The sequence below is a fragment of the Macaca mulatta genome, chromosome 6 (assembly GCF_049350105.2).
Source record: "Macaca mulatta isolate MMU2019108-1 chromosome 6, T2T-MMU8v2.0, whole genome shotgun sequence".
Classification (NCBI taxonomy): domain Eukaryota; kingdom Metazoa; phylum Chordata; class Mammalia; order Primates; family Cercopithecidae; genus Macaca; species Macaca mulatta.
The window spans coordinates 2,992,840-3,063,139 of record NC_133411.1 but is presented as its reverse complement, the minus strand read 5'-3'; the positions used below and the strand labels follow the sequence as shown (position 1 = coordinate 3,063,139).

Below are 70,300 nucleotides of genomic sequence, written 5' to 3'. Positions count from 1 at the left end.
GACATCTCTTGCAAAGGTAAAGAGGTCACAGGTCACTAAGTCCTGCAGGGAAATACTTCCGTGGCCCCAACATCCAGAGAGGGCCTGGGGGACGCGTGGGCAGAGCTGGCAGAGGAGAGCAATTCAGGTCATTCTCGTTTGTTACAGTTATGATTTAATTTATGCCAAGTTTTTGTGTAGGCCAAAGGAAAAGGCTCCCCACTCTGGTCTCTGTGGAGAAGAGACAAAGAGGCGGTGGGAAGAGGAAGAGGGGCTGTTTTCTCAGAGGCTCCAGCAGCAGGCATGGCCGCCCTGGCAGGAGCCCCGAGCAGCCGTGGACGCCGCATTCACTGGAGCCCCTGCTCTGCCGAGTGGAAGGAGGAGGCGCCTCGTGATGCCTGGCCGCCCAGACCCCGTCCAGTCATTTGCTAAATTCCCACTGGCTCCGAAGAGAAAAGTCTGGAAGTGCAGTGGCTGGAAACCGGAGCCCACAGTAATTGCCCCGTGGTCTGCGGAGGTTTTGCGGATGGTTTCCAGAATGGGAGGAGGGGTCCCTGAGCAGCAGCGGTGAGTCCCTCAGAGGGCCGTGGCCGGGCACTCGCTCAGACGGAAGTAACACGGGTTTTCTCACCTGGCGCTGAGGATCCAGGTGTGCTAATGGAAGGACACGTGAGCCCAAAGTCCCTCTAGGTCGGAAACTTCCTGAGCGACTTTTATTCTTCCAAACTCTGGTCTTCAAAATTACAGGTGTAAATCTAAGCACGTTTTCCAATGGATTCTTTTTTTTTTTTTTTTTTTTTCCAGACAGAGTCTCACTCTGTTGCTCCAGCTGCAGTGCAGTGACACGATCTCGGCTCACTGCCACCTCCGCCTCCCGGGCTCAAGTGATTCTCCCACCTCAGCCTCCTGAGGAGCCGGGATTACAGGCACGCACCTCCACGTCCAGCTAATTTTTTGTATTTTTAGTAGAGACGGGGTTTCACCATGTTGGCCAGGTTGGTCTCCAACTCCTGACCTCAAGCAATCCACCCACCTCAGCCTCTCAAAGTGCTGGGATTCGAGGCGTGAGCCACCACGCCTGGCCTTCCAATGGATTTCTGACTTCATTTCAACACGGGGCTGATCACAGGTGGGGACCAACTCTGGATAATTTAATTCAGCTACATCAACCCACCAAACTTCCATGAAAAAATACTCAAAAGACACAAGGAGGAACAGGAGGCTCTGAAGCCTCCTCGGCCGGTGTTGGCTCTTTGTAAATGTTGAGACTTCCTGAAGTCAAAGTTCTCACTCCTCAGCACTCTTCTGGGTGGGAAAGCCGAGGAAAGGGCGGCCACACACAGACCGGCATACAAGTGCACATAACAGCGTTATTCACGACAGACAGAATGGGAAGCCAACCGAACGCCCGTCAACTGGGGGATGAGTAAACAACATTTAGCCCATGCGCCCGTGGAACACTGACCCGCGGTAAAAAGGAAGCAGCTCTGAGTCAGGCCATGTGTGGATGAGCCTCAAAACATGATGCTAAGTGAGAACAGTCAGGTCTGTAAGAGGCCAAACTGAATGGCTCCAGCTGTGTACAATCTCTAGAAAAGGAAAAATTATACAGGCAGAAAACCACGGTGGCAGATCTGCAGCTGCCTGGAGCTAGGGGCGTGGAGCGCGGATTGGGAGGTGAACAGGAGAGGGTTTGCAGGGGAGTGCAATCGAGTGCTTTAAAACTGGATTGTGAGAAATTGATTAAAACCCATCAAATGGATCCCTGAAAACCGTGTGGCATATGAATTATACTGCAATGAGACTTAAAACTATACTGAGGGACGACTGACCAACAGGACTTCCGTATCTCGCCAAACTTTCCATCAGCATGAAAAAGTTATTTTCAGACAGCCAAGATTAAAAAAAAAAAAAATGGCACCCATACCCGCTTTCGTAGGCAGCTACTGAGAGACATGCTTTAGCAAAACATGAAAGAAAGAGATAATAGGCCAGGTTTGGTGACTCACGCCTGTAATCCCAGCACTTTGGGAGGCCGAGGCAGGCAGATTGCCTGAGCTCAGGAGTTCTGCAACCAACCTGGCCAACATGGTGAAACCCCGTCTCTACTGAAAATGCAAACAATTAGCCGGGCATGGCGATGTGTGCCTGTAATCCCAGCTACTTGGGAGGCTGAGGCAGGAGAATTGCTTGAACCTGGCAGGCGGAGGTTGCAGTGAGCCGAGATGGCGCCACTGCACTCCAGCCTGGCAACAGAGTGAAACTCCATCTCAAAAAAAAAGAAGAGAGCGAGATAGTAAATAATGAAACAAGATACTAAATCGAGCCTGACAGCAGAGCCAGCACAGAGTGGAAACTCCCACAGTGGGACAGTGGGAGCTCCAGGGACCCATCAAGGCAGCACTGCAGGAAGGGGCAGTATTCCTGGTGGTTAGGAGGCTATCAGATAATTTAATATGTGTGGACACTTAGAATCATTACTGAATCAGTAATTATGTGGACAGATAATAAAAATGTGTGAAAAACATACTGCAAGTTCCAGAGAAAATTAAGTAATGAAAACAATCACGCAAATATTAACTCCAGGAAAAACGAAAAGTTATATAACAGAAGAAAAAGAATCACAGGCATAACTGAGCTTAGCAGTAAATAAAATTTATTCAGCCAAAACTAGTGATAGAAGTATGAGGAAACAAGGAAAGTCATGCTAGAAAAAAGATGTTGAGTGTAAGAGACTTAAATTTCAAGTACCACAGGAGGAAGTCCATAGATACTGTCTAAAAACAAGAAATCAATAAGTAGTAGGATATTATATTATTAGAAATATAGAGATAAGTCACTGAAGAAACAAGTAACAGAAAAGAGTGGTGGTGCTGGGAGGAAGACTCGAGGGGATGTGGCTGGGATGAGGGGCTGGATTGGATTTTGTTATGAACCTTTTAGTAGTGTTTGACTTTTTAACCATGCTCAGATTATTTTTTCAAATAATAAAACTACTTTGAAAAACAATGGCCTCAAGCAAAATAAGTAATTACAATCAACTCAACTTTCTCTGTCATTTCAAAAGAAAAAGGACATTTTAATGTCAAAAACACTTGGAAAAACAAAAATTAATGTGAAGAAGCACCAACTCATTTTTTCTTATTTGCCTCGTTTTGTTGCAAATGAATGAGCACTTCCTCAGGGACTGGTGGCCACGCCCAATCAGTGCCATCCTCAAAGAGAGTGGCCGAGTAGAGGGAAGAAGCCGCTCTGAGCTGAGGCTTTGACAAGGGCCTTTTCTGTCTTTCTCCCACTTTTTCCACCTCTTGCCTGGAATGCAGAGGTGGTGACTGCAGCCTCAGCAGCCAAACCAGGACTGTGAGGCACACTTAGGAAAGACGCTGGATGAGGCGGGGCAGAAGGATGGGAGGACCCCCAACACTGGAGAAGTCTGCAGCTCCCACATAGCCCTGGGCTGTCCACCTCCAGCTTCCTTTGGCATGGGAGAAGCTGTGCGCTGTTTTATTTAAGCTGCTGTCATTTCTGGTGTCTTTTACCAGCAACCACACTCTCATCTTTGTGGATGTGGCTTTGTGGACATCTGTTCTACTTCTCCTCTGGCCTAGTGGCACTCCAAGCTTTCCCTCTGAAATCTCCAAACAGGAGTCTATTTCTTCACCAAAAACCGTGTACATCCTCAGAAGCCAGTCAAGGAGCTAAGGCCTGGAATTCATCACTCTCTAAAGTAGCTCTTTCCTGTTTCAGCACATCCTCATTAAGAAGCCTTTTTGAACACATTTCCACCGATTCCCACCAATTCCCACTGCCGTAACTCTGTCCTTCAGCCAAAGGTACTGAGTCACCACACTCTTTCTCGGAGCAGCACTGGATGCCAAGCTAAGCAACACCCACAGCACTCCCAGCTTGACAAGCGAGGTGTGAGTGGTGCTCGGATTTTCCAGAGGGTTCTCTGTAGGCAAAACCAGACCTGAAGACTCTCTGGCTGCAACTCTGTTCCAGCAGAGTCGTGCCCCTCTCTGTTGAAACGGCAGCTCCCCGGGCCTCTGCACTGAGAGGTCGGACACCATGGTCGGGTTGAACCATGGCCCCCAATAAATACATCCACATCTTAACAGAAGTGCTTTAGTTGAAGATGTGAAAGGAGGAACGTATCCTGGATGAGCTTGATGGGCCCTAAACCCAATGACAGGTGTCCTTAGGAGAGTGAGGCGAGGTGGACAGACACGGGAAAGGGAGGAGACCACGTGAGGGCAGAGGCAGAGACAGGAGGTGCGGCCACATGCAGGCACATGGAGGGATGCCTGGGCCACCAGAACCTGGGAGAGGCAGGTAGGAGTCTCCCCTGGAGCCTTCGGGGATCGAGGCCCACCGACACCTTGACTTCAGACCGTCAGACTGCAGAACTACAGGAAGGCGATCCTGCCGTTTAAGACCCCTGGTCTGTGATACCTGTTACACGGCCACAGGGCACACGTGCACCCTCCTCACATGCCCCCAGCCCCATGCACGTTTAGGGATGCTTCTGTGCTGCTGGGCCCCAGGAACTCCCGCGCTGACCCGGCTGCCTCCCTGCACTCAATCTGGGAGTTGCAGTTTTGCCCCAGGTCTGCCCCCCAGTCCCCCAGAGGCATGCAGTGGAACAAACAGCCCTCCATGGGGGGACCTCCCTCTGAGGAGCAGCGGCAGACTCCCCAGTGCCAGGGGCTGCTGCTTAGGACCACGTGCTGTCCCCAGACACCCTCCCTCCCTGGTGCTCCCAGCATAGCACTCAGGATTCTCAGCTAGAGAGTGCCCTCGGGGCTCTCTGTCCGGGGCCCACCCTCCTTGGACCCCCTCATGGCCGGGCATTCACAGAAGCAGTCCTAGAAACTTTGGGTTCCCCACAAATGACCTGCTCTACCCACTTGGCGTCACATAGATGGCCTATAAGCCTTTATTTCCGTGATTGATTATTTTTCTCATGAAAAGTCATCAGTTGTAAAGAGTCCACCTTGCAGGGATGAGGGTCTGCCCGGCCGGATGCCATCTGCATCTGACCCCAGACACACTGCAGAGACTGCCTTGAGAAGCCAGCACACCCAGGATGAGCAGGGGGCCCTGAGGAACGTGCACTCGGATGCGCTGGGAAAGCACAGAGGTAAGGATTACGGAAGAGATAGATGACGCTCCTAACAGCAGCGTTTGTCCAGTTTAACTGACTTAAATTTCAGTGACTTTAGTTAGAGACAATGTTGCCTTTTCAAAGAGCAGGCAGTCGGGAGGAGACAGAGGGCAGGGGAGAGCAAGGAGGGAGCAGAGAGAGGAAGAAAGGAAGGGTGGAAAGGGAAAGAAAGGGAAGAAAAGACGGGGAGAGAGGGAGAGAGGCAAGGGGGAGGCACAGGGGGCGACAGGAGGGAGAGCGAGAAGCGGCCCAGAGCGGCTGCATCTGTGGGTCTCCAAGATGAACAGTCACAAGAGCTGGTGTCCACTGGATTCTCCGGTGCTAAGTGCAGCCCATGTCCCTCCCTCTCCAGGGCACTAGCAGCCGAGGAAGTGGAGGCACAGCATGGAGGAACTTGCTGGGGCACTCAACCAGGAGAGGTCAGCTGGGGTCTGAACACAAGGCCTGAGAGGGGCAGCTGCCAGGCTCACCGCCCGACACTGCCCAACAGCAGGCAGTGGGGACAGAGCAGGACTGCGGGATGGAGGTCCCAGGACACCCCTGGCTTTGTGAGGCCACATTTCAGGGAGAATCTGCCCCTTCTGTCTCTGGCCTGTGTTGTGATGGCGTCGCCCATCCACATTGGAATCCCTGGGCCTGGCCTCCAGACAATGTTCCATGAACCATATTTCAAAAGTGTCACCTCTAAGAGGCCTCCAAGGAGGGACAGCAGAGGGGCATGGCCACGTGGGATCCATTCCCGTGTCCAGCTGTGGAGATTCGGAGCTGAAGGGGGTGCCTACAGCAGGGACACCCCTCTTTCCTGAGAGCCATCACTGCTCCCCCTGGACTCCCTCTCCATGGCTAGTTCTGAAATGCCCATGCAGGGGAAGCTGCCCCTCCTGTGTGCCTGGGACCTCCCCAGCCTCATCAGCCTGCTCACTCCAGCCCATGCTGCCTGGTGGCCCCGCGTGGCACGGAGCCTCCTTCTGGTTCCTGGAGCAGGGAGGGCTGTGGGCATGGGCTCACTCGCTTCCTCTTTGGAACCCCCCACCCCAGAACCCCACATCTGGAGAGCCCTGGCCCAGCCCCTGGGACGTCCCGCCAGTCCCTCCTCTCAGCAGGGTACAGGTGGCTAGGGCACAAGCACAAGTGCCCAGCAGGTTGTCTGTGCACACACTGGGTGTGGGTGGGTGACAGCTTTGCTTGTCCCCAGTGGGCAGACAGCGTGGTCTTGCAACTTGAGAGCTGCAGGGCACCCTCCATGTCCCCTGGGCCTGATGGAGATGGGAAGGGCCAGGCCACATGAAGACCATCATGCCCTCAGTACCTTGGCACTCTGGAGGGGCAGGATGTCACCCTTCAGAGACCATCTTGAGGGAAGTTGTGGGCCCAGTGTTGAGGCAGCTCTGAGGCTGCTGTGGACCCCGCCCCACTCCGCCCCACTGAATGAATCCGGGCGGAGACCGAAGCTCTTACTCCTCCATAACTCAACTTTACGTCTGGAGCTCCGGAGCCGTCGCTCTCCTCGCTGAGGACTTCGTGCGGTGGGGAAGCTCCATGCAGTGAGTACCCTCGAAACCCTCCAGCCCAAAGAGCCCGAGCTAGAAGAGGCCTCGGCACACAGGGGCAGGAGGGCTGTTCCCCAGACGCGGGACGGCCCCCGGGCAGCTCCTGCTCCTGTGTGGCCTGTCCCACCCGTCCCCTGCTGTCCTGACTACTTCGGGGCAGCCGTGGGAGTGGGGGTGGATTCTGTCAGGCGTTCAGCCTGTGGGGAGCAGGGAGGGAGGACCAAAGGCTTCACACACCACATGTCAGAATAGAGGTTCCAGGCACAGCGGGGCGTGGCCACGACTCTACTTCCGGGTCAGCTCTGGAAATAGAAGAACATATGACGGGATTGCAGGACCCCTGGGGGTGGGGAGCCTGATGGGGGACCCAGAGGTGGCGGTGAGAGCGATGCGGGGACCCGTGGGGAGGTGAATGATGCGGGGACCGGAGGGGAGGTGTGAGTGATGCGGGGACCCGTGGGGAGGTGAGTGATGCGGGGACCCCAAAGGAGGTGAGACCGATGCGGGAACCCAGAATAGGGAAAGCCCTATTCTGACACGTGGTGTGTGAAGCCTCTGGTCCACCCCTCCCCAGTGAGAGCAATGCAGGGACCCGGGGGAGGTGAGGGTGATGCGGGGACCCCAGGGGGAGGTGACAGTGATGTGGGGACATCAGGCAGAAAATTCAGTGACTTGCACTATGGGCCACTGAGCCATAAATGTGTGCCACAGAGTCCAACAGGGGCACAGCCACAGAGATCCATGGAAAGAAATGCTGGCATCTTGCTCTGTGGCTATACCTGCCCATCCCTGACTTCTAAAGCTTTCGGAAGGATTCGCTGTTTGGGATTTGGGGCCTGCTTCACTCACCTATTGCTGTGTCCTCTCCACACCCACTGAGTGTCCTGTCCTCAGGCCGACGGCTTCCTCACAGCCTGGTGGTGTCGGGAATCCAAACAAGTTCTATGACATTGTCTGCATTGGTCACTGTGTCCCTTGACCCGAGTTCCTGCCCACTTGTACTAAGGAGACACCTCACTGAGGGTCCGTACGCCGGCCTGGCCCCCCACCTTCCGCAGCAGCCTCCTGGCCCAACCAACGATCAGACGTTACCAGACGTGACAGCATTTCCAAGGCCCCAGCCAAGCCTCGGCAGGAAGTGGCCCCGGAGAAAGGAAACCTGCATCTCCAAATTGGGGGCGGGTGGTCCCATGGCCGCGGGAATCTCTTTGGGGCAGAACAGCACATCTCTATTTCCCATAGAATGTTTTTTCTTGATTAGAAGCTGATTTTCTGCTGTGTTCTCAGAATTGCTTTCCATTGCCTTTGGAGGAACAGCACAGAGAGGAATTTAAAAACCACTGTAAATAATCTTCCCGGAGAAAGGGACTCACGGAAAAGAAATCCTAATCCGTCTGACATCCCTTTTCGTAAAGTAAGTGCATACGTGATGAAAACGGCTTGTGCTGCGTATACATCATCTTTATGTTCTGGGGTCAGCGTGGAAAAGACTGTTTGAAAGCATTCCTAGAATCAACCTGGGAGGATGAGTCTGGTGCATCTCCAGTGCAGCACGCCCTCTACGCACGGCGGGCACTGCTGCGTTCGCTCCTGGTAACGTGGGTGACACACACTATATCCTAACTGCACGAGTTATCCTCTAATATTCTACTGTGTAATTGAAATACTCGGGAGTGAAATACACTTTGAAATCATAGATCTGCTGTTTACTATAAAAGCACCAATCCCTCTTCTGGAAGGAGACTAGCAGTTTAATCGCATCTCTCCAGGCTCCACTCAATGGGTTGCCTGAAATATGAGATTTAATAAGTGAAAAACCACGGGCGTGAGGAAAAGTTCCCTCTCGCAAGCTGAAAGACCGAGTCCGTGTAGCTGTGGCCGTGGGGTGTGCAGGTGGACGCGGTGCCACCCTGAGGGGTCTGAGTCGACGGTTGGTGCATCACCTTTAACCAGGTGAAGGGGTGGCCTCAGAGGAAGTCCTGATGCCCCAGTCTCCCCCACAATAAACCCAGACCCACCCAGGCAAACCCTGAGTGACTCCAGTCATGAGAGAGGCCCTGGAACCTCTGCAGGCACTGCTGCTTCCTAGATTGTGGGAATCTCTAACTGTTGTACCCAGAAAGGTACAGGAACACAGACACAAGAAAGAAAAGAGAGCTCCTTATAGAACAAGGTCTCCGAGTGCGCGACGAGTTCCTTCCTTCCGTGGAGTTTGCCAGAAGATGCCAGGCACCAGGCGACAAGCCGCAGCTCCAAGCACAAAGCCCAGCAGGTGTCTCCGTGCTCCAGGGAGCCAAGGTGGTCATCCAGGTGCAGCCGAGGTGGGAGGAGCCAGGTCTCCCTTCTGCTGAGCCCTGTGCCCAAGCCGGCCTTTCCCACTAAGGACCCGTCGTCTGCCAGGAGCAGGAGAATGGAGTCTCGAGGGACAGGAATGCTGCGGGAGGGTCTTGGTTCCCTGCGCACATGTGTGTTACTGCAGCTCACACCAGAGGCATCGAGGCATCTCGTGAGGAATGCTGTCCTCTGCCCCAGTCCTTCCCGCCACCCCCTCCTGGGTTTCACAGCTCTAAGAGCGGCAAAGCAGGCTTGCCAGTGTCCCCCTGCAGGGGTGGCCGCAGGCCCCACCAGAGAGCACCCACTTGGTTTTACAGAGCTGCCAGCAAAGGCCTTGCACCCTGATCTTTCACGGCCTTCCCACGCCCAGCTCCTGAGGGCCAAGGACCATCAAGGCCATCCTGTTAAACACAACGTGCCTGTCACTGGCCATGTCCACACGCCAGAAGCCAGCTGCTTATTTACAGTAGACATCGCCTCTGAAAACACAGCCCTCACTCCATTGCTTCACATGACACAGATGGGCCTCAACCAAAACCCATCCCCTCCCCAGAAGTAGAACAGTGGCGACCTTGCAGACCCAACACACACCACATTGCCCTCGGATTTCTCAGTGACATGGTCTGAAAAGGGCAAACCCGATATTTAAAACAGATTTAAGATGTAGCTCACTCACATGAAATTCTGCCACTTAAAGTGTGCCGTGCAATTCTGTTATACCACCATTGCTGTGATCTAACCTCAGAGCATTTTCATCACCCTGGGCCCATCTGTGGTCACTCCTCATTCCCCCGTTCCCTGCCCCGGCTCCCGCTATCTATGGGCTGTCTCTGTAGATTTGTCTGTTCTGGACACCACATGTAAATGCTGTCATACAACAGTATCGGTCCATTCTCATGCTGCTAATAAAGACATCCCCGAGACTGGGTAATGCATAAAGGAAACAGGTGTAATTGACTCCCAGTTTAGCATGGCTGGGGAGGCCTTAGGAAACTTACAATCATGGCGGAAAGGGAAGCAAACACTTCCTTCTTCACATGGTAGCAACAAGGAGAAGTGCCAAGCAAAGGGGGGAAAGCCCCTCATAAAACCATCAGACCTCATGAGAATTCACTCACTATCACGAGAACAGCATAAGGATAGCCGCCGCCAAGATTCAATTACGTCCCACTGGGTCCCTCCAATGACGAGTGGGGATTATGGGAATGACAATTCAAAATGAGATTTGGGTGGGGACACAGCCAAACCATGTCACAACACACGGCTTCTCTCACTTGCTCACAGATGTTCCCGCAGCACAATTCACAACAGCCAAAAAGCACAAACAACCCAAGTGACCTCGCCTGGTGAGTAAGAAGCACTGCGCAGCCCAGCCACACGTGGACATCCCCCAGCAGTGAGAAGGCACAGAGCTCCCATGCGCCACGACGTGGTGAAGCCCAGCTGTTAAAATGAGGTTACACTATGCACCCAATGTAACATGAGCCCCACTGCCCCACGTGCAGATTCTCGTCCCCACCCCGAGAGCACACTGTGGGCCTCCTCACTCCCTGCCTTCTCATCCCAGAACACGTCCCCTCAAACATCAGGACCGGCTCATTCATGGGGTCGACGTTCCCCAGCAGGCCCCAGCCTTCCTGTCCCCTCTCCCAGGCTCATCCTCCTCCATCTCCAGGAAGAGCTGGTGTCCTGGGGCTACAGCCAGGCCGGGGGTCCTTGGGCAGCATTAGGCTGAGCCCCAGCTGGACGGGGGCACAGAGGCCTGTGGCCAACCTTGCAAAGTTGGCTCAGGGCTCCAAGTTCTGGCCCTGGCAGTTCTCTTGCCATCACCCCACAGTCATCTCTTGGGCCTAGAGAGAAAGGAGCAAAGCCAGATGGGGCTCTGGGAGGAACCAGGAGCTGAAGACAGGTCTCCCTCTGCAACGTCACCAGACACTGATTGCCGAATATGTTGTCACCTGTGCAGGTGGAGGCAGCCTCCTATGGGATGGGGAGGCAGCGTGGCAAGGAGAGGGTCGGGGAATGGGGGCCTGGGAGACACCTTTCCTGTCTAAACAGCCTAAGTAGGGGACCTCAGATGGGCCCTAATCACAGCTCTTTATCAGCCCAAGATCTGGGCTGGGCCCCTGGCAATTGCTTTAAATGCATTTATTTACAACAGAGGAAAACCCATCAGGATCGTGCAAAGACCCCACAGGGTCCCCATCCTAAGGGCTGGAAGCCACTGACCCTAAGACAAGCAGGTGGCCTTGGGTCACGCGTCCACCCTTGCCAGCCTGGCCTGGGAGCACAGCAGAGCTTCTCCCCCTGCCAGGACCTCAGAGGCACAGGGGGGCCAGGGCACCTAATTGGGCTGCGGGGCCAAGGACCCCTACAAGCATTCACTCCAGGCGAGCATGGGGAATTGCAGCTGCCCCAGGCCTGTCTGTGCCTTGGGAATGGCAAGTGCATTTTTGGGAACAGACTGGACTGGGAATGGCCTAGGTCAGCCACCATGAGGGCTTCCCACGTCCCCACCCTTCCCTCTGTCCCCACCCACTCCCAGAAAGGAGGTCCGTGTGGCTGTCCCTCTAACGAGTGCTGCTACATCTACATCCCCACAAGTTAAATGTTTATTCCTCTGGCTCAAGTTTGGGGAGAACCTTCACAATCAGAAGTCCGACTCTCAGCGATGGTGGGCAAAGGTGTGTGCAGGACCAGCTGCTGGGGCGGGCCTGGCTGGCACCTGGCTTGCCCCCTGAAGTCATGCTTCAGAGAGGACTTGTTCACCCAGCACAGGCCGCCTTCCAGCATATACAGGAGACCTGCAGAGACAACGCTGGGCTCTGACCCTGCCGGTGGTGGACCCTCTCCTCTCCTTTGGAAGGCCCAGATATTTCAAGGCAGGAGGCTGTGCATGGCTGGCTGGGCTTTTCCCACAGAGCACATGATGTGGAGTCAGACGCCGGCCTGGGCAGGTGCAGGGCTCTGCTGGGCTCTTCCCACAGAGCACACGATGTGGAGTCAGACACGGGCCTGGGCAGGTGCAGGGCTCCTCCACAGAGGCCCAAGAACCATCCGTGGTAATGACCGGATCCCCACCTGGGTGACACGACATGTTGGCAAGTGAGCAGCCATGTGGCCCAAGACTCTATCCCCAGAGCTGTTTTTTCCTCATCCACAGGGACACGGGCCCATTGCAGGGTCCCCGGCCTTGGACTGACCCACAGCACGGGGCTCAGATGTCACGTGCCAGAGGTCCCTCAGCCGAGGCCCACGGACACATCCCTGACAGGCCGTAGACTCTCTGAAGTGATGTGCAAAAGTTTTGTGCAAATTCTTAGGGATGTATATTTTTCTAGAATGGCTCTGTAGTTTTACTAGATGCCCCACGTGGTCTCTGATCTCCGCCAAAAATATGAAAACAGTGACTAAGAGAGAATAAGAGAACATAAGAGCAAAGCGTTCCAAACAGCCAGAGGTGGAGTGAGGGGACATCAATGGGCAGTGTGGATCAGAGAGGCAGGGGCCAACCTAGGGAAGGGAAAGAAATGCAGCAGCCGTCGGGATGGGGAGCTGAGCTGCTGGACACCACTGCAGAGAAAGACAAGCAGGCCCAAGGAGAAGGTGTCACCTGCAGGAAGGACACTAGTGAGGACACCAGGTCGCTGGAAGGAAAGGGGTCGCTCAGGCTGGCAGAGCCTTGCTCTGGGGACTGCATGATCTTCAGGCTCATGGATGGAGGCTTAAAGCGCTTGCTGGGGCCAGATCCTCCCCAGCGAGTATTGCAGTAAGAAGCGTGTATCACGTGTGGTCTCTGCCTGCTGGGTTCCATGTGGGTAGCTCTGGTCATCCTCAGGACAGATTAACGTTAGATGGACCTGCTGACAATCTGCACTTCACAGAAGGAGAAACTGAGGCTCACGGTGCTGCCCAGCTCCTGCTGGGTCCAGGCATGGGGGAGTGGCTGGTGAATACTGAATGACTAAAGCATCAGGTTGTGGGTCCACACCCAGATCTGCCGACCCCAAAGAAAGCCACACAATGACTCCAGACAATGTCCACTTCATTTTCCAGATGTTCACTGCATATGAGTGCATATTAGTGGATAAAACCACAGAGAACTGCCAGCGCTAAGCAGGTGAGCCCACACCCAACCAGGGGCAGGCAAAGGGTCAGCAATTAGGACACTGGTGTAAGATGCCAAGACCCATGTGCCTGGACAGTGGGAGGAAGGGCAAGGGCCAGTTGTTGGCAGAGCAATGTGTGAGTGGTCCTGATGATAGACAGGAGGGAGAAGGTAAGTCCAACGGATACTAACCTGGAGGCACTCATCTCTGCTGGGGCCAAAGGCAAACCCAGTGCCCTGCTGCCCCCATCAGCCCTGCTGTGCCACTGGCAGCCTCGGGCATTCGTTCTGTTGAGGCCCCATCCAGTGGGACCAGCCCCTCTTCACAGGCATTGACCGCTCTGTGACCACCACCTGGACATCCCCTAGACTGGAGGAAACAGAACCCTGTATGACCCAGGGAAGGCTGGGTCTCACAACGCTGACTTACTTTCTCATTTTTAAGGGAAGAGTTTAATTTCTCTGCTCTTGGAGGCAAAGACATTGTGTTTTCGAACTCAGTTCCCAACTGTGCATGTGTGTATGTGTGTGTGCATTTGCATGTGTGAGCATGCATGTGCGTGTGCATGTGCATGTGTGTATACGTAACAAGAAGGCAAAAACTTACCAAAGGGAAGACAAGAGAAACAGTAACCAGCAAATACCCAAAGGAAAGACTTCACTTGTTTATATAGAAAATAAATAGGAGATTATGATAGAAAATAAAGAGCAAGATGTTATATTAATATAAACACAAGGTGGTGGTAAAAAGGAGGTCTCTACAGCCGGAAGGTGTACCCCTGAGGCCTCACCTAACTTTCCCACTGCCTGGAATACAGATGTAATGGCCAGCACTCCAGTAACCATCTTGGACCACAGGGCGACCTTGACCATAACACCTATGCACCAGGATCCTAGAACGGGAGGACAGAAGCAGCTTGGTTTTCCAATGACTTCATATGGTAGAGAGATTTGCCTTGGACTTTGTACCTCCAGACTGGCTTATATAAGTAAGCCATTTTTGTTTGGGTTTTCTTCATAGGCATCTGAATATAATTCCTAATTCAGTTGGTAAGGTTGTACCTGGCATTCCAGGATACAATCATATCAAACTGGCAGTTAAAATGTGATTTGCTTAGTCGTTTTTTAAAAGCAGGCTGCAAGCACCCACCTCCCCACATACTCCAGTTCAAGAGAGACTTTAATATCCCCAGAGTTTTATCTCTATTTTTTAAATTATCATGGTTTTTTTTATGGATTTATCAGTTACGTATTGTTGTATAACAAAGCTCCTCCAAATTACTCATGATTTCACAGACTGGCAGTTTGAGTGGGCTCATCCAGGGGTCCACTGGCATCTCTCCAGGGTCCAGGATGGCTTACCTTGATGTCTAGCAGTGGTGCTGCCAGTTGGCTGGACTACGTGTCCCTGGTAGGCCAGCCCAGGCTTATTCACACAGTGGCAAAGGAGTCCCCATCGGCCAGAAAGTGAAAGCCCCAGGTGCAAGCGCATTTCAAGCATTTGCTTAAGTCACATCTAGTAAATCTCCCTTAGGGAAAGCAGGTCAGGTGGCCAAGCCAGCCTCCAGGATACAGATACGAACTCTACTTCCAAGTGGGAAGAGGTGTGGAACGCTGTGGCCACTTGGATGCTGTCTGCCACACTGGAGTGCCTGCTGCTCTCTACGTTCTGTCTATTTTCAGGGTTTATTTTGAGGGACGGAACCAGAAGCCTGTGCAACTTCACCATCTTAGCAGGAACTAGATGTTTGTGCAAAACCAGACTCTGTGTATATTAGTCATTTTTGTGTTCTGTAGTGACTATCACCAAACACACTCACCACTATTTAGATATTTGCTAGCTATTAGGGTCCAAGAATACATAAGTAAATAAATGTATGTGTAAATATAAGAGAAGGACAATGAAAGAGTAAAAACAATCTCAGGGGATAGGACTAATATGAAAAGAAAATGAGGATAGTATGAGTTTGGTTTTGAGCATGCTGAATGTGGTATGTACACATTTGAAAATGGACATAACATATGTTAATTATTCTTTTTAACGTCCGGAGGATCTGTAGGAATATTCCCCTTCTTGCTTCCTGAAATTAGTAATTTGTGCCTTCTAACATTTTTTGAGTCTCTGGGGGCATATCAATTTTATTAACTTTTCAAGCAATCAACTTACAGCTTTGTTTAATTTTTTCTATTACCCCTCTGGTTTCTATTTTATTGATTTTTTTCTCTTATTTTTATTATTTTCTTCTATTTTCTTAGACTTACATTCCTTTTTTTCTTCTAACCTCCTAAAGATAAAATATAACTGATTTTCACTTTTCTTTTTCTTTGCTATATCCATCTAATACTATAAATGTCCCTCAAAGCACTGTTTTAGGTACACCCAACAGATTCTGATATGTTCTGTTTTTACACATACTAAAATGTTGTGTTTCTTCCTACCCACTGTTTTAGTTGAATCTCATAAACTTTGATGTGTTTTATCAAATGCCCATTTGTTTTGCAGCTGTGCTTCTTTGTTTCAAATTTTAGCAGTTGCTCTAATACTCACATCATGCATTGCTAACTTATCCCAGTGTACCTAATATCATATCACTTCCTGCATGGCACTGTTTTCCTCCCTTTGAGACCTGGGTACTACTCTTGTCATATATTTCTATGTGTGTTATAAAACTCACAACAAATTTTTGAACATATATTTCTATGTGTGTTATAAAACTCACGACAAATTTTTGAACATATATTTCTATGTGTGTTATAAAACTCATGACAAATTTTTAAATTATTTTTGTTTATTCAGTAGATTCTCGTTAAGAAAATTGGCAAAAAAATAGTGTTTTTATTTATCTGATATTTATCATTTTCACTGCTCTTCATTGTTTTTACAATCACTTAGCCTTTCTAGTATACGGGTCTCATGGCAAATGATTGCCTTAGCTTTTGTTTATCTAAAAATATATTTATTTAACCTTGTAGTTTGTGATATTTTCAGTGAATATAGAATTCCAGTAGAAAACATCTTCTTTCATCTTTACATCTATTATTTCTGATGAAAAGTCAGTCATCATTCTTATTGTTTTTCCCTGAATAGAGCTTTTCATTCTTCTCTGGCTGTTTTTAGATTTTCTCTTCATTCTGGGGTTTCATAGTGTTCCTATGGTATCCCCTTTGTTGTCCTTTTTTGTTATTATTTTTTCCTGTTGGAGGTTCATTTAGCTTGTAGGAAGTGTAGGGTTGAATCTTTTATCAAATTTGGGAAAGTTCTATCCAATGTATGTTTAGCTATTTCTTCTGCCCCTTGTATCCCCTTTCCTCCTGGGTCTCCAATTTACGCACCTATTAGACGAAGTGATGTTGTGCCACTTATGTGGTTGCTGTGTTGTGCTTGCATGTTTGTTTGTTTTTTCTTTCCATTCATTTTCCTCTCTATGCTTTAGTTTGAATCATTTCTATTGATCTGTCTTTGAGATCATTTATCCTTCCTTCTGCTGTGTCCAGTTTGCTTTTAAATTTTTCAAAAATTTTTATGTAAGCAATTGTACTTTTTGCCAGGCACAGTGTCTTATGCCTGTAGTCCCAGCAGCACTTTGGGAGGCCGAAGCGGGAGGATCACTTGAGGTCAGGATTTTGAGACCAGCCTGGCCAACATGGTAAAACCCTGTCTCTACTAAAAATACAAAATCTTACCTGGATGTGGTTGTGTGTGCCTGTAATTCCAGCTACTCAGAAGGCTGAGGCATGAGAATCGCTTGAACCCTGGAGGCAGAGGTTTCAATGAGCCAAGATTGCATCACAGTACTCCAGCCTGAGTGAGGGAGTGAGACTCCCTCTCAGAAAAAAAAAAAAGACATTGTACTTTTTATTTCTGGGTTTTTCCTTCAGTCTTTTCACTTCTCTCCTTTTTTTTTTTTCTTTTTTGCTAACATTCTCCATCTGCCATAATTTCCTGTAAATTCTTTAACATATTTATAAAAGCTGTTTTAATATCTTTGTCTGCTAATTCAACATCTGGGTCATCCACTTTTTTATCTTTAGAGAATGTCTAGTAATTTCTGTTTGTATACCAGGCACTGTGAATTATATTTTACAGACACTCTGGATTCTGTTATCTTCCTCTAAAGAATGTTGACTTTTGTTTTGGTAGACATTAAATTGCTGTTGATTTTTATAAGACACTCACAAATACATAGGTCTTAGTAATAAATCCACTCAGACCTTTAATTTTTGAATTAGTATACTAAAACTTACTGTTGGATTTCAAGTACTTTAATTTCAAGATAAATAGATTTAAATAAACGCAGGGAGAACTTGATAAAGTAGACTTAATTAAGAAAATGACAGCTAATGCAATAACCTGGAGATTAATGAAAACTGAGAGATTGAGTCTGTGGCTTCCCTGGGGCACACACACATATGCCTTTTCCTCGCAGCCATTTCGTATCTCTGTTTAATGTTCTGGTACCAGCAGGGCTTCATCTATGGTGTACTTGTCCAGATAACCTAGAGTAATTGCTTTAATAATTAATCCCCCAATCTAGGGATTTACCTCAACAAAGTTGGACTTGTCATTCAAGCAAAGTTTAGCGTGGGTCTGGGTCAGCAGTAACAGCTCACGAAGGCAGCTCTCCTCCATGCTGCGACTCAAGGATCCCAGTGCTTCTAACCTGTGATTCCTTCAACTCAACATGAGGCCTCCACAGCCTCCAAGTCTAGGGAGAGAAAGGCTGGAGAATTGTCCAAGGGCTGTTCACCATCTCTGCCCAGTAATGACACCAAGTATACCCCAGAACCAGCCTCCTAGCCATTCCCCAAGGTGGAAGGGAACGTACTCTGGCACAAAGAATGCCTGGTTATTGGCAAACACTCTAGTCATATCAATAGCGTATGGTGAATATGCCTCTACCTAAGCACATAAATGGATTCAGGGTTCACTGGCTCCTTATATCTGGCTTCACTGGAACCCCAACCCTAAATTAAATTACCTACTAAGTGGCCCTGCTCTGGATGGTGAGTTGTGCCAGGGTAGGAACATCTCATTTGTCTTGATATCCTCAGCAGGATCCCCAGGGCCTGGGCAAGGTATGGGTCTTCTATGTGTCTGCTGGGTTGGGGCATCCATTCCAAATGAATAGTTCTTTCTCTTGTGAGTTAAAATGCGAGATATAAGAAGGGCAATTTGTGGATCATCTTTCTAAAGCTGGAAAAAGCATAGAAATTTGAACCGTTGATGGTGGAAGTGGCAACCTGAGCATTAGTATTCTCCCCCACCAGCCCCAGGCCCACCCATTATTGTCCTGGATGAAGGCAGCTGCCCCTTGAACGTTCTCCCCTCTCCTAGTCTAGCTCATCTCCCATTCCTTCATCACAAAGTCGTGAGAATCAACTCATCTTTTTCAGAAATTCCAAATGTCTGTATTTTTGAAACTTTTAGTGACTCCTCATAGTTCTTGGAATGAAACCCTCACCATCCCCAAGACTCTGCCCTCTCCACCCTCTGGCTCAATCTTATCCTTTAGATTTTGGCTCAAATATAGTCTCCTCCAGGGAGATCTCCAACCACCTGTCTCAGGCAGCCTCCTCATTGCTCTCCATCCTGGACTGGTGATGTCACTGCCCTTTAGAACAGAAGCTCCATGTGGACAGGGTCTTCCCTGTGTTGGCCACTCAGTAGTTCAGACATAAAACACATGCAGATGGGAAAATGTTTCTAAACTAACACACCTTATTTTTTGTGACGCTTGTAAAGGTTAATTTTAAGTGCCACCTTGGCTGGGTTAAAGGATGCCCAGATAGCTGGTAAGGCATTGCTTCTGGGTGTGCCTGTGAGGCGCTTCCAGAGGAGATCAGCATTTGAATCAGTGGACTGAGTAAGGAAGACCCAATGCTGGGGGGCATCATTCAGTCAGCAGAGGGCCTGGGGAGAACAAAAAATCAGAGGAGAGGTGAATTTCCTCTTTCTTCCAGAGCTGGGACACTCCACTTCTTCCCTCTGACATCAGAACTCCTCATTCTCTGGCCTTTATAATCCCACTTGCACCAGTGGCCTCCCAGGTTCTCTGGCCTTTGGCCTCAAATTGAAAATTACCCCATCAGCTTCTCTGGTTCTGGAGTCTTCAGACTTGGATGGAGTTGCACCATTGGCATCCCTGGGTCTCCACTTGCCGAGGACCTGTCCCTATCATGGGACTTCTCAGCTTCCAGAACCACACAAGCTAATTCTCCTAAGAAACCCCCTTCTCATACATCTACATCTATCTATCTGTCTATATCTATTTACATATATAGATATATAGGTTCTGCCTCTCTGAAGAACCCTAATACAATACTCAGCGGTATTTTTCATAAGATGCATATGTTTATGTTAATATATATATACACATACATATACACACACACATACACACACACAAACACATACACACATTGGCACAATCCCTGCCGGTGGGCCTCTCGCTTGCATGGTGCTCTAAATGTGCACAGGGAGCTCATAGAAGGGGAAGCTGTGGTAGTGCCTGAGAGCACAGGCTTTGACCCCAGACCAAACTGCGTTCAAATCCTGAGCTCCAAGAAGCATTCCATTTCCCTACAGCTATTACCTCACAGGAAAACTGGATCAATATCCTTAAAGAGCTGTTTCTGGAACTGAAATATCCAAGTCACACAGCCTATTGCCAATGAAGTTCAGCAGGTGATACAGATAGGTGACCTCCCTTTATTTCTCTCTCTCTTACTCTGTCTGTCTCCTCTCTCTGTTTCTCCCACTCTCTCCTCTTATATAAAACTACTCGGCCGGGTGCGGTGGCTCATGCCTGTAATCCCAGCACTTTGGGAGGATGAGGCGGGCAGATCACGAGGTCAGGAGATCGAGACCACAGTGAAACCCCGTCTCTGCTAAAAATACAAAAAATTAGCCAGTGTGATGGCAGGTGCCTGCAGTCCCAGCTACTTGGGAGGCTGAGGCAGGAGAATCACGTGAACATGGGAGGTGGAGCTTGCAGTGAGCCCAGATCGCGCCACTGCACTCCAGCCTGGGCGACAGAGCGAGATTCCATCTCACAAAAAAAAAACAACAACAACAACAACAAAAAAATACTCACTGTCCTCTCAACCACCCTGCTGTCTGTACCTAGCTATGTTGCAGAGCACAGCAGAAGATGGTCAACTAAACATGGAAGAAAAATGGAGTCTAAGAACCAAATGTAGCTATTTAATTGTAATGGAAACTATTAACCCATTCTTGACTAATTTGATGTAGTGGTAGTGATCAAACTCCATCCCAAGGAGCCCAGAAGCTGTCCCACATGCTGCTGGCAAGTTTGGTTGGTTAACAGGATTCAAACGCCACCAAAATGGTACATAAGGAAGATTTAGAACACGGTCACAAGATATAGCAGTTAGGGATTTTTGGCTGCAAGCAACAGGAGGCTGTGACTCAAATTTGTTCCACCCAACATAGACTTATTTTCCCACCCACACTGGAAGCCTACAGGTAGGGGGAACTGCCCAGCACGGTTCCCCTCTTCTGCCCAGCATGGTTTCCCTCCCCTGCCCAGCACGGTTCCCCTCCCTTGCTCAGCGCAGTTCCCCTCCCATGCTCAGTGCGGTTCCCCTCCCTTGCTCAGTTCCATTCCTCTCCCTTGTTCACTGCAGTTCCCCTCCCCTGCCCAGCATGGTTCCACTCCTCTGCTCACCCCAGCTCCACCCTTCCCTGTTGGCTTCATCCTCAGCCTAGCGTAACATCTGCTTGTTCCAGAGGTCACTTTGAGATATGACCATGTCCGGGGAAAAAGGGGCCCTCCCTTCCTGCATCTTTTTATCAGTGAAGGACTCTTTTCCGGAACACTGAACTGACTTCCCATGCATCTCAGCTCAGCATCACATCACACACTCAGGCAGCAACCAGCAAGGTCCTGAAACTCTCAGTCCAAACTTCCTCAAGGAACTGAATTCTGACTGCAGCCTCAGAAGTAACCTTGGGAGCAGTTCCCTCCCCAGTAGAGCCTTCAGATGAGACTGTAGCCCTGTCTGACACTCTGTGGCCTTGTAAGGAGATACAGAAGCAGAGGAACCACGTAAATTCTGCCCATGTCCACAGCCCACAGAATCTCTGAGAGATAATGGTGTGTTGTTTTAAGCTGCCAAAGCTTAAGTCAACTGGTTAGGTAGCAAGAGATAACTAATACAAACTCGAGCGATCACTGGGGCGGGGATGAGATCATAGTGACTGCCTTGAGCCAACTGGACTGACCCTTGGAGCTGAGGATACAGTCACCCTTTCTGGAGGCCACGAGCAGGGAAGGTGGGCACCTGAACAAACAGGGCTACGGAAGATCCCATTAGAGCCACACTGGTTGGGATGGGAGCCACTGTGAGTGCACAAATTCATTCATTTCTTCAATCCGACTCATTTGCTAAGGGTCTACCACTCTTGCAGGCCTGAGCAATGAAGAAAGTGTTCATCAGTGCCTGGGTGGAATTCGTGAGTCTGGGCCCTTGGGAATGGCTGGTGGTGGTTGCTTCTTGGCAAGAGGACCATTGTTTGTCTCATGCTTGGCGTCCTGCTGCACTGTAATTTAGAGCCTTTTAGATGACACACTGTGATTCGTGTTATTGGCTGGCTCTTCTTAAAGTCTCAAAATCAGGGCAATGGATTAAACCATGGAAAAGTTGTCGAGTGAATTCTATTCCTTTTTCATGTCAATTTACTGGCAGAGACTGCTGAAGAATATTTTTCCAATGAGGTGCTTATGAAAAACATTTCTGAATACCATAAAATTAGCTGAGTTTATAAGAGAAAGCTTATTGTTCCAGGGAACTTTGCTACAAATTCTTAATAAAGAGACTCAATGAATGAGCAACAGAAGGCAAAGACAAGCCAGCAAATGGCTCCTGCGCCTCTTTAGGCTGCTCTCGCGGCTCTAGGTCTCAGAGAGCTCTTCTGCTGGGTCAAAGGGCTCCTGCGCCCCTGGGTTTTGAGGCTGCTCTACTGGTTCTAGGTCTCGGAGAGCTCTTCCGCTGAGTTATGCACACAATCATGCACCACATCGCGACGTTTCTGGAAACAAGCGTCCACGGATGGGACGGTGGTTCCATAGATTATCAGGAAGCAACAACCGCAAGACAGTACACAAACCGATGAAAGGTGGATGGGAAAACTGAAGGCCTCAGAAGCTTAAGGGACACATCAAGTGAGCTCAACATGTCACTGTCACGGGATCCTGAAGATTCACACAAACTGGAAATGACTATGCAGACTCGGAGAGGCAGAGAGGACCAGGGTCTCACCCCTCACACAGAACTCAGAGAGGCGGAGAGAACCAAGGCTTCCCACCTCACACAGAATGCTCCGAACAGAACGACAGTCCCATCACCCCGAAACTGGGGCTGGGGATGTGCAGGGAGGCACTGCTCATGGAAACAGGGTTCTTTTTTGGGGATGATGAAAATGTTCTGCAATCAGATAGTGGTCGTGGTTGCGCAAGTTCATGCATGTACTAAAAGTCACTCAATTGCACAGTTTAAAAGAGTAAATGTTATTCAAATAGTTTCTCAACAAAGCTGTTATTTAAAAATAAAACACAAAAACAAACTGTCAAAAAGCAAAGAAATGGAAACATTGCATATTTGAAGATATTAAAGAATTATTGGGCCAGGCATGGTGGCTCACAGCTGTAATCCCAGCATTTCAGGAGGCTGAGGCATGGAGATTGCTTGAGCCCAGGAGTTCAAGACCAGCCTGGGTAACATAGTGAGATCCTGTCTCCACAAATAAAATGAAATGAAATAATTTTAAAATTTAAAAATATGAAAAGAATTGTTGCCTTTTCACATATGATATTCATGCAAGTTTTGTTTTGTTTTGTTTTTGTCTGTGTATTTGTTTTTACAGACATGATATCCCGAACTTGCTTTAAAGCAAATTGGTTTGGGAAAATGGGTAAGATTGGCCATGAATTATCTCAGTGCTGAAACTGGCTGATGGGTGCCCATTTCTTCCCCCTATTCAGTAAGTCTCCCTATTTTTGTAAATATTTGAAATTTTCCATGAGAAACGGTTTTTAAATGTGGGTGAGATGAGGGGATGCTAGCAGCCGTTGAGCTCCGCACTTCTGTTTTCTAGACTAAGAGTCAAAGTGATGGGCCTGGGGGGAGCCCTGCACCTCTGGCTAATGTGGGGCCCCTGCTGGCATAACACCTGCTTGTTCCAGAGGTCACTTCGAGATATGACCATATCCAGGGGAAAAAAGAGGTCCTCCCTTCCTGTCTCTTTTCATCAGTGAAGGAATCTTTTCCGGAACACCGAACTGACTTCCCGTGCATCGCAGGGCTCAGCATCACATCACGCACTCAGGCAGGTACAGCTGCATCTGGCTCTGGGCTGCTGGCTGCCCACCCAGACTGGGTCTGTTGGTGCCCCCACACCTCACTGACGGGTCCCTAGAGCCCTGTGGCCCCAGAAGCAGGCCCCATGGCCTGTCAGTCTGCCTGACACAGCTCCCTCCTCACATCCTGAGAGCATGGCTCAGCCTGCCCTGAGAACATGCCCGGGTCCCCACTCCAGACCCCACTGCAGCTTCGGGGTCAGTGACTCAAGAGGTGTCCACAATGTTGGCCCGTTGTCCAGAAGAGGCTGACTAGGAGGGGACTAGAGAGACACCCATGCAAAATTGGAATTGCAGGAGAACAGCAAGAGTTTTCAAGCCCACCACATCCTGGTAGAGGGGATTTTTGCTTTGCAGGCAGCAGTCCAGGAGCGGCCAAGTGCATTCCAGCCTTGTGAGGTGCACTGTCAATGCTGAGATGATCCTGTGGGCCAGGGGAGATTTCACCGAAGCTGTAATGGAGCTCTGGAAGCAGGCTGCAAGAGGCAACGTCGGACCTAAAAACAAATCAGAGCCACACACAAACAAGCGGAAAATGAGGATCGCGGGGGCAGTGAAGCCAGAAAGATGGACATTGATTTCCTGCTGGGCACAGGCTTCAGGGATCCACAGCCAATAAAGAGATCTCACTCCACTATCTGACAATAACACTTCACTCTTCCTCGCCATCCATGACTCACAATATTGAACCAAGTTGCCGTGATTTACAGGGGGAAGAAAAGCTTAAAACGATTATCAAACTGAACACATTCTATTTCTGGGTTTCCTATTAAAACACCGCTCCTGTATAACCTGTCTCCGCTCTTCACAGCGTGTTTGGCTGTGGAGAAAGGTTTCTGCCTCCTCTCCCGGCGTCTGTCTCACGGTGGCTGCAGGGGGACATCTCAGCAAAATGCAAGTGTTCCAACTACCAGTTCAATGCTTTTCAAACTATTTAGCCCAAAGACAATCAGTCTATCTGCCCAGTTCTCAAAAACCTGTTAAGAATTAAAGAGAAAAGCAACAAGCTTTTCCCAATTTTGGCCAGGGGGCGGGGGGCTCTCCTAACTTATGAAGACTAGAGGATCCAAAATGAGATGCCTCCTCTGCCAAGTAGCTGATGTCCCAACCCCAGAGTTAGAGCTCCTGGTGGTTGAAGGGCTTCCTTTCCACCCTGAGCACGATGGAAACTGCTCCACCTCCCCCTGCCCCACAGATATGTGTCCAGGGACCCTGAGCGTCAGTGCCTTGGTGAGGAAGGCTGGGGAGGTCTAAGGCAGCGTGGAACCTGGAGTAGCTGGTTAGGCTGGGAGCCTAAGGCCAGGTGGAGTGCCCACAGGCACATCAGAGACACACAAGTCCCCTCCCACACAGCCCAGCCCAAGGGGCTGCAGTCTAGGTGCTGAGCCTGCTGCTCCAGGGGCCTGTAGCTTACCCAGAATTTCAGATTGCCTGCAAAGCAGCGTCTTCACCAACTTCATCTCTAGCGTTCTCCTTGTGACAGAATGTCCTGCAGGAAGGATCCCAGGCAGCTCCTTCACCTTGTGGCAAGTTCGCCCTGTCTGGAAAGGGGACACAGTGGTCTGGGCAGTGCTCGTCGATTGAGACAGGGACTCCCTGGCCACTGGAGGCTGGGCCCCGCATCAGAGTTGCACAAGAAGCAAGGCTGTCCCAAGGCTGAGGTTTTCTTTACATGAGGAGCACAGAGATCCATCCCAGCCCTCAAGGCCCAGGCAGGCACCAGGAATAATTCCCAAAGACAACGTCCCCATGCGCATGGGGAGCCCGTTTCACAGATGAAGAAAGTTGAACAAATCCTCGGGCACAAGACATTCGGAAGTGGAGCTAGCCTCTTCAGAGCTGGAGTGGAAGCGCGTGCAAATTGTGTGACAGTGGCCAGTGTCCAGGGTGCCAGGGATGCCCGGCCTTTACCAAGGAAGCAGCCAGCCCCCACGGGCCTGTGTGGACCTTCTCTGCAAGGAAAGGCAGGAAGTGCTCTGGACGCCAGCTGCCAGCTGAGGCTCCAGCAGAAACAGGATTGCCTCCTCCAAGGGGTCCCCATGGCCCAAAACCCGAAGCCCAGCACGCAGCACGGGCATCTGGGCATGTGTGTCTCTGGGAGAATGTGCGCTTTTGCGCCCAGGAATTCAGGTGTCATCCACTTCACCCCACCAACATCCATGGTGACGTTATCACCATTATCCCATTGCATGACATGTGAAAGAACACGGAACAAACCTGCTTGGAAAACTCACCACAATTTACTATGCTAGGACACCTCTACAAGATTGTTCTTTCCCCAACCAGAGTTCCGACTGCCACCTTCTTATATAAATTTAACGTCCAGTGAAACATGCCGAGTGAGCCATCTCTGAGGCCCGCACAAAGCTGGGACTCCTTAGCTGCACGTGGCTGCAGGTACCCCACCTTACCGTGGCACCTACTCTCCTGGGTTGGGCAGGTCACCCGTGGCCATTCATGCATTCTCACTGTGTCCGTGGCTCCACCAGCTGCCCCCCACCCTCACAGCCAGAAGTCCAGGAATCCTCTCTGATGTCTCCTTTCAAGCCCCGCACCCAACCATTCGCCAAATCCACTCAGTCCCTCCTCCCACTCTTGGCCCATCTCCACCAAGGCTGCCTCAGGTCAGCCCTGCCGCGCCGCAAGGCACAGACTCTACTGCAATGCAGAGCCCAAATGCAGAGCAGCTCCTGTGCATCCCCAGCCACTCCTCGCTCACTAAGAGAGTAGAGGGGTGGTGGCCCAGCACAGGGCGTTTCCACCCAGCTCCGCAAAGGGCTTCTGCTCTGGGGTCCAAGGAGGCTGCTCTGGTTTGCACCCCTTCCCAGCCAGCCGGCAGGTAGAAGCAGGGGGTCAGCAGGTTCCCATACGGGGTCTTTAATTGGCATTGTGTGTTTTGTCCTTACGTTACATTTTCTCTTTAAGGTTGTGTTTCTGTCTAGTAGCTTTTTCTATGTTGAAAATTATATTACAGTATGTAATCACATAATAATATATGATTATTGTATATAATTATACAATTTACTATTATATTACAGTATAATCACCTAATATGCAATTATATTATGAAACTGACCTGGGAAGGAATCATTGCATCAGTCAGTGGGACAGACCGTGTGGCTGTGACAAACAATCTCCACCTCTCAGTAGCTGGAAACTGCAGCTGCTCCTGCTCTCAAATGTGTCGGCCCAGGTCCCGGGGCTCCGGTTCACACCAGCTCATTCAGGGAGCTCATCTGCCAGTCTCCACTGTCTGAAATGCTCTGGTTTGCCGCGGCAGGTGGAAGGGGAAGGGGATGCTCACTGGTCTTCAAGGCTTCTTTACGGCTGACACACACGTCACCTCTGTTCACATCTCGTTGGCCAGAGGAGCTCCAAGGTGCAGGGAAGTGCAGTCTCACTCAGTGCTTAGAGCAGGAGGCCCTGAACGCAGTGAGCAGCATGGCCTGCCACCATGTCACCACAGGTCCCTGGCCACACCACAAGGGGAACCAGCTGGGACCAAGAAACAGAGAGAAAACGCCACCAGGAAGGGCCCAGCTGTGCCCACCGTGGGAACTCTGCCCAAGCCCTGCGTCTGTGTCCTCGGTTTTCCCACAGCACTTCGTGCCTCACATAATCTCCTGTCTTTGTTTCACGGTGAGACAGACAGGCTTTCTGGGTGGCCTGTGATCGCTGCCTCTCAACATTCACCTCTTGATGATCCCCTCCCTGCAACTTGCTTGTGATGAACAGAATATGACAAAGCTAACCAGCTACACATAAACGTTAGTGTGGTTATGTTACATAAGACCGCAGAGCCCGTCTGGAGTCTGTCCCCTGCCAGCTGCAAGGGACCCAGCAGCCACGCTCAGCCTCGCAAAGCCCAGCACTGGGGGCGGCCTCTGGGAGCTGAGCACACCCCCAGCCAACAGCCAGCAAGAGGCTGAAGCTGTCAGTCCTGCAACTGTAAGGGGATGGACGCTGCTGACAACACAGCAGCCGGAAAGGGAGGTGCATTAGTCCGTTTTCACATTGCTGATAAAGACATACCTGAGACTGGGCAATTTACAAAAGAAAGAGGCTTATTGGACTTACAGCTCCATGTGGCTGGGGAAGCCTCACAATCATGGCAGAAGGTGAAAGGCACATCTCACATGGTGGTGGCAAGAGAGAGAATGAGAGAAAAGCGAAGCCATCAGATCTCCTGAGACATATTCACTACCATGAGAAGAGTATGGGGGAAACCGCTCCCATGACTCAATTATCTCCCACTGGGTCCCTCCCAGAACAGGTGGGAATTATGGGAGTATATTCAAGATAAGATTTGGGTGGGGCCACAGAGGCAAACCATATCATTCCGCCCCTCACCACTCCCAAATCTCAAGTCCTCACATTTCAAAACCACTCATGCCTTCCCAACAATCCCCCAAAGTCTTAATTAATTTCAATATTAACTCAGAAGTCCACAGTCCAAAGTCTCATCTGAGACAAGGCAAGTCCCTTCCCCTATGAACCTGCAAAATCAAGAACAAGTTAGTTACTTCCTAGATACAATGGGGGTTACAGGCATTGGGTAAATATAGCCCTTCCAAATGGGAAAAATGGGCCAAAACAAAGGGACTACAGGCCCCTTGCAAGTCCAAAAGCCAGCAGGGCAGTCAAATCTTAAAGTTCCAAAATAATCTCCTTTGACTCCATGTCTCACATCCAGGTTGTGCTGATGCAAGAGGTGAGTTCCCATGGTCTTGGGCAGCTCCACCCCTGTGGCTTTGCAGGGTACAGGCTGCAGGAATTTGCATAAGTAACAAAGCAGCCTCCCTCCCAGCTACTTTCATGGACCAGTGTTGAGTGTTTGTGGCTTTTCCGGGTGCACAGTGTGAGCTCTCAGTGGATTTACCATTCTGGGGTCTGGAGGACTGTGGCTTTCTTCCCACAGCTCCACTAGACAGTGCCCCAGTAGGGACTCTGTGTGGGGGCTCTGGCCCTACATTTCCCTTCTGCACTGCCCCAGCAGAGTTTCTCCGGGAGGGCTCCACCTGCAACAAACTTCTGCCTGGGCATCCAGGTGTTTCTATACATCTTCTGAAATCTAGACAGAGGTTCCCAAACCCCATTTCTTGACTTCTGTGCACCCACAGGCTCAACACCACATGGAAGCTGCCAAGGCTTAAAGATTGCACCCTCTTAAGTCACAGCCCAAGCTCTGCTTTGGCCCCTTTCAGCCATGGCTGGGGCGGCTGGGACACAGGACACCAAGTCCCTAAGCCGCACACAGCACAGGGACCCTGGGCATGGCCCGCAGAACCATTTTTTCTAGGCCTCCAGGCCTGTAATGGGAGAGGCTGCCAGGAAGTCCTCTGACATGCCCTGGAGACATTTTCCCCATTGTCTTGGGGATTAACATTTGGTTCCTAGTTACTTATGCAAACTTCTGCAGCCTGCTTGAATTTCTCCTCAGAAAATGGGTTTTTCTTTTTCTATCACATAGTCAAGCTGCATATTTTCTAAACTGTTATGCTCTGTTTCCCTTGTGGAAAACAGTGTGGCAATTCCTCAGTGATCTAGAACTAGAAATACCATTTGACCCAGCAATCCTATTACTGGGTATATACCCAAAGAATTATAAATCATGCTACTATAAAGACATTTGTTGCGGCACTGTTCACAATAGCAAAGACTTGGAACCAACCCAAATGCCCATCAATGATAGATTGGATAAAGAAAATGTGGCACATATACACCATGGAATACTATGCAGCCATAAAAAAGGATGAGTTCATGTCCTTTGCAGGGACATGGATGATGCTGGAAACTATCACAAGGACAGAACACCAAACACCGCATTTTCTCACTCATAAGTGGGAGTTGAACAATGAGAACACATGGACACAGGGAGGGGAACATCACACACTGGGGCCTGTTGGGGGATGGGGAGCTAGGGAAGGGATAGCATTAGGAGAAATATCTAATGTAGATGACAGGTTGATGGGTGAAGCAAACCACCATGGCACGTGTATACCTATGCAACAAATCTGTGCGTTCTGCACATGTACCCCAGAACTTAAAGTATATTTTTTAAAAAATACAGAAAAGCTAAAAAAAAAAAAAACCAAAAACCGAACACCTTTAACAGCACCCAAGTCACATCTTGAATGCTTTGCTGCTTAGAAATTTCTTCCACCAGATACCCTAAGTCATCTCTCTCAAGTTCAAAGTTCCACAAATCTCTGGGGCAGGGGCAAAATGCCACCGAGTCTCTTTGCTAAAACATAACAAGAGTCACCTTTGCTCCAGTTCCCAACAAGTTCCTTATCTCCATCTGAGACCACCTCATTCTGGACCTTATTGTCCATATCGCTATCAGGCTTTTGGCCAAAGTCATTCAACAATTCTCTAGGAGGTTCCAAACTTTCCCACATATTCCTTTCTTCTTCTGAGCCCTCCAAACTGTTCCAATCTCTGCCTATTACCCAGTTCCAAAGTCGCTTTCACATTTTCATGTATCTTTTCATTAGCACCCTACTCTACTGGTACCAATTTACTGTATTAGTCCATTTTCACACTGCTGATAAAGACATACCCGAGACTGGGCAAATTTACAAAAGGAAGGTTTATTCAACTTATAGTTGCACGTGGCTGGGGAGGCCTCACAATCATGGTGGAAGGTGACAGGCACATCTCACATGGCAGCAGCAACACAGAGAATGAGAGCCAAGCGGAACCATCAGACCTCCTGAGACTTGTTCACTACCATGAGAGCAATATGGGAGAAACACCCCCATGATTCAATTATCTCCCACCAGGTCCCTCCCACAACACGTAAGAATTATCGGAGTACAATTCAGAATGAGATCTGGGTGGCGACACAGAGTCAAACCGTATCAGGAGCCCTTCCCCTGTCAAGCTCCCAGCTGAGAGCCCAGCCCTGGCTAACGCGGTGATTGCTGCCTTAGAGGCATGAGGGGAGGATGGAGCAAAGCCACGCCTGCATCCCTGACCCACAAAAATCAGATGTGAAATGTGTGCTCTTCTCAGCCAGGCTTCTTGTAATACTGTCATGCAGCAACAGACAACCAATGCACCATCCAGAAGCGGTCTGTGCTGCAGCGAATCCCAGAGCTACGGGAGTGGCTACGGGAGTGGCTACGGGAGCTAGCAGCAGACGGAAGCCAGAAAAGGTTGAGGCCCAGGATAGAGAAAGCCAGAAGAACCTCAAGCAGAATGTGGGCAAAACTGCAGACCTGGGCATGCCGCAGAGAGGGTGTGCAGGAATGGGGAGCGTGGGGCTGGGATCCTCACGGGGTGGCAGCTGCAGCACCTCCTGCAATGATGCAGGAAGCAGCATCACAGGTGACTTCTGAGATGTGAAAGGCACCACGTGGTTCCTCCTGCTGCTTCTGGTGAAATGCCAGAGGAGAGGGTAAAACAGAGCCAGGACTGGCAACAGAACACGTTCAGTGCCCCCAGATGGCAAAAGACTCAAGCTCAGAGATGACTTTAAAGCATTGTCAGAAAACGTCATCTGGTGAAAAAGGCAAGGTGCAGCTAAGAAGACCTCAGAAACAGCCAAGGTCGGAGAATTTTGGTCACACGAAGCATCTGTTGTTTCTCAGCCATCTCAGCAGGAGGTTAAGACAGAAGGCTCATCTCAGAAAGACCTGCAGTACGTGTGTAATCTAATGGAGTGAACCCCAGCGAAAGCCACAGAAGTGGCGCAGAGTTCTCCAGAAAGTAATTTCAGCAAAAATCCCACCAGCTTGTGCAGGGATGGACAGAATCTAGAGAACAGACCGAGTGGAGAGCACGGGGCCCAGGACATCATGCAGGACACAGGTGGCTGTGCCGATGCTATGTGTGGTGAGGCTGGATAGCTGTGCAGCCACAGACAACTGGTGCCAGGCATCACCGGTTCATCCAGCCGCTGAGTTGCTCAGCCCATTCACTCGCTCATGGTGCTGATAGTGTTATGTGCCTCTCTTGAGAGCCCATGAGCTCCTGCTTCCTGTCCCTTCGTCGATGTATCCAAGAGGCAGTGGGAGTGCCCGGGACATGCACACACTCCATAGACATCTGTTGAGTGAACAGTCTCGGGCTCCCATCCGTGACTCCCGAGAGTCTCTGCCTTAGGGAGGTGTGGCTGCTTCCTTCTTTCTGGGTCTCATTTCCTGGAGATGCCACATACGCTTCTTCCTTCGTGTGATGGCCACTAAGCACCCACTTAGTGGGTGGTGCAGGGCACTGTCCCAGGGCAATGCACACACAGCCCTCAGGGAGGGCTGAGGAGGGAGGCGAGGAGGGAGGCGAGGACAGCCAATCAACCATGCAGCATGTCGGCCAGAGATAAAACAGAAAGGAAGGAAGGAGGAAAGCATGCTGGGCCTCACTACCCACAGGGCTGTGCGGGGCTTGCCAGGAACCTGGAAACCCCCGGGAAGTCAGGGACAAAGGGCGTTCAAGCCAAAAAAATGGACTCTGCCCCAGAGGTGGCATCGCAGGGGATCCCTCTGTTCTGAGTTGAATTGTGTCCCCCAAAAAACTCACGTGTTGAAGTCCTGACCCCATTTCATCAGAATGAGACCTTATTTGGAAACAAGGCCACTGCAGATGTCATCCGTTAGGATGGGGTCCTACTGCAGAAGGATGGGCCTCGATCCAAGATGACCGGGTCCTTCTAAACTGGGGAAGTAGGTCACAGAGATGCACGCGGGGGAACACCCTGCAACGATGCAGGCAGGGGTTGGGGCGATGCACCCACTAGAAACTCCACAGTCTGCCGGCAGCCACCATGGCAGAAGTGAGGCTGGAACGGAGGCTCTGTGCCAGCCTTAGACTCAGAGGCACCAGCCCTCCCCACACCTGGATCTCAGACCTCTGGCCACCAGGACTGGGAGACCATGAGGCTCTGTTGCTGAAGCCTCCAGTTGTGATTCTTCGTTGTGGCAGCCCCAGGACTCTCCTACAACCTCCTAGCAGGAAAGGGAAGAGGCGTGCCCACGTCACAAAGCCCTGAGCCTCCAGGTCTGGTCCTGAAGCTGCTCCCGACCAAGTGGCAAAACTACGGTTTCTCCTCCGGAGCTTTCATATCATGGACAATAAGAGCTTCTCTTTCTGTCATTTTCAAACAGTCAATGAAAAGGTTGCTAAGCATATAAGCAATTTTAACTGATTCATTGATCTGAATACTTTTAAAGTAAGACAGTAAGTATTTCTGCCACACTTTGAAGTCAGGCTCTGCGCTCCGTCTCCTCCCTCAGGGTTATTTTGTAGCCATTAACAATGTGTTCCTTTTATCTGGGGCCTTCAATTAATTGAATTTCAAAAAATACTCTGAAATTTTTTTTATATAAAAATCAGCTAACTCCTGGAGGACATTCGTGCAAGATTTACTGCCACGGTAATTAAATGCTAGGTGCATTACACTGGTCACTGCAGGCGCGCTGCCACCACCAGCACCGAGGTTTAACTTCAGGATTTGGAATGCTCCCCAGATGACTGTGAGACCAGGGAGCACGCTTTAATTTTTAGGACTGTCTTTGGGTCGCTGGCACATGTTCCTGGATGAGCCCTTAAAGACAGCACGCCGATGCTCGAAGGGCAGCCAGGTGCAGACAGAAGCCATCTCCTCACCGTAAATGACAAAACGTGGTGCACTGACCCGCACTCCTCTTCCCTCACTTCCTGTCTCTTTCCCAGCATCACGGAAGTGGAGGTGAGTTTCATGGACCCCCCGCAAAGCCCTGCTGGGGAGCATAGGGAAGAGGTCACAATGCCTTGCCATGGCAGGACAGGACTAGTACCAGAGAACTCGGCCTGAGGGTGGCACCCAGACCTGCGTTCCTGGGGCTGACAGAGGTCACCCTAAGGAGGGCTCTGCCTCTTCTTCTCGCCTATTTACGTACTGACCCATGAAGACGCTACGTGGTGTCTTGTCACCTTCTATTTATTAAAGTACATTTTGCATCCAAGTACTAGAGAATCATTCATGTCAGTAAGAGCCCTCAGGAAGCAGTGATGCTGTTTCTCATTTCTGCTGTTTCTCATACATTCTCATTTCCGGAATGTATCCTCCCTGCAAATTCCAGGCAGGAGACCCCATGAGCTCCCAGGTTTCAGGGCCTCTCCTGCATATATAGTTCGGTATTTTTGAGGTTCCTACCACATATAGCAATATGCAAATAGTAATTGCATTTAAGATACACTTTTACATTTCTTCTCTACCTACTGAAGATTTTCTTAATGCTACCTCAAATAATCCAAAACAATCTTCAAGTCCCTTGGCAGTCGTGCATACTGCTGCCTTTTCCCACAATTTAAAATAACTTAATCTCATGTGGATGTCTCTTCTAGCCGGGGTTCTCATGATTTGAAGTTGTGCCAGGTAAACATTTCAAATTTGAATATACAAACTGCAGACATGGCTGGAACTAATAGCCTTTCGCTTTTAATAATGAGGTCTTCTTAAAATTTGCTGCTGCATTTCAGTATTACGGACACAGTTTCTTCATCCTGAAACGAGGAAAAACAAATAACTTTCCAACTTTTGCTCCATTGGCCTCATTCCAGCCTCAGGAGGACAGGACAGCAGGAGAAGGAGAGTGAAAGGGGCTCAAGCTTCCACCCCTGGCTAGCCACTGGTGGTCACTCTGGAGCAGCCATGCGCACCACTGATCCTGGGCCACACAGCGCTGTCTCCACCCAGATGCCACTGTGCTTGGAAAAGAGACTCACTGTGTCTGCCCTTGTATCGTACAAGGGAGGCTGCCCCTGCAGCGCTGGCTGGGACCCAAGGCTGGGGACCCCCTGAAGCAGCCAGGAGCTCAGGAAGCTTCTGGAGATGAAAGATACTGCGGTGCATGCCACACCCCTAGGGAGCTGTGCCCTGCAAACATTGCCCTTCTGCTACGTCAGGACCAGCCTTCCAAGGACAAGAGCATCTCTGGGAACCAGTGCCCAGGGATGCTTTGGGGACCATCCTCACTTCAGACAGGTTTCCCAGGCCTCCTCCTTGGCCTGAGGAAGGGCCTCCTTCCCCTCCGGGGTCTCTAGAAAGGGTGGAGAGGACGAGGTTGTGAGGCCCTGGATGACAACAGGCACGGGGGGCCACATTAGGACCAGGCCTCAGGACAATTCAGCCTGGTGTTCTCCACCCCAGATGCCTGTGCATGTTACAGCACCATCCAGGTAAGGAGGTGGAGGCGGCAGCATGGCCAAGCCCTGGGGGCACAAAGACTTCTATTTCAGATTGCACTCTGGGGGCCCTGCCAGCAGGAAGAACAAAAGAGGGATTGAAAGAGGATCCACAGGGGAAGCGGGATACGGAGCAGAGGCCAGGCACAGCCGGCCCTGGAGGACACTCCCCTGCAGGGGTGGCCCAGGCTGCAGACAGGCTTTCTGGATTGATTGCTTGCTTGGAGGCCCCAGACAGGTGTTCCCTGCCAGGCCACCTGGCCAAGACCTGGGAATTTCCATGCTTTCCTCAGAGTACCAGCCCAGGAGGGCCTGGAAACGCAGCAGAGGGGTGGGGGCAGCTCCCCTGCCCACAAGGTCAAGGGCTGAGGGGCAGAGGGCAGCTGCTGATGCCCACGGTCCCTTGAGTCAGGAAATCAGGGTAAAGTCAGGCCTGGCAGTGTGCAGAGGACCTGTGCTGAGGATGGAGCACCATGGTGGAGGAAGACACAGGTGGCCCTGCCCTCCAGGGAAGGGGACAAAGTCACTCATGAAGCCTCACTATGGGTGGGAGGCGGGGTTGTTTCAGAGGACGCCTGACAGTCTCTGAGCTATGACGATCCTAGCAGTGGAGCCCTTGCTGGCGGGCGGTGACCCTGAGCTCCTCATCTGTGGGCCTCAGGGTCTCTCAGCCACTGTTGCTGCTGTTGAAGAGGCCACGGTGCCTATGAAAGGAGTTCACTTCGTGAAGTCAGGTTGGGAAGGCACATACTCTTTGCTTACACGGAGCCTTAACAAGAACCTAAGTCCACACGAGCTTGCAGGCAGTCCTGATGCACTGTCCCTGTTGGTCCTGAAGGCCTGCCAAGATCACTGGTGTGGCACTGAGGGGCCTCCTCTCCCTTCTGGGGTGCAGCCTGCTGGGCCTCAAGTTCCTCCTGGCTGGAATCGAAGATGCTCTCCCCACTTCCCAAGGAGGATGATTCCATATGACATGGAGGGTACTCCTGCTTCCACCCATCTGTCCCACAAGCTTTGAAGCAAGCTGGAAGGAAGAGACTTAGAACCAGAACCCCTTTCCCTGTGCCCGAGTCTGCCCATGGGCTGCACTGGCCACTCACGTGCACGGTCCCCGCCATGTCTCACAGCCCACTCCACCTCCCCGCTGTCAGAGCAGGCCAGAAACCAAAGCCTCATCTTTCCCAGGGGAGCCCCTGGATCTCTGGATGAAGCACCTGAGCTGGATGCTCTGAGCCCTCTTCTTTCCCCGTGGAAGCCCCGCGGGTGGAGGAAAAGAAGGATGAACTAGGCTTGCAGACAAGAATGGTTCCCTGTGCAATGGTGAGGCAAGCAGATGCCTGTTCCCTTTCCCACAGCTGCAGAGAGAGCTGAAGAAAACAATGCAAATAACTTTTTCAGAGATTGCCCAAGTCGACAAATCTCAAATGTCATTGCATGACCACAGATGACAAGAAACAAGTTCATGGTTCTTTGAAGTAAAAATGATGAGGGAGGAGGGTAGAATAAAGGAAGAAAGTAAATATATGTGAGGATCGCCCCAAATGCCCCATGGCACTGCCCAAAAGGACATCCTCCAGGTAGGAGTGAGGCTGCCCTGTCCCGTGCATTGCCACTAATGGGGGCAGCATGGGAACCAGGAGGGTCATCTGCAGCCCCGACCTGGCCAGTGCCTGGAAGAGTGGCCCTAGTTCCTTCATCCCCCAGGAGCCCTGCGGCTGCATGGTCCTCCAGTCCCTTCTGGCTCTGACCTGGGCAGCTTGTCACCTGCTGCTCCAGCTTCCCTTCGGGGCCTGTCTTGACCTCTGCAGAGCAGCAGCTCTGTGGATGACAAACAGACCTGTGCCCGGCTGCGGGGGCGGGGGAGCGCGGGCAGGGTAGGGGCTCCCAGCTCCCCGGGGCGAGCGGCACTTAGGCCCACCTTCCCTGACTGGGTCCCGGCCTCAGGCTGCAGAAGCAGAAGGCTCTCCAGCCCAGCCTGAGCCCAGGCCAGAGGTCCAGCCCCCATGCCCTCCCCCAACCCTGGCGACTGGGACCAGGCTCCCCACCAGGGCATGCCTCCCTCAGCCCGGGCAGGACACAGACTCATTGGCCCCCAGGCGGCTTATCACTGTGGTCCATTCACGCCCACTTGTCCGGGTCCTGGTGCCCGCACCTAGGCTCTGCCCCTGCCACCGCCTGCTGTTCTGAGAGTGAGCCGGGTAGGGACTAGTGTGGGCACCAGGACAGAACCCAGAACTGGGCCGTTTAGCACCGAGCGGGGTGGGGGAGGGGCGGGGGAAGAAAGGCAGGACCTGAGCTCCCCGCAGCCAATTCCGAAGGTGGCTCAGGCCGAGCAGCAGCCTCGCCCTCCACAGGCCCTCGGGGAGTGGGGGAGGGGGAATACTAAGACCTCTGAGGGACTCAGGGAAACCAGGCCGACGACAAGCGTGGCTATTTCCGGGCGCGGCTCTTCGCGCCGGGTCCAGGCGTCCCTGGGTGGGGCAGCCCAAACGCGGAGAGGGTCCCAGTGGGCCGAGGGCCCGAGGCCGCAGCGAGCTTAGCGTTTGGCCAAATCTGGCTCGCTCGCCTTCCCACTGTCCTGTTAGGGCTGGCTGACCTCTCGGAGCCCTGCGTCCCCGCCCAAACAGCGCCCAGGGCCACTGCTGGCACCCAGGGCGCCCTCACCCCAGCTCCTGCACCCGGTGCGCCGCGCGCGGGCCGGACGGACGGGAAAGTTGGCAAGAGCTCGGCCCCCGCGGGAGAAAGCGTTAATGGGCGGCCGGGTGGGAGCAGCGCGCTCGCTCGCCCACGTCACGCCGGTGCGGGCTCGGCTGACGACCGCGGCGCCTGGGGACGCCGGCGCGCTCCGCTCGCCAGGTGCTCCGCCTGGAAATGTCTCCATTAGTTGTCGCCGGCTCCCCGCTGGAGCGCGCGCACCGAGCTTCCGCACGGAGCCCTCACGGGCTGCCGGGAGTGGCCCAGCGCCACCGCAGGTAGGTGAGGTCCCCGCTCCCGCCCCCGCCCCGGGGTTCCGAGACCCCTCCCCCCTTCCGAGGAGGCGGAGGCTCCGCGCGGCCGCCGAGGGGCGCGGGCGGCGGCGGCTGCGGCGACTCCCCGGTGCGTCCCGTGCTGCGCTCTGCTCCCCGCGGCCCTGGCAGCCACACGGCGCGGGCCGGAGCTTCCCCAGCTCAGGTAGGGAGTGGGCTCCGCCGCACAAACTTTGCGAGGATTGCTCTTGCGCTGGAGGGGACAAACTTTGCTACCCGCCGGTGGGCTCTCCAGAGGCCGCTGCGTTTGCTGCAAGTTGCGGGAAGCAGGGTGCGCGGGCCGGCGCGGGGCGGGGGGTGAGGGGCTCGGAGTGGCCAGGTCTGAGTCCTGGACGCCCCGACTGCGCTCCTTCCAGCCTCAGGCAGTGCCCAGGGAGCAAGCGGCGGGGGCGCAGGGGGAGAGCGGAGGGAGAGGGCTGCGGGCCCCAGTGGAGGGCGGTTGGGAATCCAGAGATTCAAAGCTCGTCCCTGTGGCTCCTACTCCTACCACTGGCTTCGAGGGGGTCTCGGGGATGGACTGTGAAGAAATGACCTGCCAACCTCGAGGTTCGCCAATGCGGCGTCAGCGACCGTGGGGCCTCTCAGCCCCACACCCCACCCGGGTGTCCCGAGCAGTGAGCGGGCACAGGCGTCCCCAAGGTTTCTGGCCCCAGGTCTCAGAAAGAAAGGCCCTTGCCTGGTGCCCCGGGCTCCCGGCTTCGCCTTTGGCTGGGGTCAACTTCTCTGGGATGGAAGGAGCTCCCTCCGGACGAGCTCTTGTTGCGGGGAACTGGTGGCCCCTAGGGTAACTCCTGAAACACCAGGGCTAGGCTGGCTGAGGAAGGGTCAGGGCCCTGCCTGTCTCCCCGGAGGCCTTCCATGGTTCCGACAGCCAACAGTAACCCCGTCAAAATACGCGGCCCGCCTGTGCTTCGCGTTAGGGGCTGACCATCCCCTGCCTCCCCTGCGGCCTGCTCCGGCCCTGGTCCTCCGCTGCTTTGGAGCGCTCCAGGCCAGCGAGAGCACCTCACCTCCCTGAAGCTGAGCTGGTGCTGTGTAGGCCGGGAGCCGGGTGACTTCTGGCCCACCTGCACACGGGGATACCGGGGGTCCCTAGAGGGAGGAAGGCTCAGCAGTCCGGGTCTATGCAAACGCGTTCAGCTGTTACCTGAGATGCTGACAGTCCTATTGCTGGTGAAAGGGACATTGGGTGCCTCCGCTCCAGGCTTGGCCTTTTGGTAAAGGCACTTGAACAGTATTCCAGTATTATCTATGGGAGAAGGGTGGCCCAGTGAGAATCCCCGGTTTAGGCAGGTGGGCCTATGCCAGGCTACAGGGTTTCAGCGAGGTGTCCCGGTGGTCGCCTGCAGGAGACAGGCTGGATTGACCCTGTGTCCCGGAATGAGTAGTGGGGCCTGGGTGAGGCCGGGCGGGTCAGGAGGCCTCCTGGGCAGTTGCGAGCTTCCTGAGGCAGGGTGACTGTGACTGGGCCCAGACCCCAGGCGCTGGGGCCTGCTGGCGGGCAGGAAGTGGAGCGTCGGTGTGCAGCGGGCTGGGAAAGCCGATTCAGAGGCCAGGTTTCTGGGTCAGGGAGAAAGGGTCGCCCGCTGGTGGGGACTAGAGCGTCGATTTATGCACACAGGCTTGAAAGGCAAAAGAGAACAGGAGAAGTTGGCGGTGGTGCTCAAAAGAAGCCCCCGAACACCCTCCCGCACGGGCCCCCACGGACTGGCTGCACTGGGAAGTGGAGGCTGCTTCTCCCAGACTCTGCTCAGAAGATGAATGGCCGCCTGCTCTGGGGCTTCGGCTCCGCTTGAGCCCCGCCGGGTCTGGAAGGAAGGAAATGCACCAGCCTCAGGTCTGGGTGGGCTGAGCCGTTCCACTAGAGCCCAGGGGTGCTGGGCGTAGGTGGCTGGGCCCCTGGGCCCTGGCTCTCCTCTTCAGCCGGCTGAGCGCTCACACTGGCTGCGGCCAGGTCCCCGGGAATAGGTGACGAAGGGACAAGCTGCCGCTGAATGCCTCCCCTCTGGGGGTCTGGACTCCCCCTCCGAGCCCTTGGCCTGGCTGGGTTCGCGCCCTTCCTTCAGCCGGGCCTCATTACTGTAGAGAGCGAGTTGTTTGTAAACAATAAATAATGGGAAGTAGGAGGATGCTCCGGGAGAAGCCAGAAAACTGGAAGGACTGAGGAGGAGGGAGGGTGGGAGAGGGGAGGAAGGTGGGTGGGGGAGGGGAGGAGCTGGAGGAGAGGGAAAGGGGTTGAGAGATTCATTTCTAGCGAGAAGCCCCGGTGGCTAGTTTCTTATTATTTACAGGAAGGTGATATTAGCGATTCAGGTGAGAAAGAAATAAACACGGTCTGCCGCGAAATCAATACAGAATTCAGAAACAATTATTAATGTCGTTTGACTCGTGTTCTTTATATATTTCTCGCGGCTACCGACGCTAAACTGTCTGAATAATTTGCATGGAGCGGCTATTCATTATTTCCGATGGTTTCCCTCTGCAAGCAGCTCGGACGTGGCCCGCTCCGGTCCAACGCGATCGGAGAACTCGTATTTTCGTCTGTAAATTAAAGCAATTACGCAGCAGATATTATATGATGTGTACTGTGGTCTCCAGATAGTCATCAATCACCTTCAACCGAGCTGTCAAAAGAGCGGGCAGATTTCGTTTCTGGGAGGCAGGCTTGCAGCTGGGGAGAGGGCGAGGACGTCATCATTAATTAGAGGGTGACCCTGGGGCGATTCACAGGTCTGAACCCAGGAATCTTTCTGAGCAAGTCTGCACAACGCTGCCCTGCACGGCTTCTTTCCCAACTTACCACGGGAGGCCGGCCCAGGGGGCGAGGGCAACAGGGGCGAGCGCCGGTCCCGCAGGGCGGTGGCGCAGAAGGCGGGGAGCCGGTTCGGGATGACCTGGGCGCCCCCTTGCCGCCTGCTCACTGGCGTCCGCTTTGAATTTGGGCAAGGTCCCAGGGAGGGTACTGGCTGGGGGAGTGCTGGGGCGGGCGCTGGGTCCCCTCTCCCGATTGCTCCGTGCGCCCCAGGCAGAAAACTGGGCAATACGGACAGGGGAGGGCGCCTTGGCCAGGCACCCAACGCCCCCTCCCTCGCAGCCAGCCCTGCGGGAAGCCGGGAGGGGCGAGCGTAGCGGGAGGGGCCGGGACCTGGGTTGAGGAACCTGCTCTTCCGATCGCGCAGGGCCGCCCGGCAGTGCCCGGCTTAGCCGCGAGGGGCAGGGGGAGGCCGGCGGAGCGCGGCGGGCGGAAAGGGGATGGGGGAGGAAAGTCCGGGAGGTGAGGCGGGGGCGGTGGGCTGAGCGGGAACTTAAACGATCCGGGTGGAGAAGATGGGGCGTTCTCCGAGACACTTGGCTGTCCAGAGGTGCGAAGCCGGTGGGCGCGCGCCCGGGGCGGCCCTACAGCCCTCGGGCCACCAGTCTCAGGGTGTCGGGCTCTGACTAAGGCCCCGAAGCCCCACGCACCTGAGGACATTTTGACCGGCTCTTGCGGGCTCTCTTGCGGCCGCAGTGGGTTCTGAAAGTCCATTCCGGCGTAGGGTGGAAACCGAAGGGAGGCGTTGCAGATTCCCGATAAACAATAGTGACGAGACGCGCGGGGCGCCTGCGAGCCCCTTCCTGCCACTCGGAGCAGAGCGCGCGAGCGCGAGGCCGGGCCGGCAGCCTGCGCAGCGCCGGGCTAATTTTAACTGTTGATTACATCTTCAGCGTGTCCTTTCATAGGTCTCATTTGTAATTGAGACGAATGATTACAGTGGGGCAGGAAGGAGCAGCTGCTCATTAATTAATTTCTAATTAAAAGTGCCTCTCGTTCTCGGGTGACTAAAGAGAAACACCGTTCGCTGGGCGATATTGACTCGGATGGAATTCATTTGCTAACGCCCCGAGGAATGGCCCCTCCGTCCACCGCGCGGCCGGGACTGTCCTGGCCCCTCCCGGCCTGAGCCGCCGGCGAGTGACCGGCCAGTCTGCGGCCAGGCCGGGCTGCGCGAGGTGGGGCTGACGTCAGAGCCTCCGCCGCTTCAAGCCGCGTACATCTGACTTGACGGGTTCGCGCGACTCGTTTTTTTTTTTTTTTTTTCTTTTTCGTAAAATATGCATTTCTGTCGCCGCTGCGAGGCCACTCGGTCCCAGAGCCCCCTCAAGCCTCCGGAATGTGAAGTTAAAAGAATCGCTGCGGCCACCGCGGCTCACTTTGTTACCCGGTTAGGAAAGTTTGCGGAGCGCAGGGATGGACTAACCAGCTCTCCTGCTTCGCCCTCCCAGCACCTAAAAGCCTGCAGCCCCGGAGCAGTGGCCGCGCCACGCCGGCCCCAGAGCGCAGAACCCTGCAGGCCCCGCCCGTCCGCCCCGGGCCGCGCCCGCCATGTCCTACCCGCAGTTTGGATACCCCTACTCCTCGGCTCCCCAGGTAAGCGGAGCCCCGCCCCGCCCAGGCCCTCGCAGGTGCCTGCAGGGCGGATGGGGCGGGGGTTGGGGGGGAGGGTGTCCGACCTACGACTGCCTGCGGCTTCCGAGCTAGCAAGGCCTGGGTCGCGCGCCCCTCACGCCCAACCCCTGCTCCCCAAACACCTGGGGGAAGGCCGAGGCGCTAAGAAGATCCGACGGGCCAGGCCCAGGTTCCCTGGTATTTGACCCACAAGGCTCAGGCTGTGCCCCAGGGGAGTCCTAGGACCCCAAAGAGCCCTTAGGGAAGGAGGCTTGGCGGGCAAATGGCGTCAGAGGACTTGGAAATCCTCCCGGGAGGTGTCGGTGCTCGGCTGGGCCCCACGTGGTGGAGGAGGCCAGACGCGCGCAAGCTCGTGAAAAGGGGCGAGCGGCCTGGTGTATACTACGGGAGGCCCCTGGGGACTCGGGGCACGCCCTCGTGGGCAGCGCACGGGATTGTCAAGGCCCAGGGCCCCAGCCTGCAGCCCGGTTTCCCGCCCTTCCTCGCGGCCTCTCTCTGCAGTTCTTGATGGCCACCAACTCCCTGAGCACGTGCTGCGAGTCCAGCGGCCGCACGCTGGCGGACTCCGGGCCCGCCGCCTCGGCCCAAGCGCCGGTCTACTGCCCGGTCTACGAGAGCCGGCTGCTGGCCACCGCGCGCCACGAGCTCAACTCGGCTGCGGCGCTGGGCGTCTACGGGGGTCCCTATGGCGGGTCGCAGGGCTATGGCAACTACGTGACCTACGGCTCAGAGGCGTCCGCCTTCTACTCGCTGGTAAGGGGGCATCCCTAGCCCTTGCCCTGCCCCTGGCCCTCGATTTGCCAAGCCCACTTTTCCCCCAGTAGGCGCACCAGTCTGGTCCCCGGACTGTCACAGCGGGGAGGCGCTCACCTTGGCTCCCTTCAACTTTGCGCCTCCCAGCCGGGACCCTCAGAACCCCACTCCCACCCACTGGGACGGGGTGACCTGGCAGGTGGCCACTGCGTTTCTCGTTTTTGGTTCCCTGCTAAATCTTCCTCAGCTGGCAGATTCGGTCTGCGTGTGTTCCCCGCTTCTTCCCTGCTGGTAGATTTCCCTCCCTCATTCCAGGACCCCATTCTCCTCTCCCCGCCTCCTTCACGTTCCTGGCCTCCCTCTTCCTGTCCTCCCAGCCCCTCTCTGACTCATTCCTCCTATTTCCCTCTTCCTCCCTCTCCCCTGCTTTCGCCCCCCTCCTCCTTCCTCCCCCTCCTTGTTCCTCCCCTCCTTGCTCCTCCCCCACCCTTGCTCCTCCCATTTATCTCCTCCCTCCTCCCCTCCTGGCTTCCATCCCCTCCCTCAGCAGTCCCTCCCCTTTCCCCACCCCTTTTTCCTCCCCCTTTGAGTACCTCCCCAGGGCACCCCCAGCCGTTCCAATCCCCGCTCCTCCCAGCTGCCCCCTATTGCCGGCCCCCAGTTCTTTCTCGCTTACTCCACACCCACCTTCCCCGCCCGCCCCCCTCCCCCCCGCCCCACGCCCACCACACACTGCTTCGGCAACTCAGAACATCCCCACTTCACTTTTGGGAGATCAGGTTTTAAAGCAAGGGGGAAATCAGCTCCTTCCTGCTGGGGCATAGGGCTGCCCGGGTATCCGTGCCAAGCCTTTGGGAGATGGGGGGCTCCTAGGAGAGAGGCTGGAGCGGGGTCGCCTCCCCAGAAACTGCGACCCCAGATCCTTGGCTCCTACAGAACAGCTTTGACTCCAAGGACGGTTCGGGATCTGCGCATGCGGGCCTGGCGCCAGCAGCCTACTACCCTTATGAGCCGGCTCTGGGCCAATACCCCTATGACAGGTGAGGACCCACCCCTCCTAACCAGCGCTAGCCCCACGGGCCCTCTGCACTGTCAGCCACCAACTCCCCTCTACCATCACGCCCCCTTTCTGGAAGGCGGGAGGCAGGAAGAGAGACACTCCTAGGTCAGGGGTGACCTGACTCTGTGGTCTATGGGGTCCAGTCTCCTGTCGAACCTGCTCCTGCACAGCCACGGTTAAAATGCTCCCCAGTCTCCCCCGTCCCCCACGTTGTTGGGCCCCAGAAGTCCTCGATGTGCGGCAGCTTTCAGGGAAGTCGAATCTGGAAGGCCTAGTTCACGGGGCAGCCGGCTCTGCAAACTCTGGGCACCTCCTTCCAAGTGTGCACACTGCCCCTACAGTGGGAACAGCAGGGAGCCCCTGGTGGCCTTCCTGGCTCTCCTGGCCCACTTTTGAACAGCATGCCCCACCTTCCTCGATGCAACCATTAAAAATTTATCCAAAGAAAGTACACTTAGGCCCCTTGGGTGCTTTCTCCTCCTGGGCAGTAATGACCCTTCCTGCCACAGGTGTTACATATCCGGGTATGGGCTCGCATGTCTATACCTTTTTATGGTTTGGGGATCAAAGGGGTAGGCGGTCATCCCCATAAAGGAATTGGCCTGGACCTCTCTGTCTTCGGAAGGAGTCCAGGCTCCCTGTAAGTTTAGTCAAATATGATATTTGCCCTTTGGCCACAGAAGACAAGTGCCAGTGGGCAGCGGCACCCGGTTGGGGCTTGGGTCCTACCTAGGCCTTATGACCATGACCACAACCCCTACGGGGAAGCAAAGCCCATCCTGGCGTGCCCCTGGCCGACCCCCTCCCCTATGCCCGCGATGCCCAGGGCCCAGAGGGCCCAGCCTGAGCCCATTGCAGAGCCTGTCTCCAGGTATGGAACCATGGACAGCGGCACGCGGCGCAAGAACGCCACGCGCGAGACCACCAGCACGCTCAAGGCCTGGCTGCAGGAGCACCGCAAGAACCCCTACCCCACCAAGGGCGAGAAGATCATGCTGGCCATCATCACCAAGATGACCCTCACGCAGGTCTCCACCTGGTTCGCCAACGCGCGCCGGCGCCTCAAGAAGGAGAACAAGATGACGTGGCCGCCGCGGAACAAGTGCACAGACGAGAAGCGGCCCTATACGGAGGGCGAGGAGGAGGAGGGGGGCGAGGAAGAGGCGCGGGAGGAGCCCCTAAAGAACTCCAAGAACACAGGTGGGTTGGGAGGTTGTCTCTGGGGGCTGAAGCCCTGGGGGGCAGGCTGGGACCTTCCTTTGCCTTCTCTGCAGTTCTAGGACTTCTTGGGGGTCCCAAACACGGAGCCCCATGCCTAGGAGGTCACCGTGCAAACCGGTTCCGCCTCATGCCACCAATGTGTGGACTGTGGTGGTGACCCCTGAGCATTTAAAGGAATTCAAATCACGATTAAAAATATCAGGCCGGGTGCGGCGGCTCAGACCTGTAATCCCAGCACTTTGGGAGGCAGAGGCGGGTGAATCACGAGGTCAGGAGATCGAGACCACCCTGGCTAACATGGTGAAACCTCGTCTCTACTAAAAATACAAAAAATTAGCCAGGAGTGGTGGTGGGCGCCTGTCGTCCCAGCTACTCGGGAGGTTAAGGCAGGAGAATGGTGTGAACCCTGGAGGCGGAGCTTGCAGTGAGCCGAGACCGGGCCACTGCACTCAAGCCTGGACTACAGCAAGACACCGTCTCAAAAAAAAAAAAAAAAAAAAAAAAATTAGACGGCTCCCTCCCCCATTGGAGGCCCCTGTGTTGCCAGTTTGTGGCCTCGTGGCCTCTGGAGGAAATGGGAGACTCGAAGAAAGGCTCCGAGTGCTTTTCCTAGCGTCAGGATCAGGCCTCATAATGGTGAACAGAGACAGGGGGTCTGATTCACCTGCCACCCCTCTCCCTCCACTGGCCACGCATTCTCTCCCGCAGAGCCCGTGGGCAAAGAGGAGAAGGAGCTGGAGCTTAGTGACTTGGATGACTTCGATCCGCTGGAAGCAGATCCCCCGGGGTGCGACCTGAAGCCGCCCTTCCAGTCCCTGGACAGCGGTCTGGAGCGCGTCCCCGCCGCGCCCGACGACCGGGTCAAGGAGGCCTCAGGCGCGCTCCGGATGCCTCTGGCCGCGGGTGGAGGAGCTGCTCTGGACGAGGACCTGGAGAGGGCCCGGAGCTGTCTCCGCAGCGCGGCGGCCGGGCCGGAGCCACTGCCGGGCGCAGAGGGCAGCCCACAGGTCTGCGAGGCCAAGCTGGGGTTTGGGCCGGCGGGGGCGTCGGCAGGCCTGGAGGCTAAGCCGCGCATCTGGTCCCTGGCCCACACAGCCACCGCCGCCGCCGCCACCGCCCTGAGTCAGACTGAGTTTCCGTCGTGCATGCTCAAGCGCCAGGGTCCCGCTGCCCCTGCAGCTGTGTCCTCCGCGTCCGCCACGTCCCCGTCTGTGGCCCCTGCCCGCTCTGGTGCCCTGGACAGGCACCAGGACTCCCCGGTAACCAGTCTCAGAAACTGGGTGGACGGGGTCTTCCACGACCCCATCCTCAGGCATAGCACTTTGAACCAGGCCTGGGCCACCGCCAAGGGCGCCCTCCTGGACCCTGGGCCTCTGGGACGCTCGCTGGGGGCGGGCGCGAACGTGCTGACTGCACCCCTGGCCCGCGCCTTTCCGCCTGCCGCGCCCCAGGACGCCCCGGCTGCGGGCGCCGCCAGGGAGCTGCTCGCCCTGCCCAAGGCCGGCGGCAAACCCTTCTGCGCCTGATGCGAGCGGGCCCCGAGCCCAGGGGGGAAGCCGCGCTCAGGCGGACGGCGCCGACTCTTTTTTTACTGAGCTTCCAGAGGACGACTAGCGCGGCCACCGCGAAGCCGCCAACCCCCCGGAGAGGGAGTTTCTGAACTCGGACTCCTGGGAACATGGACAAGCCCGGAGCTGCCACGCCAGGGCCTCCACCGCCTGGGCCTGAGCCCGAGCCCGGCTGGGCCATTCTCTAATTTGGGACGCGGAAGGAGAGGCTCTCGGAGCAGAAGAGGCCAGCCACCCTGAAGCGTAAAGTTTACGTCAAAAGTTTACATGGAGAAGGCGGTTCCGTTCTGAAGCGTGGTCTGCTGTCCCCTGGGCGTGAGGCATGCGGTGTTGCTTGTGAGGCCTCCTGGGCCTGTGAGGCCTCCGATTTCATCCTCAGCACATAATGCTCACCAACAGCACTTGCACTGAGTTGACTCTTGCACACTCTTGACTCCATAATATGATGCTTTTTAAGATGTATGTTCACACCAATAATTGCCTGCTTCAGAGGCTAATATAACAAAACCAATAAAACCGAGTGACGGTGTTTGTATTGCAAAATGAACACATTTAAAACCAGGGGAGTTGAGAATTCCCGAGGGAAAGCCATGCTAATCCGGGAGGGAAGGAGTGGGGGGCAGGAACAGGCCCAGACTCCACTCCCCAAAAGCAGCTGGCTCAACCCAAGACTTCAAGCCACTTTTAAAAGAACCGTGGCTGTAGAGTTTGACGGTTCTGCTGAGCTCCCTAATAGAAGTGGGTGTGAGACCCAAAACTCATACTTTCCATCACCCAGCTCCAGAAATTTGAAAAAATAGAGATTTCTTTGATTAGATTTTAAACTTTCTAAATTCGCAGAACCGTGTCCTGGGGTGGGCGGGGTGCGTGGGAGCCCATCGTTGCTTTTCTCTGTTAGTGGCCTCTGCGTTTGGGCGGCCTCCACCCCTCTGCCGTCTCCGTCGCCTCCTAACCTTGGCTCTCCTCTTTCCGGGGACCCGCAGCTCCGCAATCTGCTCTGCTCGGAAAGCTGGCGAGCCGCGGCTCCGCGGGGGCAAATGCTCAGAGCTTCATAGGCCGCCGACCGGAGGCGGGACTGGGAGGAAGGGCCTCGGGGCAGGGCGGGAAGGGAGTGTGGAAGGAACCCGCGGAGGGATCCGCAGCTAGGGGTGCCCGGCCGAGCCGTGGCTACGCTCAGAAACTCCGGCTCACCTCCCCATCTCCGCGGCGGCGGCGGCTCCGCATCCCCAGCAGGCGCCTGGCCGGCTTGAGGCCCCTCCTCTCGCCCCCTCAATCCCCCCCCAACCTTCCGCCCGAAGCCCGCCTGGGCTCATCAAAGGCCCAGGTGTCCCAAGGACTATGGGAGCGGCCCGGGGGCGGCGAGGAGGCGATCACAGGCCCTTGCCTGGGACAGGATAGCCGCAGAGCCGGAGACGCCAGCCGGAGACGCGGGACTGTCCTGCAGGCGGGCGGCCTTCGAGGGACTCACTGAGGCTGGGCTTTCCTCTGGGAGCCTGGGGCTGAACGGGCCCGGACTGCGGCCTCGTGGGGTCCTAACCCTGGGAAAGGCCCCGGGCGGACCTGGTGCCCTGGAAGGGGGGCCCCAGGGGCCTTACAGGAGCGCTGGAGAGAGTTCGCGCCTCCGAGGGAGAGGAACCGGGACCCCTGGGCCACCAAGGTCCCCCGCGTGGTGGGGCCTGCCCTGAACCCTGGCAGCAGGACCTGGACCGGGCCCTGAGGGGGAACCTTGGCCGCCGGACCCCGAGCCCCAGGCCCGCCCGGGCAGCCGCGCGTAATTGGATTGTATCCGGCCGCGCGCTGTCACCGTATTGACTTTCGCGCTCGAGATGATATTATCGAGGTTCGGAAGCTCGCCGCTGATGTGCCTGTCAAAAGGCTGCGGCGGGAGCCCCCGGCCTGGCGAGCGAGCATCAGCCAAGATAATTTGAAGTGAAATTTTCATTTTGACAGTAAACCCCTCAATTTCTAAAGGCTCCGCGCTCCGAGAGCTCGCTGGCAGGGGGAGGCTTTGCAGAAAGCCCACGTCTTAGACTGAAAAGGGCAAAAGAACTCGAATTAGTTGTAATAGATAAAAGGGCAAAAATAAAGAGTCAAGGGTACTTGACAGTAATAGCGAAAGTGGAGTCTCGGGGGAGAGCGTTGAGGCCCTAGACTGGGGCGCCAGGAATTTTAATGTGGCGGAGGGCGGCTGCCCAGGCGCCCCCACCCCAGCCCTAGACAAAGCCAGGCATTTTCCGCAAAAGCAAGGTTTCGCCTTGCGTCGCAGATAGGCGGGGTAGGGTCTGCGGACTCTGAAAATCCAGGCTTGGACCCCGGCCTTATGCTCCCGGCTGTGGGCAGCCTGGCGGGACTCTGCAGCCCCCAGAGCACGCATGGGTGGCGCAGGTTGGCGGGTCGGACTTGGTCTGGACTCTGGGTCCCTCTCCTGGGGAGGACCCAGGGCTCCTGCCGCCAGCCAAGCTTGCTGCCCTGGGTACCCCAGCCCCTCCCCATGGCCCTGGCCATCGAAATGCCGTCTCCCTGGAGCCCCCGGATCTTGGTGGAACTGGCTGACAAAGCGGGCTTATTTGAATAAGCTGCGAGATTGTGTGAAATAAAGACGTCAGGTGGGGAGGCCGATTCAGCCACATTCCAAGGGGACGCGCAGGAAATGGCACCCCCTCGCTGGAGCTGGGCTCTTCCCCCAAACCCTTCCCTCGGGGCACAGTCCGGCAGGTTTGCCTTAGGCACCCCCAGACACCCTCTGGCTGATCTTGTGGGGCGGGGAGGTGTCCGGCAGGTCTATCCCGAAGTCGGGGCGCGGGTGGGGGTGGGGGCGTCTGCAAAGAGGTGACCCGGAGGGGGTGAATTTTAGGTGTCTGAGTGGACGCGCCAGGGAGGTCGCTGTCAGTGGGGCGGGGGCGTGACAGGGAAGGGTCGGGGCGGGCGACTGCGCTCCCAGGGAGATTGTCAGCGAAGGGCTGGGAAGGCGCCGGGAGGCCGGCAGGGCCGGCGCGCTCAGTTATTCAGGCGTGGCGAATTCAAACACACCAAGGAGGGGATGCTAAATTAACGGCGCTCTTTACATAGAGCCCAAATAAAACTGTAATCAGCGGTGCGTTACTTTTCATTAAGCGAGTCTGACAGCAGCATATTCAGGCTCGACAAGGGAACAGGCGCGGGAAATATACGGCTCTCCCTGCCGCCCGGCCTAAGATAATTCCTTAAGCTCCATTAACAACTCTTAGCCGCAGGAAATGGGCTCCCGGAAAACGTCTCCAAATCTAAAAGCTTTATCGACCTCTCAAACCGCGGCTGATGATTCCATTTTTTTTTTCTTTTTTCTTTTCCTTTTTTTTTTTTTTTTTTTTTAACTTAAGGGAGAGACGTCCAGCAAGGTAATAGAGTTTGACACGACACCTTCTTAACTACAGAGAGAGGCAGGGAAGCCAGCCCTTAAATGATATTTAAAAGGCAACCAATTAAGATTTAAAGTGGCCGTCTCCTGAGATTATGCATGCGATGTATGCCACCTGCGTTTCCCTGGGCACGCCTGCTGCTGAGACAGCCCGGCCTCCGCTCTCTCCCCATCCGGGTCTCCCTCTCTCAGTCCCTCACAGTCTCCCCCCAACTCCACTCTGCTCCCCTCTCTCCCTCTCCTCTTTCTCCCCATCTCCCTTACTCTCTGTCTAGAATAATCTGTCTCTCTTCCTCCCTGTTTCTCCCCCTGCCCCCCATAAAGGGAATAGCAGAAGGCAGAGAAGTAGCCAGGTCCCCGCTGCTCCATCCCCTCCCGGTGCAAGGACCCTGCAGGTTTCCTGGTAGATGGGCAACCTGCCCTATCAGAGGAATGGCAGATTAAGGGAAATTGAGCCCCACCCCCCACCCATGGACATCTCGCTGGCCCACAGTTTCTCCATTACCTAGGCACCCCCACAGTGGTCTCTTACTGGGTTCAGGCCTTGCTCCCAGGCCTCCAGCATGGGGACAGAGCAGACGGGAGAGGGTGAAGTAGGGGTGGGGCAGGGGAAACAGTTAACAATAGAGAAGCTGGGAGCTGCCCTGAACCCCTCCACTTGGTGTGATTGAGGCAGGGGCTCCCCACCACCTCCTTACCCTTGCCACCTTCTTGCCAGCTTTTTAGGGTCCCTCTAGGGAAACCCTTGCTCTAGGAGCAGTCACATCCCTTTCCTACTGTCACCTCCATGGAGGTGATGCCCATCTGGGAATTTTTTCCCATTGGAGCCACCAAACGGAGGGAACCAGAAAGCCCTTTACCCAGGGTCATGCTGTGAATGGGCAGCCAGGCCCAGAGAGGGAACCACCACACCCTTTAATTTACCCCTGGGGAAGTCCCAGCTGGAAGGGACCTTGAACAGTGGGGCAGAGGGAAGGAGAAGTGGGGGAGGGGAGGGCAATTTGAGGGGGAGAGGGGACAGATGGGGAGAGGCCAGGGGAGAAGGGGAGACTAAGGGGAGGAGAGACCTAGTGGTAGGTGGCAGGGGCACCATCTTCCAAGATGCAGGGCCTCAGCTTTATGAAGAAATACTTGGGAGCAAAATGTCTTTTCCCAAGAGGATTCTGGAGGCGGGATCCTGCAGGACACCAGAGCAGACACGGGAGGGAGCAGGCACCGGAGCTCTCCCACTGAGCCTGAACTCTGCCCATTGGCCCAGCCCTGAGCAGCAGCTTTCGCTCCAGTTTCCTGCTAGGGAAGGAAGGAAGTGGACTTTCCCCAAAGACTCCTGGGCATCGGCCAGACCTGCTCTGGGCTTTTAGAAGGGGGAGTCCCTGAGAGCCACTGCTTCTTCCAACAACATCAAAAAACCAAGAGTGGGTTCTGGAGGCAGCTGCCTCTCTCTAAAGCCTTCATGATTTGAACTGAACCCTCCAAAGTGTAGGAAGGCACCAAATGCCCAAATAATTGAATGAAAGAATGAAGGGTTTTCTAAGTTCTGTCTGAACTCTCCCCAGGTGAGACGCTCAGGCAGCTCAGAGCACCCCTTGCTCCTTCTGTCTTTGCGACAGTGACGTGGTCATTTCAAGGCCCCATCGGATTTCCACTCACTGCTCTGGCGCAGACCTGGACTCAGAAGCATTGGCCACATGATGACAGACCGTCAACTCATGGAGAAATCATTAATGACAATGATAGGTGGAGAGGTGGGACTTTCCAAAGAGGAGTGGTGTCCTGGCAAAGACATCAGCTGAGCTCATTTTAAGTCCTTGTTTTTCAGTGCGTTGCATGATTTTAAGATGCGTGTTCATAACATGTATAGCATCCTCAGGCCGGCAAAGGATAGAGCAGATGAACCCTATGTGTGCATCTGCGTGTGTGTGAGGCCCCATTTCCGCTGGACCATGTCCTTCCTTCTCTGGGCTCTATCCAGGGCCTGCAGGTGCTGGTCCAGCCCCTGAGCAAGGCTGAGCTGTCCCTGCCCCTGGCCCAGCAGGCAGCAGGGCAGGGTGTGCTAAGGACACGACCTCCAGGCTGGCAGGAGCACCAGAACGTTCCTGTGGGATTCTGGAAGCATTTCCAGGAAACCAGAGCCAGTCAAGCACACCACACAGGCCCTGCCTTTGTGTCATTCCCACCCACCCCCACTAGTCCTTGCTGAAACCATGCCCCGGGCTGTGGTGAGCAGGGCGGCACTGCAGATGGCCCCAGGCTTGAGTCTTGGTGGTCAGGTAAGATTTCGACCAACAGAGCAAGAGGAGGGAGGTCATCCAAGGGTAGGGGGTGGGCGGAGCCCAGAGCAGGGGCCAGGCCACTGGGAAGGACAAGGCTTACTTTAACTGGAGCACAGTGATGAGGGGAGACAGGGGCCCCAAAGAAGTCATGTGGGCTGGAGTTGGGGAGATCCTGTAGGTGGGGTTAGCATCGACTTGCTTGCCTGTGGAACAGCCTGTGGTGTAGACAATCGCCATCCAGTGACAGGGCTGGAGGGAGCCTTAAGGAGACTCTAGAGCAAAGGAAAGGCATCTAAGGAATGGGCAGACTTGGAAGGGGGCCTGGGCCGGCTCAGGTCTCCAGCAGGAAGCACTTGGCTACAGCCCCTGGAGTGAGGTTCCCAGGCCCCCAGTCAGGGCTGCTGCAGCAGGCAGAGGTGGCTGACTCAAACGGGTGAGGTTCCCCTGGCATGGGGTAGCGAGAGGTTGAAAGAAAATATCCAATAATCCACTTGCGTGAAGTTAGAAGGAGCAAAAAGACAGAGGAAAGTTTGCTTTCTTGTGATTTTTTTTTTTTTTGAGACGGAGTCTCGCTCTGTTGCCCAGGCTGGAGTGCAGTGGCTGGATCTCAGTTCACTGTAAGCTCCGCCTCCCGAGTTTACGCCATTCTCCTGCCTCAGCCTCCCGAGTAGCTGGGACTATAGGCGCCGCCACCTCACCCGGCTAGTTTTTGTATTTTTTAGTAGAGACAGGGTTTCACCGTGTTAGCCAGGATGGTCTTGATCTCCTGACCTTGTGATCTTGTGATATTTAACACCCCGTAGGCACCTAACTGGATGTGGCAAGGAGAAACCTGTTATGTTTTTGTGTCAGGAAGCCTCAGAGCTAAGCTAATAAATTTGGGGTGTCCGTGGTCACAACGAAACAGAGACCACTATGTGTGTTGGCATGCGGGTGCCCTTGGGCAGGTCTCACTCTCCTGTGGCTTCGGCAGTGCGTGCCCTGCCTTCCTGACCACCAGATCGGTGTGTGGTCAGAGGAGACACAGGGCACCAGCATGGAGCCAGGTGCGTCTCGGGCCTCCTGACCACACCACGGGTGACGGGCCAGGGGTCCCTGCAGGCTCTGTGCTGCTCTTAGGGTGGCCCAGCTGCAGGGAGTAAGGTGAGATTCTGCATCCGAAGGCACCGGGAAGGGCGAAGTGCTCCTTAGTTATCAAGGTCCCCAGGCGCAGTTGCTGTCTCCCAGGGCAGATGGCAGGATGGGGAGAGGCACAGAGGAGTGGGCAGGAGAGAGCTGGACAAGGCAGCAGCCCCAGCCCCTTTGGCCACCAGGGAGGTTGGAGTTGCAGAGGACGCCTTTTCTCACTGTCTGTATGTGCACACCCCCTTGAACAGATGCACACACACACTCACACAGACATGCATGCACTCACACACTCACAGGCACGCATGCACTCACACTCACACTCACAGGCACGCATGCACTCACAGGCACACAGGCACGCATGCACTCACACTCACAGGCACGCATGCACTCACACTCACAGGCACACACACTCACACTCACAGGCACACATGCACTCACAGGCACACAGGCACTCACACTCATACTCACAGGCACACATGCACTCACACTCACAGGCACACACACACTCACAGGCACACATGCACTCACACACACACTCACAGGCACACACGCACTCACACTCACAGGCACACAGGCACTCACACACACACTCACAGGCACACACGCACTCACACAGGCACACAGGCACTCACACTCACACTCACAGGCACACATGCACTCACACTCACAGGCATGCATGCACCCACACTCACACTCACACATTTACAGGCATGCATGCACTCACATACAGGCACACACACTCACAGGCATGCATGCACTCACATTCACACACTCACAGGCATGCATGCACTCACACTCACAGGCACGCATGCACTCACACAGGCATGCACTCACACAGGCATGCACTCACACACACAGGCATGCACTCACACTCATACATACACTCACACACTCACATGCATGCACTCATACTGACACACACAGATACACATGCACTCACACTCACACACTCCTCCTTCTCTCTCCCTTTGTTTCCATGTGTCCCTCTCCCATTTTCTCATGCACATACACACTAACACATGCAGCGCACAGGCAGATGTGTGGGAATACATGCAGGCACTCAGGCAGGGACACAAACTCACATGTGCATGCAAACACACACACACATGCATGCACCCACACACATGCACACCTGTTTGCACAGCCTCCTGCAGGCTCAGAGTGGGCTGGAAGGAACCATCAGAGGCCTGCACCTACAGACGACCCTGGGGCCTATTTCATTTTTTGGGGGGAAGGATGGAGGAGTTGCCCCGCCCCATGTGGGACCAGGTGTCAGCAGGCAGCCCTGGACCAGTGCCCGGGAGCTCAGCCATTCTGGGCCCCCCAGTGCTGGGGCCCGAGCTTGCTCTTCCCCAGAGGCTGCTGGTCTCCGGCATGAAGCCCCCAGGTGCTCACATGCACCGCCCTCCTGTCTCACACAGTCCAGGAGAGGGAATGACACCCGCCAGCTCAGCCTCCTCTAGGGCCCCGCCACTGCACTCCCAGCCTCAGAGCCTAGGAGCTCAATGCAGCCTGCGGGCTCCCAGGGGGCAGGTGAGGGCTCTCTGTGTCTGGCTGCGCTCCCGGGGCTCCCCTGCTTTCCTGCCCCCTGCTCCTGCCCAGGCCCCTGTGTTCACAGCACACAGGGCCCTCCCTCACCCACAGTGGACAGGGCTGATCCCAGGCACAAGTGGGTCCCATTCACCAGGGAGCCATAAATGGGCCCTTTATTAATGAATCAGATAATAGAGACTCTCTTCATGGGACATACGGCCAAGTTCAAGATAATCAGCCTGAACACAAACTCCAGCTTTGCAACAGCACTGGCCTGGGGTAGGAGCGTAACTGACATCAGATGAGGGGGTGCATGGGACACCTCCGCCAGGGCAGCCACGGGCTGTGCACGCGGACAGTTCCAGGTGTCTGGGGACAGCGCTGCTGCAGTGGCATGGCCGGCACAGATGCAGGCACCTGGCCTGATCCCTGGGTTTCCAGTGCATAGCACGGGTGCTGGACTTGCCTCTGCCTCTGCCCATCTGCAGGTCCTGGAGGATACGTTGGAGTCTCTGGGTCTTTCCCTATCTTTGTGACCCTGAAGGAGGTAGCTGGGATGCCCAGGACGGGAGAACTTCAAGGTTTAGGGGTGATACCACTTCCTGCTTGGCAAAGAAATTCAAGGTTTAGGGGTGACGCCGCTTCCTGCTTATCACTTGCACACTGAAAATAGGTTGTCTGCTCAGTGAGACACGGGGGCCATCCGAGGTCCCTGCGGTGCGGTGCAGCCCCTGAGACCACTCCAGGGACCATAGCAAGGGCCTTGGACACAGCAGGATGCACCAGATCCCCCGGCCAGAACAAGGACTGAGCTTCGAGTGAAAGGCGGGGCCTGGACATTGGCTGTGGTTTGTAGGGAGGACGGGAATGGCAGGGGTCCCATTCTGTGCCCCGTGATGGGCACATCGGCCCACAGGAGTCACCAGGAAAGAGCTGAGGCCCTGACGAAGCAGACACCTACACCAAGCTCCCCCGACAAAGCCCTTCCTTCCTGCTTTGGGCGCTCATTGTCCGTCTGCGGGGCTGGCTGACTTCTTGGTGGCAGCTGATGGTCAGGAGTGGAGAAAAAGGCACGTGTGGCCATGCTGAGGGGCACATCAACTCCAGAGCCCCCATGGTTTGTGGTTGGAAAACCCCACATACGGTCTCCCGGGCTGCTCCGCCCACAAGTGCAGTGGGGAGGAGCTCAGAGGTGAGAGGGGCGGACATGGACACAGTCACATGGGGCCCCGGAAACATCCCTGCGGGAGCAGCACAGATGCCCCTTGCGTCCTTCAACAGAGGGAGCTGCCAGGGACCCCCCATAGTAAAGGAGGAGCCAGTGTGTTAACCCCTCACACTCCACTTTTTACTACCTTTGTTTTTTAAACAAGACACTTGCTTAGAATGCCCCCGCTGCAGAGGATGGGGAGGCTGAGCCCTGCACAAGGACACCTGAGGACCCACAGTCATACCACGCAGAGCTGAGCACCCTCACGGCGGGGACAACAGGGCCTGTGTGAGCAGCGCACCCCGGCAAGTTCTGCGTTCTGGCTGGACGTGAACCCCCAGCCCTGGGGTGAATTTGCTACAGTCGGTCGTCGTCCAGGCAGCGCAGGCCTTCCTCCACCCTCAAGCTGGACACCCGCTGGCTTCTCGCGGGAGCCTGGATTTGTTGCTCTTATCTTGATTTCTATCCTAAGCTGCTCCTTCACCTACAGCTGCAGCCGATTAGGGGGTTATCAGAACAGCTCTTCACCTGTCTCTGCTGCTCAGCAAACATCGCAGTGGGCGGCGGGGCGGCGGGGCTGCGGGGCTGCGCACTTGGTTGACCAGGATTCCAGATTAGCCACCTGTGTGGGGAGCATGCGGAAGGAAACATCGGACACACTAGGATTGATCTAGAGGAGAGGGCACCCCACACACCCTCTCCACACTACACACCCTTCTCCACACACACCCTCTCCCACACACCCTTCTCCACACACACCCTCTCCACACTACACACCCTTCTCCACACACACCCTCTCCACACTACACACCCTTCTCCACACATACCCTCTCCCACACACCCTCTCCCCACACACCCTCTCCCACACACCCTTCTCCACACATACCCTCTCCCACACACCCTCTCCCCACACACCCTCTCCCACACACCCTTCTCCACACACACCCTCTCCACACTACACACCCTTCTCCACACATACCCTCTCCCACACACCCTTCTCCACACACACCCTCTCCCACACACCCTTCTCCACACACACCCTCTCCACACTACACACCCTTCTCCACACACACCCTCTCCACACTACACACCCTTCTCCACACATACCCTCTCCCACACACCCTTCTCCACACACACCCTCTCCCACACACCCTTCTCCACACACACCCTCTCCACACTACACACCCTTCTCCACACATACCCTCTCCCACACACCCTCCTCCACACACACCCTCTCCCACACACCCTTCTCCACACACACCCTCTCCCCAAACCCTTCTCCCTACACACCCTCTCCCACACCCTTCTCCACACACACCCTCTCCCACACGCCCTTCTCCACACACACCCTCTCCCACACACCCTTCACCACACACACCCTCTCCCACACACCCTTCTCCACACACACCCTCTCCCACACACCCTTCTCCACACACACCCTCTCCCACACACCCTTCTCCACACACACCCTCTCCCACACACCCTTCTCCACACACACCCTCTCCCACACACCCTTCTCCACACACACCCTCTCCCACACACCCTTCTCCACACACACCCTCTCCCACACACCCTTCACCACACACACCCTCTCCCACACACCCTTCTCCACACACACCCTCTCCCACACACCCTTCTCCACACACACCCTCTCCCACACACCCTTCTCCACACACACCCTCTCCCACACACCCTTCAGCACACACACCCTCTCCCACACACCCTTCTCCACACACACCCTCTCCCACACACCCTTCTCCACACACACCCTCTCCCACACACCCTTCTCCACACACACCCTCTCCCACACACCCTTCTCCACACACACCCTCTCCCACACACCCTTCTCCTCACACACCCTCTCCCCAAACCCTTCTCCACACACACCCTCTCCCACACCCTTCTCAACACACCCTCTCCCCACACACCCTCCCCTCACACCTTTCTCCCCACACACCCTGTCTCCTCACACCCTTCTCCCCACACACCCTCTCCCCACATACCCTCTCCCTACACACCCTCTCCCCACACACCCTTCTCCACACACACCCTCTCCCCACACACCCTCCCCACACACCCTCTCCCCACATACCCTCTCCCTACACACCCTCTCCCCACACACCCTTCTCCACACACACCCTCTCCCCACACACCCTTCTCCACACACACCCTCTCCCCACACACCCTCTCCCCACACACCCTTCTCCTCACACACCCTCTCCCACACACCCTTCTCTCCACACCTACACAGAGCAGGGGGCTGTTCTGTTTTAGTTTAAATGCTTCAGGAAATCAGGAATCATTCATTTTCTTCTGCTTTCAAGCACAAAATAATTATCCTTGACATTTACCACTTTCTTCCCTCACTGAATGTAGCATTTCCCTTTTTAAATGACTTTTTTAAAAACAGACCTATTTTAGAAAACATAAACATCTGCAAAGTAGGTAAACGTTTTCTTGTTTCCAATGAGTCCTCACCACCACTGAGTCCTTAAAACTGCTGCCCTTGTATTTAAAACTGATGTCAGTCCCAAAACCTCAGTCACAGAAACTTCCAGAGTGAGGGTGTGTCTGTGTTTCTTCACTGCATCCTTATCCATCGTTTGACAAGTGCTGTGAGTCAGACCAGCCCCTGCCCACCCAGACCCTGGCCTGTGGCGGGGAGGAGGGGTCCTGCTTGGCCAATAAATTGGGAGATTATGGGATGACATCCGTGCGGGACGGTGTGAGATACAAATACACAGGTACTTAAAATAAAAGCATCTCGTCATTTAAATGTAGGTAAGGAATACGTGGAAAGCAGGGAGAAATCGTATCACAGGTCTTCCTAGAAGGTCATTTTAAAGTTGTTTAGACTTGTTCACCGCGATTCAATATTCTGTATTACATTTTCTACCTTTGTGGGATTGATCCCTCTCCCGTCAAACCAGAAACTGCTGAGCTCCAAGGGCCCCAGCCCCGGAGCCCGGAGAGGACCCTCCTGTTCCTTGCGACTCAGCCTCGCTGACCTGCCCACAGCTGCGTGGCGTGGCGTGGCGTGGCGTGGCGCCCAGGGGCTGGCACAGGGCCCAGGGGCTGCTCAGGGACCTGCAATTTCTCTTCACTCCTCTCTGGCCTCCAGCGGCCTCCTCCGCATCAAATATGCTCTGAAAAGGGACATAATGAATGTCTTCACTGTAAAGTGACACCAGCAGTTACAGCATCACATATGGCCCTCCGGGGATCTTGATGTTCAGCTAGACCGGCACTTACGGGAAGGTGGCGGGGCCTGCAGGCCGGCAAGCCCCACCCTGGGGCACGGCTGAGTCACCAAACCCCTCTCCAAGCACACCAGGCAGCACCCAGAGAAACAGGGCCCATCTGTAGTATTAGAGCTTTTAGGATAATATTTCCTTTGTCAGAACGATGTTTAATCAGAACCACAGTCGAGTGCTTCAGTTGGCTTTGAGGGGTTTACTGTGTAGAACACTTCAGTGGAGATTAGAACCCGGGGAGATGAGAACCAAGGGAGACGGGACCCCCAGCCTATATCTATCGCACCTGCCCTGGCTCAGAGCTGGACTGGATGTGTTCATTCTCGTCTTTCCCACCAGCTGTCCCTGAGGGGAGCTCTGGGGAGGAGGGGGAGGCCCAGGTGGAAGGAAGCCTGAATTTCCCGAAGGAGGCAGACGGCAGGCTTGGGACACCTGACCCACCCAGATCTCGGGGCTGGTGAGGGTCCCCTGGTGGATGGCTTTCCTCTCCTCTTCTGGGGCTTCCAGTTGGCATTGCCTGGACCATTTCCCCAGCCCTTTGGTCAAGGCTGTCCTGAAATGCCCTCCCCAGCAACTCCCACATGTAAACCCTATATTCCCATAATCATAATCACAATGGCTCTGTTTTTCTGACGGAACATGATCCGAGTGCCAGGTGTGCTTTCAGGAGGGCAGCGCCTCTAGGACAGGAGTCTCGGGTGATCTCCTGATCTGATAGGTGGTCCTGTGACCTGTGGAGAAGGGGCACTCACACGTGGTCCCGGAGGAGTCACGCGGTTATCACTGCAGTCATCTGAGTCTGGTGCGTGTTTACACATGGCACGGCTCTCAGGACCCGTGGCTGCGGCTTGCACCAGGGTCATGAAATTGCAGGGTGCAGGGACTGGATCGCCCTGGGACTCTGAACACCAGCTCCCGACTTTCTGTGCTGGCCTGAAGGAAGCCCTTATCTCCAGGATCCACAGGTCTGCAATTTCTGGGAACCAGCACAACAGGATGAGTCAGCCGTGCGGGATTCACAGTCCTGCAGGTTCTCCAGGTGGAGGTGACGGGGTGGGGAGAGACAGGTGGGCAGAATGCGAGAAGCTGAGACCCTGAATTCCCCAGTCACTCAGGGCACTGCTTCCTGCCCTTGCCCCAACCACCCACTCCTGGCCTGAAAGACTCGAGTCTACTGTCACCTCCTATCACCTAGAACCATTCCTAAGTCCCAGGGTCAGAGCCAGGAGGAAGCACCATGCACACAAAAAGAACTGCAAGACGCTGCCAGTTTTTGTCGACAGAAACACGGGGAATATACGTGGCAATGGCTCGTAAGGGTGATGGACCAGGGTGGAAGACGTGGAACGTTCTGGCACCGGTGCCCTGACTATGTCTGCTGGCTTCACTCTGTTCGTCTGAGCGACCACCAGTGGCTCTAACAGTTTTGAAACACAGACTTGATGGTTGCTATCGTAAAATGAAGCCAAATGCTAACAGGAAAGGAAAACAGAGCTCATGAGAGGGAGTTGTCGCCGTGGGTGGGTTTCTTATGCATGACCTTCTCGCCCACTGCGTCACTTTTCCTCCAGAGCCCGGAGGACCCCCCTCCCCACGGCGTTGAGAAATGCATGGATGAGGAGAGAGCCTCCACTGTTAGACTCCACCGCAACTGTGATCTGAGGCCGCCGTCACCGTGAGAGATGCTGCCATTATCTCAGAGCCCCCACATTCAAAGGGGAAAACGAAATCCCAGAAGGGCAGGGGCCCAGGGGCAAGTCGTAGATGAGGTGGCTGTGGTTACACAGTGGGCAGCAGGACTGTCCAAACATGGCCATGGCTTGGCCCACAGAGATCTGTGATGACAACCCGTGAATCACAGCATTCCTGGGACTCATGGAGAGAACTGTGATCGTCTGTTCTCTTTTGCTTGTAACAGAATACCTGAGCCTGATACAGTGGGCAGCCAGTGTGGTGTGAGCAGGGCAGGGGAGGGTCCGCTCACCCCAGGAGTGTCAGCAGAATACCTGAGCCTGTTACATGGGCAGCCAGTGTGGTGTGAGCAGGGCAGGGGAGGGTCCGCTCACCCCAGGAGTGTCGGCGACCATCAGGCCGTGGTCAGGCGGTTGTCACACTGTCACTGTAAAGTAGTAACTGACCACAGCCGGTGCCAGGGAAAGGCAGGCTGCTCATAGAGAGAAAATACCCGAAGCTGGTGATGAGCAGCTTCCTGATAAGATCTCAGGAGTGGGGAGAGGGGACCCCGGGAAAGTGCTGATGCATAACCCCGAGTCAAGAGGCCAAACCACACACTTGGTCTCTCGGGTCACCCACTTGACCTTCTCCCAAGTGGACTTTCCTTCCTCGCATTCCTTCTCTAGAGATTTCTAATAAATGTTCGCTCCTGTCTAAAACTCACCTTGGTCTCTCCCGCCTTCTGCCTCTCAGTTGAATTCTTTTTTCTAAGGAGCCAAGAATTGAGGTTGCTGCAGACCCATACAGATAACCACCACTGCTAACAAAACCAGGTAATTTATAAGAAAAGGAATTTACTTCTTATACTTATGGAAGCTGAGAAGTCCAAGGTTGAGGGGGCACAGCTGGGAAGAGCCATCGTGCTGGGGGGGGATTCTCTCTGCGGGCACCTGAGGCAGCTCAGGTCATCACACGGCAAGGGGGCGACCCTGCTAACGTGCCAGCTCAGGTCTCCCTTCCTCTTCTTATCGAGCCACCAGTCCCCTCCCATGGCAACCCATTAATCCCTGAATCCATGAACGGGTTAATCCATTCCCAAGGGCAGAGCCCTCAGGATCCAATCATCTCTTCAAGGCTTCCCACCTTTCAACACGGCCACACTGGGGGTCATTTCAACAGTTTTGGAGGAGACATTCAAATCACACCAACAGCCAACTCCAATCTTACTTGATTTGCATAATGAAAAGGAAAAATAAAACAGAGAAAAAGCAACCGCCAACCCTGATAAATTGAGGTTTGACCTGAATCACGGCCTCTTAACCCCTGGCCAGACTTAAGGCAGGTCAGAGCCCCAAGGGCCCTTGCAGGAACAGGGTTCTGGGCTCCCTTGAGTGAAGACGTTGCCACACCACCAGGGATCTGTCCCTTCCCCAAAGGGACCCTGCAGAGGCCATTTTCCAAGTCACTGCACTGTGGGAAGACACATTCCACGGGTCTTCTGGCAATTTCTAGACAGTGGCTCTGAATCAATGCTGACTCCTGGAGGCCCACAGGCAGGAACTCTTGGGGGCCAGACGGAGAACCGAGTCTGGGTTCCACCCTCCTCACAGTGGCCTGTGCTTGGCTGAGTCATTCCCTCAGATGCAGAATGTGGGCTTCATGTGAGTGACCAGCAATGGGCAGACCCTTGTGCTGGTCTCTTGACTTGCAGAGTGGGGGCCATGATGGTAGGAAAGGCCAGGGAGGGTCAGAACCGCCTCTTCCCACCAGACAGGAATGCAGTCACAGCGCCATCCTGGAGGACTGTGAAGACAGGCGCCATGGTGGGAAACGCCGGCCTCAAAGCTTGTAAGCTGCCCTGGAAGAGCCTTCGCCACGTGCTAAATGGACATCAGGAGGCCTCTCCCTGAGCCTGGAAGACAGGTGTACCTGCCTGTTAAAAGCCTGGTCTCAGCTGAATTTCCAAACCGAGTGTAACTTACTGATATCTGACGTTTCCACTTCATGGGGCTCTGACCTGGCTGGGCTCAGAGCTTCAATTGTGCTTCAATTGGCCTCAACATTGTGGCCTCTATTTAGAAAGCACGTTGATGTCTGGGAAACACTGGCAACTCTGCCCAGTGTGTCACGTGGAACATTCAACTACTTACAGGTGGAAAATTGTGATTCTCCCACCAGCAGAGCCACCTCCGAGCTGCTGGAAGGTAGGGAAGGTTGTGATTCTCCACCAGGTCTCTCTTAGCTGCCGGAGGTGGTGGCCCCATGGGATTCTGGGTGACAGCCATCGTTGGGGCAAAAGCATCCACTCCCGGGTCCTCCAGCCCATGGCCTTCTAGACACAGCAGATTTGGGATGGGTGATGACTACTTAGGCGGTGACCTCCTGAGCCAGGACAGGAGTTCCTGGGAAAAGGACTTTGTTTTGTTGACTGATGCAGCCCCAGTGCCAGAACATGTGGGGCTCTCAGTGGCCCCCACCGGAAAGGTGATGAATGAATGTTCTAAGCCCACTTTCTTCTGTGCTTAGGAGCAATTTGCTGGGAGAGCTTGAGCAACGTGGTATTTCTTTAGCACAGAAAGTGAGTTCTGCTCATAAGCAGCATCATCCTGTTGGCCAGTCCCTGCAGGGGACATCTGCACAGAAGAAGCCACTTTCGGGCCCGGGTGTCACAGCTGATGGTAGAAAGTGGGTGAGCACCCTGGACTTGGGGCTGAGCCTGTGGGAGGAGCTGGGGGAACAGCCCCCCTAATCCTGGCATACTGGAACTAAAGATCCCTCCTGGAGCATAAAATAGGTAAACTGAGGACAAGTCAACAGAAATAAAACTGCACATGGGTGCTTTAAAGCTCACAGGCCTCAGGAAATGCTGCTGACATCAACAGTCATGCAACTCTGAAGAGTTATAGAAAACATTCCGGGTCAGAGATACTCAGTGAGACATTACGGCCAACGAGGGATGCTTTGAGCTTGATCACAGAGGATGAGCTTGCCCTACTGCAGGGCTCAGGGGACCATGGCAGGCTTCGGCGGTTCCCCTCCCGAGGGACTCAATACAACTCAGCCATGGTCCCCTCTGCAGGACCCGTACCCCTGGATGCTGCCTGTCCCATGACAAGTCACGTGCTGACTACAGGGGCCTTCATCTCCCTCCGCCCCCAACTCCAGCGGAAGCTGCTGGAAGTCCTGGCATTCACTGCCGTGCCTTGCCCCAGATGGAGCCTGGTGTTGCTGCGTGGATTTCAGGAGGCCCCGTGGAGGGAGGCGTGGATTCCCCTGGCTGCTACCCAAGCCTTTCTGCCAGATCAAGAATGAAAAGTCACTTTTTAAGTCAGTGCTTCTCAACGGGGGGGAGTCTGCCCCCCACAGGGGACACTCGTGACATCTACAGACATTTGAGGTCATCACCACCCTGGACCGGTGCTGCTGGCCTTGCAGGGTGGGGGCAGGCTGCTGCTCGGTGTCCCACGGTGCCCAAGACAGGCTGACAGCAAAGTGAATGGGCCCACAGGCAGTCGTGCCAAGGCTGAGGAAGCCTGACATCAGCAAACCAACCAACCCAAATGTAAGGCTCGTAGATGGCGCCTGTTAGGGAGCGCTTGGTCATTTTGTGGAAAGATGTTTCGTTTTGCAACACGATCTGTCCTGGGATTCCATGAAAACAGGCCGCTCCCTTGAACATGTCGATGGTTCCATTCTGGGATCCTGTTTGCACATTTCCTGTGATGTTCTTGTAGAGGGCGACTGCCCTAAACCCAAGGCAGCAGACACTTCATCCCGTGACCTCAGGACGGGCATCACAGCACCACGCGGATGGAGGCGCAGTGGGAACAGCACGGGCTGGGTTTGATGTCACCACTTCTGCACCCCCTCGAGAAGCCACGAGCTCCTAGCTCAGTGAACCCCTCACACACAGGATGAAGCTCGATGCAGGCTCACAGCAGGGCAGCTGCAGGCCCAGAAACCCCAAACATTTGTGGCGAAGAAGGACCAGCCAGCAGAGCCTCTGGGGAGGACCTGAGGAACGATGGCCGTGCAGACCTTCAGGACTGAGGAGCCAATCGATGCTGTCCAGAAAGATTGGTCCCTGTGGGAAAATTAACCCTGGCTTCCTACTAGCCCCTGGTCAAGACTGACTGCCCATCACAGGCCACCAGGTGACCACACAGCAGAAGCTGCCCCTGGTGAGCCCACCCTGCAGTGAGGCCCCATGGGTACAGCGGCAGCCTGCTCTCTGGGGTGGCAGGTAGGGCACGGAGCTCAGCAGGCCCGGAAGGCATGAGGCCGGCCCAGAGGGCTCAGAAAAGTGGCATGAGCCTGGGACTGGGACCCGCCGGCACCTCCCACGTGGAGTTGCCTCCCCACACCCAGAAGATGCCCGGGGCACTGCAGCAAAACAGCTCGCCCAGCTGTGTTCTCACCCCCGCGTGCCCAGGCTGCAAGAGCAGACGACCCCAAATCGAGGAGCCCCACCAAGAGTCTCTGTGGAGAAGTCACCTGCTTTCCTCGTGAGGCTGTGAAAAGGACACCTGTGCTTCCCAGGATGTGCGGTCTTGGTGCTGGAGTGATTTAAACACACTACTTCGGGATGTTCTTTCTTCTCATCTTTCTGTTACACTTTTATTGATCTGAATTTCCTCGGTTGAAGGAGAAAAAAAAAAAACAGCCTCACTGAAGCCCATTTTTCTTTTCTGGTTTCTACTTTTCCATTCATATAAACGGAACACACAAGACAACGGCACAGAGGATGAGGCCATAGTGGGGAGCGCAGGCGTCATTAGCTGTCACGGCTGCGAGGTGGCATGGCATCCATAGCAACTCTGCCTCCTCCGGGTGTCTTGTTAGGAACAAACGAATCAGTTCCTGTTCCAAACATTTTGAAGCACAGTGGGACCTAACGTCCTTGCAGGAAACAATCAAGGGCTGGGGATGGATTCGCTGAGAATCTTCCCTCTAAATTAGTCTAGGCAGAGAATGATCCAAACAATTTCTGGGTGCACGTTGCTTCGGTCTCTGGAAGGTTTACGGCGTTGTGAGTTCAGTGGAAGCCGTCTCATTAGATGGGAAAGCCGGGCGTTCCTGCCATTCCGTTGCCGAATTCAGCTCCCAAGGTGTCTTGTTAAGTGGCATTGCCTCACCAGGGACTGGGGATGTTCAGGCAGGATGCTCAGAGCCAGGCTCTGGCTCACTGGGCAGGGCCCAGGCACACACACCTCTGGGTCACGCTCCAGTTGCAGGTTTAAAACCAAGTCCAGAGGGCTGGCAAGCTGCTTCTCTCCCAGGGATGCTGGAAAGACGTTGCTAACAGGGTAAGGCTCCAGCTTCCTGAAGAACTAAGCAGAGGCCGGGGTTGTTCAGTGGTCACCAAGGACTGGGACCTGAGCTTCAAGAACTGCAGGGCCACAGGGTTGAGGGGGTGACAGAGCCTGGTGAGGCCAAGACACTGGGCTCCTATGATTCCTGGACATTGAGTAGGGTCGTTCTGGAAGACCCTCAGCCAGGAGCAGCAGCCCCAAACCTCTCTTCCAGGACACTGCCCCACCAGAGCCAAGCGGAGGCTCTCAGGAGGTTGGGGGATTTATGGTGGCTTTTACTGAGGTCAAGGAGATCCCCGAACAATAGAGACGAAGGGATCCTCACAACCACAGCTCCCAACTCAGGAAACCGCAGTGCAGGCTCTGCCTCAGGGCTGAACGGGAAAGAGGAGCAGAATGATTTTCCCACAGAGCGGGAGCCTCTTCTGGGGCACGTCCTGGTGGGAACAGGCCCCAGGCCTGGGCAGAGCAGGCAGATGCATCCGCCTCCTATCCCGGCCGCTGCTCCCAGAGCCCCCCTGCCGGTCCACCCGGGAAGCCCCCCTCCAGCCATACCCGCCCTGGGCCCCACGCCCGTCCCGGCCCAGGCAGGAGTGGGCTCTCGTCAGCGAGTCCCATTCCACACTTCACCCCTGACAGCTCATCTGCTCTGCAAAGGACAGCTGGCCTCGGGTCACCCTGCAACCGTCACACTGTCCTTTGACCTTGCCTACATGACGGCCCCATTACTCCTTCTGTCGGAGAGAAACAGTCCTCAAACCCCGCCCCGCCTCCCCTCCTAGCCCTCCCGGCTCTGAAGGCTCTGGCTGAGCGGGGCGGGGCCCCACGGCTCAGACCGTGACAAATGTCCAGCAATCAATGCAGCCCCGGGGTCGGTGGCAATTCCTGTCTTTCCTTCAGATTGTTTTTCTGATTGTCACTATAGACACTTCTACAGAAGATTTGAAAAACACAGAGGAGTTGCAGAAAAATACAACCCCTCCTCCGAGTGCGGCCGCCATGTTTCCCGGTGGCGTCTTCACGCGAGTCCTTGCGGACGATCTCGCCTGACGTCCCCGCCTTCCGGGGGGCACTGACTGGGACGCACGGCGCGGGGTGGTCCTCTAGGAGCCCGGCTCGGAGGTCTTTGGAGCTCGGGTCAGGGCTGTCTGCGGCCCTGGCGTCTGCTGAAGGCCCGGAGCCTCACTCCCTCCCGGGGACCCCGGGTTACGCGGGCCCGGCTGCTCAGGGACCGTCAGGACGTCTTCAGGCCCGGGCCCTGTGCGCCACTCTGGGGTGTGAGGGCCGGTGAGGGCCGGCGGTCATGGGGCTGGTGAGGAGCCGGGTGCGGGCCGCAGCGGCCTCCAGGGCCAGGTCAGGGTCCGCCGGGCCCGAGTGAACCAGGCGGGCAGCAGAGGGATGGGGCGCTTCCGGCCGCCCCACGCCGCCCCAGCCTGTGCCGGGAGCCAGCAGCCCAGGTTCGGGGTCAGAGAGGCCTCATAAAGCCCGGGCTCCTGTGGTCTCCTCATGCGGGAAGGTCCGGAGCCCGCTCCGACCAGCATTCCCGGTGGAAGCGGCAGCCCTGAGCGGTGGGGGTCCCTGAGCTGGTCCCACAGTCTCTCCCAGGCCTGAGAGGGGCGTTTCTCTTGTCCTTGCCCCCTGCCTGACAGGCACTTCGGTTTTCATCCTGCCTTGGAAACGCTCCCTCTGGAACCCGCCGGCCCCTGGCCCTGCGCTCAGCCCGGGGGTGCTGGCCCCGGAGCCAACGTGGAGGCAGCGCTGGGCTCCAGAGGACGGACCGCAGACCTGGGCTGGGAGGCGCTGGCGAGCCCGCAGTTCCTTCCGGCTCATCCCAGCCTCACCTGCGGAGTCACCACAGCAGAATAGAGTCATAGCCCGGGTGTGGGGGTAGCGAATCATTAAAGAAATGATTCTTTAATCATTTTAAAGAATCACAGATTTTGAGTCATGCCAGGGGCTCTGGTGGAAAGGTCATGGGGAGCCAGGCCTCCGCATCTTAGCATTTCAGCTGGAGGATGACCGGGAGCTCTGGCGTGGCCCTAGACCTGGAACTGAACACCCAGGCGCAGCAGCAGGCATTTCTCTTGCTTTTTCTTTATGAGTAAGTGGCCTGGCTATCCAGTGAGCAGTTTTCACAATTCATTTTATATAAGAAAATTAACTTTCTCTTTACCCGTCCCCTACTTTTCTCCATCTCACTCCAGCTGACCTGGCCTGGCCACATCCCCGTCAATGCAGCTGGTTCTCAACGGACCCACTCTTCCCCACGGCTCCGTTTACAACCAACCTGCTTGTCCTGCTGCACTTAGAGGCAGACCTGCTCCTCCTGAGAATCCAGGAGGGGACTGAAGAGACCACGTTGCTTTCTGATCTTTCTCAGGCCAGAGGAAGTTTGTGGGCCAAGTGATATTCCTAATTCAAACTTTATTATGTAATTATAGTACAAAACATTATTTTTCTCTTTATTTTTCCTCTCTCGGTTAATGGTAAATTTTATTGCATAAATAAATTACACATGCTGTAATTCATGCCTCGCAGCCTACACACCAATTAAACCCGAAGCTGACACAGTCCACGCACAATTACATGGAATCTGCAAAGTGAAAGGATCATGTATTTGCGCTGCGGTAATAGGCAGAGCCATTTAGCGATGTGACGGCTGTAAGTGCGGGGTAAGCGGAGTCTGTGCTCGGGGGTGATTGATGGACCCTGCGAGAGGTGTCGGGACAGCGCATAGCCACACATCGAGCTGGGCAGCGTGTACAGGACATCACACATCCCAGGACTCACAGGCAACACCCTCGGAGTGTCCCGACGGGCAGGAGGGGTGTCCAGGCTGAGCAGAGGAGGCAGCTGCTCTTCTCCACTCCAGAAGGACCCTTAAGGTCATAAATCCCCAAATAAATGGCCGTCTGAGCTTCCAGCTTCCACTGCCTGGCCAAATGCTCCTGCCCCGCTCTCAGGGTGTGGGTCTGACTGCCAGCCTCTGCAGAGGGGACCTCAACTGAAGCCACCCTCAGGATGGTCCCCAGTGTCCTGGGGAGGGAAGATGGAGGCCACACTATGCTAAAAGACTCCTCCATTCCTCCTTCTCCCTCCCCACTTCTGAGGATGCCTCCTGGGTGCAGAGGGTGCACAGCACAGACTGTAAAGAACAGGCAACTCCTTTCAGCTCCTGCTGCCTCCGGCTCCTGCCTCTCCCTGGGAGGCCTCAGGGTCCCTCCAGCCAGTGTGCTTCCTGGCATGGTCTCCCCTCGGGGTCACTCCTGGGGGTCAGTGCCTGGGAGGTGGAAGAAAATGAATAAGAGGAACCATGGAAGACAGGGAAGTGGTGTGGAGGGACAGTGTAGACCCAAAGTCAATCACTGGCCCCTCCTGCACATTAAAGGGAATACCAAAGGAGGTAAGGAGGGAGCTGTTGCTGCACCAGGGCAGGGAAGCCACAGGACGCAGGTTTAGCTACAGTGCAGGAATGTCGGCAGGAATTCGTAGAACCTCATCTGTGCTCAGGGTATAATCAGTTGTATCCCATGGGACCCAACTAATGCCATTCTATGGACAGGAATCGTAGGTGTTGCTCTTTTCCTAAAGTAGCTCCTATCTGGATAGAGTCACGAAATAGCTGAGAAAAGAGGCTCGCCCCAAGGGTCAGACCACCCCAGAGCCCAGCATTCCACAGACGTGATCTTCAACAAACCCATTGCCCATTCCAAAGTCCTGGCCATCTCTTGCCACAAGGAAAAAGAAAGATGGCTGAGAAT

General features: G+C 54.7%; 1 protein-coding gene and 2 long non-coding RNA genes across 5 annotated transcripts; 1 reads left to right on the top strand and 2 right to left on the bottom strand.

The window, feature by feature from the left end:
• Positions 1 to 22,564: 22,564 nt before the first annotated feature.
• LOC106998635 (uncharacterized) lies at positions 22,565 to 37,386 on the bottom strand. Its single transcript, XR_001445145.3, has 4 exons — positions 37,348 to 37,386; positions 36,432 to 36,501; positions 24,929 to 25,003; positions 22,565 to 24,011 (listed from the first exon to the last, which is right to left on the bottom strand). It is a non-coding gene; the product is annotated as an uncharacterized LOC106998635 (long non-coding RNA).
• On the top strand, positions 37,109 to 47,274 carry IRX4 (iroquois homeobox 4). Of its 3 annotated transcripts, none has more exons than XM_078004601.1 (6): positions 37,109 to 37,655; positions 41,973 to 42,117; positions 42,658 to 42,909; positions 43,846 to 43,949; positions 44,841 to 45,169; positions 45,899 to 47,274. In XM_078004601.1, exons 2-6 carry the CDS (start codon positions 42,073 to 42,075, stop codon positions 46,714 to 46,716), a joined length of 1,548 nt encoding a protein of 515 aa, XP_077860727.1. In that variant the 5' UTR covers positions 37,109 to 37,655; positions 41,973 to 42,072; the 3' UTR covers positions 46,717 to 47,274. The 3 variants fall into 3 exon arrangements, with proteins under 3 accessions (XP_077860727.1, XP_001097842.2, XP_014995195.2); XM_001097842.5 differs by lacking the exon at positions 37,109 to 37,655 and adding an exon at positions 37,689 to 37,854; XM_015139709.3 differs by lacking the exon at positions 37,109 to 37,655 and adding an exon at positions 44,531 to 44,609 and having other exon boundaries at positions 43,846 to 43,948.
• LOC106998634 (uncharacterized) lies at positions 40,081 to 41,877 on the bottom strand. The gene is made up of 2 exons (XR_001445144.3): positions 41,172 to 41,877; positions 40,081 to 40,250 (listed from the first exon to the last, which is right to left on the bottom strand). It is a non-coding gene; the product is annotated as an uncharacterized LOC106998634 (long non-coding RNA).
• Positions 47,275 to 70,300: the final 23,026 nt, after the last annotated feature.

Bases quoted from the DNA above. Each gene is read 5' to 3' on its own strand.
- IRX4 (XM_015139709.3), top strand. From the start codon at position 42,073: ATGTCCTACCCGCAGTTTGGATACCCCTACTCCTCGGCTCCCCAG. The intron at 42,910-43,845 runs GTAAGGGGGCAT...TGGCTCCTACAG, and splicing joins CGTCCGCCTTCTACTCGCTG to AACAGCTTTGACTCCAAGGA. The intron at 45,170-45,898 runs GTGGGTTGGGAG...TCTCTCCCGCAG, and splicing joins AAAGAACTCCAAGAACACAG to AGCCCGTGGGCAAAGAGGAG.